The sequence below is a fragment of the Chamaea fasciata genome, unplaced genomic scaffold (genome assembly GCF_029207755.1).
Source record: "Chamaea fasciata isolate MVZ Bird 193981 ecotype frontalis unplaced genomic scaffold, bChaFas1.0.hap1 SCAF_29, whole genome shotgun sequence".
NCBI classification, from domain to species: Eukaryota; Metazoa; Chordata; class Aves; order Passeriformes; family Sylviidae; genus Chamaea; species Chamaea fasciata.
The window spans coordinates 5345079-5415472 of record NW_027094114.1 but is presented as its reverse complement, the minus strand read 5'-3'; the positions used below and the strand labels follow the sequence as shown (position 1 = coordinate 5415472).

Here is a 70394-nt window from a genome sequence, read left to right as displayed (position 1 = left end):
CACAAAAAGTTTTTCCTCAGTGACAGATCAACATAATTTTGAACCATGTCTTGCTCAGTTTTTGCCAAGCGTGGTTCAAGATTGCCTCAGTATATTCTTGGTCTATCCAAAAATTGTTCATCAGAGGCTGCCAACTTTCTCAGGGTCCCTGAAATTTCAAGTTGGGTAACAGCGAAAGAACATACCTGTGCCCACAATGCTTTTGGAATCTCTTTTCACTTACATCCAATATTCATGGTAGTTCTCAAATAAGTTGGTTTAAAATAATTTGATTCTCTTCAGGCTGAAACAGTACAGGAAGAATTGATTTCAAATGTTGTGCGGGGTTGTTTTTTTTTTTTTTTTTTTTTTTTAATTAAGGTTCCTAGAATCACAGGGCAAATGAAATGCTGCAAAGACATATTCTGCCTTGGCCAAAAGGAAGAATGTTTTCAAGATCATGGGCATAGATGGGTTTGCCATTCTCCAACACATAAGGGGAAAAAACATCCAACAAAACAACAGTATCTTATTTTTTTTATGGTTAGATCATGCCAGAGACTTGTGAGCCAGCATTCCCAATCCCAGTATCAATTTGTCCACGGCTGTGAGTGCTGCCCTGACAGGGAACACAGGTGTGCTCTCCTGTGGTGCAGCCAGCACCAGGGCTCAGGGCAGTGCTGGTGGCTGCAGGTGATGCCTTAAGATTTCAGCTTTTATATTTTTCATTTATTTGCAATCCTGCAGTTCTTTAGTGTATAACTCTAAACTCCACACACAGAGTGAGCTGCTGCTTCCCCATTTTGCTCTGACACAACAATTCCTCCCCAGGCCTGGGGATCAAGGGCACCTCACTGCCTCAGGACTGTGAGATGGAAACAAAAGTGAGTTGGGAGGAGCAAACTTGAGGTAAATTGCTTCATTAGCTGAAGCTGTAATTGCAAGATTAACCCCCAATATGCAAATGGACCAAACTTATACAAGTGTGAAAACGCATGACCTGTGGTCATTTTTGGGTGCAGCCCTTGGGGGGCTTTGTCTGCCCAAACTGTACCTGAAGCCCCTCCAAAAAATATATTTATTATAAAATTAAAGAACAAAAATAAATATATTTTTATTCCCTTAACTCTGTTTGGCCTCTGTTTTTAGGTAGCCCCAAAACAGCACCACAGGAGCCATCCCTGCCATGCCAGGTGGATCCCTTGGAGCTCCTGGTGAGGGATAGTCTCCTATTTGTGTGCTCACAGCTCCCTGTGCTGGTGCTCTCTGCTCTTTTCTGTGCCACTGGGCAGCAGAGGGAAGATCTGGCTCTGATCAGGAAAGAGGAGTGGGCCAGGGCACAGCAGCTCTGCCTGGCAGCAACTCAGCACTCATCTCAACCCTCCAATCATTTGGGATCTACCCTCTGCCTATATATTACTGCTGATTATATCTTAATGAATGGCAGTTGTCATGCACAGGGTAGCGAACACATTAATTAAATTCTTGGTAATTTTCATGACTCTGGGCCTGCAATGATAAAATACTGCTACCTTAGTTATTTCTCCTTAATTGCCCCTGGCTTCCAGGTGAGTCCACAGTGGATTTACTGCACATGTGCATTTGCAAGCAGTGGCAGGGGTTACAGGAGCTGGGTGAAACAAGTAAACTGTAACACATGCAAAAAAAGTTTTAAAATTTCAAACAGAAATAGGTAACTTTAAGGGACTCCTCTTTTTTTTGAAAGCACCAATCACAGTGGTGGTTAAATACACACCAGATCTGTGCTTTCAGACAGTTCAGATGTAATTTTACCAGCCCTTTGAGAATTAATTTTGTGCCTTTCCATCTATTCCATGTGTAATCTATACATTCTCACTATGAAAATATTAGTTGGTGGGGTTTTTTTGGTTTTTTTGTGTTTTTTTTTTTTTTCTGGTTCACATCTTGCTAAATATTTTATGCCAGTAGCTTGCACTGAAAACAAAAAACTGCAACACTGAGGAGAAAAAGAAGAAAAAGCTACTCCTGCTCTCTCTGTTCCAATGTGGAGAATAAAGGAGGAGACTTAATCAAATGGATACATCCTTTGGTGTACGTAACAGCCTGGCACTGGTATGAGTTCTCTTCTGAGCTTTGTAAATGAAAGTCAGGAGTTCAGTGGAGTATTGTAAACTGCATCAGCTGGGGATTTATAAAGGGAATATATGGCCAAAGGATTCTCCTTCAGGGCTTCAGCTGCTCAGGAAATGGGCAGCCTCATGGAATACAGATAGAGGCATAGAAATATTCAGAAACTCCCAAGTTTTGTTAAAATGGAAAAGGGAAATACTTCAAGGGTAAGTTGAACTGTGGTTTTTTACTGGATATTTCAGGAAGAATGGAATGTAATAACAAAATAAGCTCTTATAATGATGACTATTAGAAAAGTGCGGATCAAATGGTTAAGCTGTTCTGCCATTGTTTACAAATCTCTGGCCTTCTTTTTTATTATCTGAATAATACCTCTGCAATCCTGTAACTCAGGAATAAATCCCTGCCCATGGTAAGAAAGCTGAGGAAATCTCATTGTTTAGAACATTTTTTAATTAGTTTGGATGAAGGGGGGAAAAGCCAATTCAGGCAAAACAAGAATAGTTCTCAGCAGAACTTGTTCTGTGTTTCCTTTCACCTGACTTAAACCAGAAGCAGATTTTGAAAATAAGCTTATATTAATTTCAGAATCTTCTAAAGTATGGGGTGTTTTGGGACTCAGATGGTTTGAAAAGGACATGAGATGAGTCTGAAAAGTTATATGAAGGGATATTTTAGTATGTGGTTCGTTCCTCCTACCTCAGGCATCGGGATGTGGACTACCAAGGTTAGAATGACCCTGTTTTCCTCTTCCCATCTTGTTTTTGCTTTGTTTTTAAGCAATTCTTTAGTTTTAAGTACCTGTTCTACTTAAATCTACCTTAAATCTACTTTTCTTTTAGCAGTCACAGTCCAATTTATTTTGTATTCAGTTACCTGAAGGCCTCACTTGTGCCCATAAATAAAATAAATTAAAACAGAATCCGAGTTTTAAGTCTGCTTCCTGGCAGTTATTCACTACATTGAATGCAATGTAATTAATTACTCAGTTTCTTAAGAGACTTGTAATGCTGGATATCTTGATACATCTGGACTGGAAAAGCAATATTTGAATTTCTGTTCTTATTGCTGGATTTCTCCCCATTAAAAAAAAAAAACACAGACCCATGCTACAATTATTTATACTATTTAGCCACGGCTAGGGGGTGATTGCAGATCTATGGATTCACAGATAGCAATCCTTTCATCACCCAGTTGTGTGTTTCACGAGCACAGGATTTGGAGATTGTGACAGTTGCCATGGCACCCACATGTGTGCCAGGAAGATTGTTGGGAAAGGGTGATTTATGTTCACAACAAACTGAATTTAAAAAAAAAAAAAAAGAAAGTGATCACAAGTGAATGGTACATTTTAAGCTGAAATAATTTTTTTTGGATGTTTTTTCTTTTTGCTGTGAGGCCAAAGTTGTGATGCTCCATGCCAAAAAAAAAAAAAAAAAAAAAAAAAAAAAAAAAAAAAAAAAAAAAGCTGATGTGGAGATGTAATGGCTTGGGCATGGGTCTGAGGTGGAGCTTTAGCACCCCTGCTGTTTCCTGCTCCCAGGCTCCAGAACATCCTCACAGAGTGCCAACGCCACTGTCACTCCTGGTAAAACTTCCTTGGAGGAGGGATAAATGAAGACTGCTAATAGCTCTCCTCTAAAATTCACAAAATATCCTTTTTATTGGTGTGGCCCCTGGCCCAGCAGCTACAAATTACACTTCTGATTTCCTTCTTGTCTCCACGGCTGAACCCGAGTGGTTTGGGAAGAGTCAGGGTTCATTTCCTGGAGAAGAATGGGCAGAGCCAGCACTTCATCCTCAGCTTTGCCCTCCCTGGGGCTGAGAGGATGCAGCTGGAAATGCTCCCAGCTGTGGCATTCCCTGCTGGAAGGAGGAGGCTGGGATGGGCCAGCCTGGGATGTGCCAGCAGGGAGAGATGAAACCCAAATCCAGGGTCAGGGACTGCCCCGGGCAGGGGCACAGCCAGAGGGAGCAGGAAGCCTCTTCCCTGCTTTAAAAAAAGAAAACCTTTCCTCTTGAAGTTTGCATTCATTCTTCCTTCCAATTAAGGGAGGTGACCACTTAATTCCAACTAATTAGGGAATTTTTTAGATCCATTCTCCACTGTACATGCCAGATCCGTGCCTTACCTTTGCCGTGAACTCTCACAGATTAATCGTTCTTATTGCATAGTTTAATTACTTTGGTTCAACGCTTATTTTCTTTTGACTTCTAATTGACTTTATGAGTGCTTTTATTTGTATTGTGTGACTCTTTAAAGTGAAACTGGTAATATTGGGGATTTTTCAGTAAAAATTCCAAAACACCTACAGAAAACTTTGCTATTATGTGGCTAAATTTGTTTTCTAAGAGATTATAATATGGAGGACTTAAAAAAAATTATATGTAGGCCAAAGGCTTTTGTGCTCAAAATTTTCCAATTTCCCTGAGTTGCTGCTTCTCAGTTCTAGTTAGTTGTTTTCCCTTTGTTTTCATGCTATTTGACCATGTTCTGTTTTCTGATCATCTGGGAAGACTTTGATTTTGAAAAGAGGCTTCTACCTGTGAGGACTGAGATAAAAAGCCTCAAAACATGAATCCTGAAGATCCAAAAACCATGAAGGCAGAGGTGAATGCAGCTCTATAAAATGTTCCCTAAGTGTGACATCAGGCTTGATCTTTGGATTTCACTTTCTGCAAGTCCTCTGTTTGCTCAGGGTTTTAAGCCATGCCAATTCTCATGTGCCATTGCTTATCTTTGGTGCCAAAGATGGGCAAATGTGGTGTAAAAATGCACTTCCCAGCAAAACAAAGAGAGTGGGGCAGATGTGAACCTCTCCTGCCATCTGAGAAATGAGGGAATACCCAAAGTTTTCCTCTCCTTCTCTTCATTGTGTTTTGTCATCCATCAAAAGAGGCAAGGTTGGTGCTGTATTTCACTTTTAAACTGGTTGCACCAACAGCTGGAGTAAGTTCTGTGCAGTTCCCTGTGTCTGCCAGCCAGGCCAGGAAACCTGACCTCCTGTAAGAACACTTCAAATAATCATCTCCATACTTGACTGTACAGGAACATAAAATGCTGGTTTAATTATTCTTGCTGTGAGTTGATTGTCTTTTACATAGGATTTTGTTTTCCATCTGAATTCCTACATGTTTTCCAGTGGAATGGTGAAATATTTAAGCCTCTGGCCGTAGCTAAAATATTCCCTATACACTTAGCAAAGCAGTTTATTGTCCCTATGGCATTATAATGATGCAAAGTGTATTTTCTCTCTTAATAAATATATCATTAATCCATCAATAATACAAGATTACTGTATATCCTTTTCTAATTTTAACTTGCTATCTTTAGTAGTGAAGTAGAAAGCTTGGTTGGAGTTGTTTTTTTTTTTTTCCCTTTTATTCAATTTCTTCTCTGCCTACAACCATTTTCTCATTCAGTTTAACACTTACTCAATTTACGCAGTGTCCATCTCCTACCCTGCAGAGCAAGAATCTTCTACTTAATAAGAAATACTTATTGGCACATAGCTTTGATTCATAAAGAGAATGTTTCCTTGAGAGACTAATTGGTTTGGGATTTTCTTTTTTTCTGCTTACCAAAGGAGCTTATCAAGTTCTTTTACAGAATCCTTAATATTGTTGTTTTTCTTCCTTGAATGTGAATAAGTGCTACAGTCTGGAGGAAAACTGACTCCTAACTTATCTCTCTTTCTTGAAATCAAAAAATGCCTTTCACAAAATGGGAGTTATAACTCTGTTTTCAGGGAAAAAAAAATTCTATATGGTTGAGTCCTGTAAACAAGATGATCCCTGTGACTGCAAACTGTGTTGGTTCAAAGGCAGCTGGGTCCCCTTGGCCCTTTAGAGAACAAGTCAGCCTGGAACAACATCTAATAATTCAATAGAGTTATAGGTCAAATTTGTTGGGCTTACAGCGAGAAAATATTTTAAAGGCTGATGTGCTGATGGTCTGTCAATATTAGGAGTGGAGTGGGAATCAGGTAGACAAATCTAGTGGGTATTTGTCTAATTAGCAGTGACCTGTATTAAAGCAGAGCTGCCTGAATTAAATTAGTTATTGCTCATCTGGTACTAACTTTCTTTATATCTGAGAATCTGGCAAATCTCATCTAGAATGCTAATTCTATCCTTCTGTCTTTTCCTCTGAGGTATCTTTTTCATTTAATAATGAGTTCCTTCATTGTTTTTAAATTTAGAACAGAGCCCCTTTTTGGGAAGGGGGGTAATTTTTTTTTTAAATTTCTTTACTGAAATATGTAAATAGTTCTTTTGAGGGAAAGCAGTAGGAGAGGTGAGGTCTTCAGGTGGTATCAGATCTGTTGCCTTCAAACATAAAAATAAAATACTGAGTGGCAAGGTAGCATCTGAAAACTTCTCTGTCCCAGAAGATTTTAAAAACTAATCTGCAGCATTTAGCATCTTGCTGTTTTAAGCCTAAGCCTCTTTTGGGGGGAGATTTATGCTGCTACTGGCCATCCTTCTCCCTCTTGGGGTTAATAACTTCCCTTTGTTCTCATAAATCTGAGTTTGCCTTGAGTTGCTGACCACCCAAAGCTGGAGCAGCTTTAGGCTCAGCTTTGCAGAGAATTGAGGAAGTGAGGAGAGGCTGCTGTTCCTGTGAACTCTGCCAAGATGACTTGATAAACCGGCAAGGAAATTAATATACAAGGGTAGAAGGGATTACAGATAGAGATAGAAGGATTAGGCTCTGCACTAGCAGCGAGACTTGCTGTAAAACTGTTGCTTCAGGCTTTTGTTTATTATTTGGAGAAATTCTGTTTAAATGCAGATTAGATTTTCTACCTAGAAGTACAACTTAGTCTTTGTTTAGAAACTCCACAAAGAATAATGAACACAGGGCTCTTGTTTTCATTTCTTGGTGAACTTTGACAGTCACATTGCTTATCCTGTTATCTGGATTAGATATGCAAGCTCTGGATACAGGAATTGGAGCAGTTTGTTTAGAGACCCGGGTTTAATTAATCAGTGTAAGATTACCAAATTGCCTTGGGATGAAAGACTGCGCCAGAGAAGTTGTAATTGGTCACTGACTAAACAGAAGGGCCCAGCGCTGCACTGGGTGTTTGGGAGGGGAAAAAGGCAAAGAAGAAGAAGCAAGAAATGAATTAGACAAGTAGATTTTGTGACCTGTATACAGCATTTTTTTTTTTTTTTTTTATTCTGGAATCAATTTCCTTGGGAAGTGACATTTTGTCTTCCTTAGAAGTAAAAACAGTGCTTTAGCAGAGCTGATGGGTTTACAAAAAGTAGCCTGAAAAGTCTTACCTTTAAACGGACTCCTAAATACTCAAAAAATATCTTTTTCCATATTGCAATAGATTTTTTAAAATTTTCCATAAAAATCTCAGTTAATTGTAGCTAAGGAAACATCCCAATCACCCTCCATGGGTTTATTTTTATTCCTTTATCCATTCTTCTTACATCTTGTCAGCACATCTCCAGCAATCCTCACAGATCTTCTCAAAATTATGATAAATTGATAATTAACATAACTAAGACAACTTTTTGTTAATCATCTCATTTTTTCTGTGCAAAAAGACCCTCCACATATCATACTAAAAACACTGATTTCAAGGGATATTTTCATTTCACCTATTTCTTCCACCCCAGCATAATTTGTGACTTATCCACCAAGTTTCAGGACAGAAAATCCACACAGTGATTGGCATGAAATGTCACTGGGATTCATGTACAGAAGCAGAAATGAAATATGTTTCAGGATTTGCGATTTTGACCCAATTTTAGAAAAGCATGGGTAGTTTGGATTGTTATTAATATCTACTTATCTATCTATCTATCTATCTATCTATCTATCTATCCATATATATATATATATATAAAGATGACTTTTTCTTTTTTGTCTAATATGTCAGATGGCAGCCAGATTTGGCTGACTGGAAATCAAGAGTGTCCTCTGAGCAGATTTATTTCACCAGCCATAGAACTTGTGCAGTAATTTTATATTGGTCATTTAGCATGGAAATAACAAGCCAATGTAATGCATTTAATGTGGTCATGGTGAACCATTTGGCAAGGTAAAATTTTAGTATTATCAGGTTCATAAAAGCTTGTGTTTTGAGAATATAATGAACATTTCTCCATGTATTATCCAGTTTTGTTATGACGTGGAGAAAATATGAAGATAAAGTCTTTGATTTAAAGATGTTGATGAAGCTTGTTGCCTCATGGCATTTTAGGTGCCCTGTGGCTTTTTTGCTCCTTTCTTTATTTCTTTTTGATGGACAATCTAAAGCAGTAACTAAAATAATAATAATTAAAAAAAAATCTTCAGAAGGTAAAGAACCCTGGACCAATAATTTACAAGAAGTAACAAATTCTTGAGAGCTCACACACTCCATTCAAAGTATCACAGCTATTTAAAAATCTGAATTGATAAATTTTTTTTCTGTGCTGCCCCTTCACAGGGAGCCCAGTTGTTTTTCCTCCAGTTGTTTTACCCATTTTTGGTAATATGATAAGCTGTGCACAAAATAAGTCAGAAAAAAGTGTATCTGTGATGAACATGATATGTCGGGTGAGTGACAGAATTTGCCATATATGTCAGAGGAGAAAGTACTGAATCCCAGAGTCAGCAGTACAGGAATGTCACATTCTGGAATCGTACAGAGCCACTGGATGGACTGAAAGGTAATTATTAGAACAGCCTCTTTTCCTTTAATGCATCATTTCACAGTCGCTTGTTCTCTTAAACTATATCAGATACTTATGAGGTTTTTTGAGAGTTTCTTGTAACACCCTATTAATTGACTGGAATACAGCAATTACCAGTTTTGATTTGACTATGTGCTTGAATCTGTGTGCTCTGGCCAATATTTTTTTTAATACTTATTTTCTATACCTATTTTAATTTTTTGGCAGTTCTTAGTTACCATTTCATGCAGGCCGGCAAAAGTTACGAGCTCAAACTTTAGTTGTGTTTAGTTGTGAACATTTTTTAACAGGGTTTTTGTTTTTTTTTTTTTTTTTTTTTTTTTTGTTTTTTGTTTTTTTTTTTTTTTTTTTTTGTGAGTTGGAGAGAGAAGCCTTCATTCCGGCTGCTTACTATGAGCCTGTGGAACTTCTGAAGCAATTGTGTCTAAAAAATCTTTGGACAAATGGCCTTTCTAGTGGGTACTTAGAGTCCAAATTAGAAAATGCAGTTTGCTGAACTTCCTCTGAGGTGGCCAGCACCTTGTTACTTGTGAAGATGGAACTTTGCAATTAAAAGCCTGGCGTTAAAATCTGATGGACCAGAACTCCTTGGGAGTGCATCTTGCTTTCCCCACTTCCCTTTTCTCTTTCATGAAAGGATAGATATTAATATCTGCTTTTTTCCCCTCTTCTTTTCTCTGGAATGAGAGAAATATGACCATTCACTTCAGAGCTCTTATTTTTCAAGTTGTCACAAGTCCAGGGGCCAAGTGCCAAGCTCTTTTGTTGGGAGTTGGATACCCCTTCTTCTCCTCCTGCTTTGGAGCTGTCCTCAAGCCCATTTACACACTCTGCTACATAATTATATTGATCTAATCTCTGCTTTCATGAAATGCCAAGCTCTAACCCATTTTTTCTGTGCTCCTTAGTTCCCCTGAAGAGTCTTTCTTGTGAAAAGGGGTGTGAGCTCATCCAGGGGGATTTGATGGCTGTGGCTTCAGTGATCACACAGCTCACCAGCCCAGCTGCAGAGTCACTGCCCTGAGCTCCCTGCTGCTGAGGAGCCCAGGGAATTCTGAGCTTTCTGCCATCTCCATGATAACCATTTGTAAAGTCACTTTCCCACAGGTGATGATGGTGTTGGAACTAGAAAGGGAGAGCAGAGTTGCTGCTCTCAAAAGTGTTTCCTGCATTCTTCTGCGTGTGTCCCGTTCCCTTCTCTTCATTGTCAGTCTCTGCACTTGGCTCATTCCCCAAGGACAGGAGGGTTTGGCATGGAAACTGCAGCCTGTCTGCAGAGCTTAGGGAGAAAAGGGTACCGTGTTGGAAGTTTGTGCATGAATGGGACAGGACTACTAAATACACTTCTCAAATCTTTATTACAAATCAACCTCAGAACAAAGTTTACGATGTTCCTCGAGTCTTTATTGCAGCATCAGCCTCATAACAGGGTTTGAGACAATTGAAAGATGGCAACAGCTCTTGTCTGCCAGCAGCAGCCAAAGATCTCTCTGTCACAGGGCATTTTAAAAGTTTTCCAGCCAATAGCATGTTGCTAAAGCTCACAGACAATTGTTCTAGCCAGTCACTTAAAACACACACACACCTGCTTCAAACAATGCTTGCTTGGATGCTTTCTGTTTATAATACATAATACTCCATTATTAAACTTAAAACCTTCTACTATATTGCTAAGCAGATTTTTCTGCAGCCTTAAGGTCTATCCTGGCCAAACCTAAGTCTCAGACTATTGTTTCATGTCCTTGCTTGCTGTACTGTTGTAACTTTTCCTACTTTCAGGCTTGACAGCTGCAGCTAATTCCAAGTTTTTCTGCTCCTTCTGTTTCTGGGGCCTGCTTTCACAGCTTTCTGAAAGCCACCTTACCTTTAATATTCCCCACAGATACAACCCATGGCAGAAACAGACAGGGAAAAAAGGCTGCAAAACAAGTCACTCATCAGCCAGGGGTAACAGCAGCACAGTTCTGAGAAACACTCATGTAGTTGTGCATTTCTCACTGCAAAGGGGCCAATCTATTTTAACTTACATAAAAATAATGAGATTTTACAGTGGGAACAGTTGTAACTATAGTCCAGTCTATTTTAAAAATGAACTAAAATTTGATTCCGAGAAGCACTTTGAGGAATTTCTAGAATTGGTTTACCATGTAAAATTTTATGAAATCATTGCATTTTATTACATTACAGTTAGTGCTAATTTTTAAGATATATCTTCTGGAAAGTTTTGGCACTGTAAGAAATCATCAAAGCTCATAAAATTCTCAGATTTTTAGTGGTTTATTAAAATAATGAGCTCTTCATCACTGTAAGACTATTCAAAGTACATTCATGGGTTTTTTTGATGTTCTGTTTGGTTAGATTTAGTAAGGACAATGAAAGACAGCTCTTCAACATTCCTGTATTTTTGTTGTACATTTTGAAATGGGCAGCACAGCTCTTTGGTGGTGGGGGAAAACTGAGTTTTTGCTATCATGTTTCATCATTTGGGTTTCTTTGAGTTTCTTTGAGTGCCAAGGACATCATCCCCTTCTCCAACAGGGAAGCTTTGAAAACTACATCTAATATAGTATCCAGTGCTCAAGAGTATAACAATCTGGTTTAAGTTATCTCATGTTGGGCACCCAGAAATAATGAAATAATGGAGGCTGCATAATTTTACTCAATTTTTTTAAATCCTCAGTTTCCCAGATGCAAATGGCCTCAATAAAGCAAATAATTCAGGTGGGATATTATTCATGTTCATGAAGCTTTTGATTGTGTTGGGAAAACAACAGAGTACATGAGGAAATGAATAAATCTGCATTCAACACAAGGCTTTGAAAATATTAATTAAAAAGGTGTATGGCCACATGCTGATTAGAGTAGATAAAGAGAAATATTGAATAACTACTTACTCTCTGAATTGGGCCCAAGGGTCCAATGAGAAAAATAGTATATGATAATTTAATTAAAGTTTGCATCAAAATACATTTACACAAGGGTCCTGAATTAATATTGCAGAGTTTGCACTTTCTAACTCTCCATTGCTTCCCTGGGAAATACTGGATCCCTTTTGGTACAGAGGTTCTTCATTGGGACATCCGGTACTGATCAGACCTTTGGTACATTCACCTCACTGAAGGTCTTAGTTCCAAGGCATTCATAGAATAAATAAGCATTTGAATCTGGGGGAAAACAAACAAACAAACAAACAAACCACAAAAACAACAAAAAAACCCCACCACCAAAACCAACAAAAAAACCAACAACAACAAAAAACCCCCACCCACCCAGATATTGATAGCAGCACATTTAGAAGCACAATTCAGGTGGGTTCCGGAATATGATAGAAAGAGGGTAAAGGGAGGTGGGATGTTCTGAAGGAATCATCCAGATAAATCTACATATTTACAAACACTTGGGTACTGATATTCATTGCTATATCAGTATATAAGATCCTGTGTAAAATATCTAAGCTGAGCCGAGCGAGTTTTTTTGTTTCCTGGACAGGTCTGGGCTACTCACTGGTTTTTTCCCCCTCTTTTTCCTTGGGGAAATTTGGTAACTCAAGTCCTGACACTGCATATTTACTCAGTGTAACAAGAGCAGGAGCAGGGAAAGGGCTCTGGTGTGTACAGAATTAGGAGACAAGTACATGAAGGGATGGGTAAATGGAGTCACAGTCTGACAGAAAAGGGGCCATGTCCAGTCCACAGCAGCCACTGCTGTGGAGGAAGGAGAATTCTCCCCGTGCTGCAGCTGGGGACAAAACAATAACTTGCCGAAATAATAATAGTTAGAATATTGACTATGATGCTACGATCAGTTGTTTAATTTCAAGTGTTTCTGGGCTTTACAATAAATCTCCAAACCCCTGTTACAATCACAGTGGTGCCACATTCATGACAGTATCTTTGTGCTTTCCATTTCCACTGGATAATGGACTTATAACTACAAAATGGATTTGATTTTTTTCTATTGTAACAGCACCTGGAACACGTCATAAATGCTGTTATATCCAGTTGCTTTTGTAATTCAGATAATATACAGATAGGTTGCAAGCGTGGTGTAACAGAGCAGTAGATCACCCCAAACCTGCTGTTATCACGGGGATGGTGACAAAAAATAGCAAATTAAATAAATTAGTGTTGCGCTGTGCAGCACTACAGCAGGGCCATGTGCTGCATGGATGTACTGATAAGCAGTCTGTGGCCCCAGAGCTCTGAAGTCTGAATTTCTGCAGAGCTCTGAATGTCCCTGGCACTCCCTGTGCCCCTCTGTCCCCAGCTCTGGGTATGGAAACGAGGACCAGCAGAGCCCTAATGATTATTTCTGCCTCAGGGTAGAAGGTAAGAAAAAGGACCTGTGAGTGTGAAAAAGAAAAATACTCAGTGTCAGGAACCTCCCTATTTGGGGAGATGGAGTCGGGGATTTATTATTTGTTTGTTTTGCCCCCCAAGACTTTCATGTCCTTTTCTGCAGGAGTTCTGCAGTCATTCCAGTTTCATCTTCCAGCATTCCAACAGCCCAGTCTGTGGGAGGCTTTTTCCCAGCCATGATCAATTATTCTCTGTCAGAATCCAAATCTGCCTTTTCAAGTCTGATCATTTGTGATGAATTTATTCTGTTAACATGGGCCTGAATAGAAGCAATAGAGGATAATAAATTAACTTTGAGCATATGTCCTGGGTTGAAGTATATTCTATCACCATCTTCAAGAACTGTTGAAACCAGGTGAGGCAGTGCTCCCTGCCTCCTCCACTCTGGCTTATCTTCTGTTAATGGGCCATCAGCACCTTTGCTACACAGCTCACAGATAACCCCCTCCTGGACTACCTCCTGTTAATGGGCCCATCAGGCCTTATCACATGACTCACCATCCCATTGTGGGATGCTCCGCCCAGAGGGAGAAACTAAGCATTCCAGCCTGGATATAAGCTGAGACTCTGAACACCAGAGGGGGCTTACCCACTGGATTCCCAGAGGACCCGAGCTACCAGACCTTTCTACAGGATCACTGCTTCAGGAAGACCACATCATCTGGACTGCTTCCATCACTACGCTCAGGTTGTATTCTGACTCTGTCAGTGGTCTTTTGTATTATTGCATCGATTTTATTTTACTTTCTTTTTTTTTTTTCCTATTAAATTGTATCTCTGACTTGGAGCCTCTCATTTGTTTTGCCTTCAAACTACTACATTTTTGGCGCCCAATGTGCGGCACAAGGCACTGAGAAAAGTCAGAATTACAATTTTGTATTGAAGAAGACACCTGTTCGCTATGATGCTCAACATGCTTACATGTGTCTTATATCTATCTCTCTATATTTTTCCACAACTGGGGTACTATCTGCCAGTCTTAATGCTCCTGCGTAGACCAGGGTATGGTACTAAAATTGCTTTAGTAGTCTATTATGTCCATTGCTTGATAAACTCTGAGGCAATGAACATTATTCAGAATATACACCCACTTTTGTTTTCTTGTTCTGGTCTAGGATGCTACATCTGGGGCCTCAACAATCTCACCTAGCCCCTGTGGGGAGGGGTGAAGAATGATTTTTTCCAGCTTTTCAGGCATGACACAGTAGTTTTTGAAAATATGGAATACCCTCTGGATGCCAAGGACAGCATGATGTTGTTGTTAGTCCTGCTTTGTCTTCTCTGCACGGCCCGCACCATGCTTAGAATCAAAACACTACATGGTGTGATACAGCGTGTTCTGAAGGAAGAGGAAGAGGGAAAAAGAAGCAGAGCAACAATATCAGTGTCTACACAGAGTGTCACAGAAGTGAAAGGAACCAAAGGCAAGGCAACAGTGTCCTCATCTACACAGACCGTCACAGAGGAGAAAGAAGCCAAAAGTGAGGCAACAGTGTCCACATCTACGCAGACTGTCACAGAGGAGAAAGGGACTAAGGGTGCCATCAGCATCTCCACACAAACCATCACCGAACCGGAACAGCCTAAACCAGTAGCAGTTGCCCCCGTTCAGAAGAAGAAATCAAGGACCAAATCAGTCCGCATAGTGACTGATGAGGGTGCAGCAGGACCTTCACAATCAGCAGAAGAGACAGAGCCAGAAATCATCACTCGCTCTCTATCTCTGGGTGAGCTGCGTGACCTGCGAAGGGAATTCACCCGCCAGACCAACGAGTCCATCCTGACCTGGCTGCTCCGCATCTGGGACGCTGCAGCCAATGACACCATTCTGGATGGAAGTGAGGCCAGGCAACTGGGATCGTTGTCCCGGGATGTGGTCATTGACCAGGGGATTGGGAAAAGCCAAGAACCTCTCAGCCTCTGGCAGCGACTGCTAACAAGTGTGAAGGATAGATACCTTTGTAAAGAAGACCTCCAAGTGCACCAAGGAAAATGGAACACAATAGAACAAGGTATCCGATGCCTGAGGGAATTGGCTGTGTTGGAAATCCTTTTTTCAGAAGATGAGAGATTTCCTAAAAACCCAGATGGTGTCCAGTGCACATCACGGATGTGGTTGAGATTTGCACGGCTTGGACCCGAGATGTACTCACGTTACCTGGCAACACTGCAATGGAGGGAAGGTGAGGACAGGGTAGGTGTCTTGGCTAATAAACTAAGAATTTACGAGGACACTGTCACTGCCCCAGTTCGTACCCATGTCTCGTCTGTGGAAACAAGACTGGCTGAGCAAGTCCGGAACTTGATTGAAGAAGGCCATCAGAAACTGAAAAAAGAACTTAAGGAAGAAATTTACCATATCCAGCCAGAGCCAATGAGAGTCTCTGCCATTAGGAGCAGGCGCTCCCCAGCCAGGGAGAGAGGATACACACCCCGAGGTAACCTCTGGTCTTTTCTTCGGGAGCATGGAGAAGACATGAGGAAGTGGGATGGAAAACCCACCTCCTCCTTAGCAGCCCGGGTACGTGAACTGAAAAGAGAAACACCTACCACAAAGAGCCCATCTAGAATCAATGTTGCTCCGGTCTCTCGTGCACAGAACTCCAGACAGTACAGGAATGATGATATGACTGATCCTCTTGAAGGAACCTCAGAAACATATTTACAAGAAGAGAGCAATGTATGCCATGACCAGGAATAGGGGGGCCCTGCCTCTAGCCAGGTAGAGGAAAGGGACAGTCGGATCTACTGGACTGTGTGGATCCGATGGCCTGGAACATCTGACCCACAAAGATATACGGCTCTGGTTGATACCGGTGCTCAGTGTACTCTGATGCCATCAAGGTACGTGGGAGCAGAACCCATTTCCATTTCTGGGGTGACAGGAGGATCCCAGGAGCTGACTGTACTGGAAGCTGAAGTAAATCTAACTGGGAAAGAATGGCAGAAACACCCCATTGTGACTGGTCCAGAGGCCCAATGCATTTTGGGCATAGACTATCTCAGAAATGGGTATTTCAAAGACCCAAGAGGATACCGCTGGGTTTTTGGCATAGCTGCTCTAGAGACAGAAGGCATCAGACAACTGAGTACCTTGCCTGGACTCTCAGACGACCCCTCTGCTGTGGGACTACTGAAAGTTGAAGAACAACAGGTGCCGATCGCCCGAGCAACAGTGCACCGTAGGCAATATCGCACCGACAGAGACTCTGTGGTCCCCATCCATAAGATGATTCGTGAGCTGGAGAGCCAAGGGGTGGTAAGCAAGGCTCGTTCACCCTTTAATAGCCCTATATGGCCCGTGCGTAAGTCCAGCGGAGAATGGAGACTGACAGTGGATTACCGTGGCCTGAATGAAGTCACACCACCACTGAGCGCTGCCGTACCAGACATGTTGGAGCTTCAGTATGAGCTGGAATCCAAGGCAGCAAAATGGTATGCGACCATTGATATTGCAAATGCCTTTTTCTCCATTCCTCTGGCAGCAGAATGCAGGCCTCAGTTTGCCTTCACCTGGAGGGGCGTGCAGTACACCTGGAACCGACTGCCCCAGGGGTGGAAGCACAGTCCCACCATTTGCCATGGACTGATCCAGGCTGCACTGGAAAAGGGTGAGGCTCCAGAACACCTGCAATACATTGACGACATTATCGTGTGGGGAAACACCGCAACAGAAGTCTTTGAGAAGGGAGAGAAGATCATTCAGATTCTCCTGAAGGCCGGCTTCGCCATCAAGAGGAGCAAAGTCAAGGGACCTGCTCGAGAGATCCAGTTTCTGGGAGTGAAGTGGCAAGATGGACGGCGTCAGATTCCCACTGAAGTCATCAATAAGATCACTGCAATGTCTCCACCGACCAACAAGAAGGAAACACAAGCTTTCCTAGGTGCCATAGGCTTCTGGAGGATGCACATTCCCGAGTATAGCCAAATCGTGAGCCCTCTCTACCTGGTTACCCGCAAGAAGAACGATTTCCACTGGGGCCCAGAACAGCAGCAAGCTTTCGCCCAGATCAAGCAGGAAATCGCTCATGCGGTAGCCCTTGGCCCAGTCAGGACAGGATCAGAGGTGAAGAATGTGCTTTACTCTGCAGCCGGGAGCCACGGTCTGTCATGGAGCCTTTGGCAGAAGGTGCCGGGTGAGACTCGGGGACGACCACTGGGATTCTGGAGCCGAAGCTACAGAGGATCCGAAGCCAACTACACTCCCACAGAGAAGGAAATCTTAGCCGCCTATGAAGGAGTCCAAGCTGCCTCAGAGGTGATTGGTACTGAAGCACAGCTGCTTCTGGCACCTCGACTACCGGTGCTGGGGTGGATGTTCAAGGGAAAGGTTCCTACCACACATCACGCCACCGACACCACGTGGAGCAAATGGATCGCCCTGATCACGCAGCGCGCCCGTATTGGAAACCTGAATCGCCCTGGGATTCTGGAAATTATAACAAACTGGCCTGAAGGTGAGACCTTTGGATTATCCTCTGAAGAAGAGGAGGAGCAAGTGACACGGGCCGAGGAAGCCCCACCATATAACGAGCTACCAGAGAGTGAGAGACGATATGCCCTTTTCACCGACGGTTCCTGCCGAATTGTAGGTACTAACCGGAAGTGGAAAGCTGCTGTATGGAGCCCCACACGACGAGTTGCACAAGCTACCGAGGGAGAAGGTGGATCGAGTCAGGTCGCAGAGCTTAAAGCTGTCCAGCTGGCTTTGGATATTGCTGAACGAGAGAAGTGGCCAAGGCTCTATCTCTACACTGACTCATGGATGGTAGCTAATGCTCTGTGGGGATGGCTGGACCGCTGGAGAAAGGCCAACTGGCAGCGCAGAGGGAAACCCATCTGGGCTGCTGAGATTTGGCAGGACATCGCCACCCGAGTAGAAAGGCTGACCGTGAAGGTTCGACACGTGGATGCGCACGTACCCAAGAGTCGGGCTAATGAAGAACATCACAACAACGAGCAGGTGGATCGAGCTGCCAAGGTGAAAGTATCTCAGGTTGATCTAGACTGGCAGCACAAAGGAGAATTATTCCTAGCTCGTTGGGCTCATGATGCCTCTGGTCATCAAGGGAGAGATGCAACATATCGATGGGCTCGTGACCGAGGGGTGGACATTACTATGGACAGCATCTCCCAGGCTATCCATGACTGCGAGACCTGTGCTGCGATCAAACAGGCCAAGCGAGTGAAGCCTCTGTGGTATGGCGGACGATGGTCAAAGTATAGGTATGGGGAAGCCTGGCAAATTGACTACATCACCCTTCCCCAAACCCGCCAAGGCAAGCGCTACGTGCTCACCATGGTGGAAGCAACCACTGGATGGCTGGAGACCTACCCTGTGCCTCATGCTACTGCCCGGAACACCATCTTGGGTCTGGAAAAGCAGGTCCTGTGGAGACATGGCACCCCTGAGAGAATTGAGTCAGACAACGGGACTCATTTCAAGAATGGCCTCATAAGCACTTGGGCCAGAGAACACGGAATCGAATGGATATACCATATCCCATACCATGCACCAGCTGCCAGGAAGGTGGAACGCTGCAATGGACTGCTTAAAACTACCCTTAAGGCACTTGGTGGAGGGACCTTCAAAAATTGGGAACTGAACTTAGCGAAGGCCACCTGGATGGTCAATACCCGAGGGTCCATCAATCGAGCTGGTCCTGCCCAGTCTGAATCCTTGCATACAGTGGATGGAGATAGGGTCCCTGTGGTACACATGAGAGGTATGTTAGGAAAGACTGTTTGGATTAATCCCACCTCGGGCAAGGGCAAACACATCCGAGGGGCTGTCTTTGCACAAGGACAAACCCATCCGAGGGGCTGTCTTTGCACAAGGACCTGGTTACACTTGGTGGGTGATGCAAAAGGATGGGGACACCCACTGTGTACCACAAGGAGACCTTATTTTAAGTGAGAACTGTGTGTAGGATTTCATTATATATATATGTGTGTGTGTGTGTAGTTTAAGGAAGGTATTGATTTGGGATGATGCAGATGGTAATAGAATAAGGGGTGGATAATGTCCTGGGTTGAAGTATATTCTATCACCATCTTCAAGAACTGTTGAAACCAGGTGAGGCAGTGCTCCCTGCCTCCTCCACTCTGGCTTATCTTCTGTTAATGGGCCATCAGCACCTTTGCTACACAGCTCACAGATAACCCCCTCCTGGACTACCTCCTGTTAATGGGCCCATCAGGCCTTATCACATGACTCACCATCCCATTGTGGGATGCTCCGCCCAGAGGGAGGAACCAAGCATTCCAGCCTGGATATAAGCTGAGACTCTGAACACCAGAGGGGCGCTTACCCACTGGATTCCCAGAGGACCCGAGCTACCAGACCTTTCTACAGGATCACTGCTTCAGGAAGACCACCTCATCTGGACTGCTTCCATCACTACGCTCAGGTTGTATTCTGACTCTGTCAGTGGTCTTTTGTATTATTGCATCTATTTTATTTTACTTTCTTTCTTTTTTTTTTTTTCCTATTAAATTGTATCTCTGACTTAGAGCCTCTCATTTGTTTTGTCTTCAAACTACTACAATGTGAGATGGACCCCAGGTTTCCAGGCCAGCTAGATCAGTCTCTCCTGGCAGATGTCATCTGGAAACAATCTTTCCATTTAAGGAAATTTGGAGGAGGAATTGCAAATTTAGCCACAGGCCCTTGGAGGAGAAGGACAGCTCTTTTCCACAGAAGGAGAACACAGAGCCCCAGAGCTTCCGGGGCAGATGAGCAGCAGCCCTCAACATGCCAAGGTCAGCCAGACCTGTCCAGCAGCCCCCGGGAGGCCAAACCAGCCAGGCCTATTCCACGTTCCCTTGCTTCCATGGGGCCCCTGAGTTTCACAATGGTCCCCTTGATTCCATGAGGCACCACAGTGTCCCCATGGCCCCTCGGTTCTGTAGGGTTCTGTACTGTCAGCAATGGTCTCCTTGGCTCTGCAGTGTCACAGTGGCCACACAAAGGCCCAGGAGCTTAAAAGACGGATCACAAGCTCAGCCCATGGTGTGGACCCTCCTTCTCCTGGGGTTTGTGTCTCACCCACACTGGAACCCAAGCAGTTGCTAGCTATATGTGTGTCTTTGGATATAGATCTTCTGTCTTTCTCAATCTCTCTTTTTCTTCTCCTACTAATCCTCTTTACCTGAAACATTTTTGGGAAATTTAACATCTTTATTGTTTAACGGTTTCCAGGTTATAAGGGTGTCTTGGTTTGGAAAAGACAGGTGTTTACTAGGGAGGGGCAGGGAGAACTCAAACCGCCTCCCTCCAAATTATTATAATTTTGAATTTTGAGGGGGCTCTTAGGCAAAGATATGGGGATAGGATAAACAGTTCTTTTCGAGTATGTATAACAAGGCAAACAAACAACAAGAACAACAGCGTTAACAACAAAACAGAACCAGGAACCTTGAGCGTCTTTGTTTCAGAAAGCTTGGGGCAGTCTGATTTTGGTGCCCCTGCGGGACTATGAGAGCACCAAGCTGGAACAGTGAAAAATCCTGGGCTGGTGGGTAAGGTATATCAGAAGCTCCACGGTGGTAGCTGCATTGGCAGGGACGTCCCGGCAGGACAGGGGAGTGCAGGCCCACAGAGTAGCAAAAAGGGCTGTGCCGAAGAAGGGGCAGTGGTGAGACAGGGCCGGCCCAGCTCCAGCAGGGCAGGAGGAGGCAGCCCTGAATTCCTGGGAACACGAGCAGAGGGTAGATTTCCCAGGACCGGACTTGGTAGTGTCAGTGGATTCCTCCCACAGCATGCAGCAGCCTGGCTGTCCTCTCTCCTAAATACGAGGGCAAGAGACAGCGTAGCTGCCCCCAGCCCCATCCTCTACCTGCCCCCAAAACTCAGATTATCTTCCCCCTCCGAGGGAAACTCCCAGAGACAAAAGAAGTGTAGTCCAATGCTACACTTACTCTCCTGACTTTTGGCTACTGCTTTGTTTTAGTCAAGCACCCACAAGTACCCAGCAGTTAGTCTCCTAGCAACTTATCGGACAAAATTCTGTAAGCAAAAAAGAAACAAATCTAACCCCCAACAATATCCACCCCAATTTTTTTCCCCATACCAACATATTACATTGAATTTAAACCTTTAAAGAATATACATACATTCACTACCTTAATTATATACATATATACATGCAAACATGGATACAGATACAGTGTCACGGGTAGTTCTCCCTAAAACAAGGGTCCCTTGAGGTATGCATCGGATCTCTCCATCCTTTTGCATCACCCACCAGGTGCAACTTCATCCCTGAGCAAAGACAACCCCACGGATGGGATTGTCTTTGCTGAAGGCAGAATTAATCCAGTTTTTCCCAGCATATCTCTCATGTGTGCCACTGGAACCTTATCTCCATCTATTGTTCTCAGGGGCTCAGATTGTGCAGGGCTGCTCTGTTGGTGGAACCTCAAGAGTTCACCAACCAGGTGGCCTTTGCTAAATTAATCTCCCAGTTCTTGAAAGTCTCCCCACCCAGTGCCTTCAAGATGGTTTTAAGCAGGTCATTGCACCATTCAACTTTCCCGGCCACAGGCGCGTGATAAGGAATATGGTACACCCACTCCATGCCATGTTCTCTAGCCCAGGTGTTGGTAAGGCTGTTCTTGAAATGAGTCCCATTGTCAGACTCAATTCTCTCAGGGGTGCCATGTCTCCACAGGACTTGTTTTTCCAGGCCCAGGATGGTGTTCTGGGCAGTAGCGTGAGGCACAGGGTGGGTCTCCAACCAGCCAGTGGTGGCTTCCACCATGGCCAGCACATAGCACTTTCCTTGGAGGGTTTGGGGAAGGGTGATGTAGTCAATCTGCCAGGCCTCCCCATGCTTATATTTGGACCACCGCCCACCATACCATAGGGGCTTCACCCGCATGGCTTGTTTGACTGCAGCACACGTCTCACAGTCATGGATAACCTGAGAAATACTGTCCATGGTTAAATTCACCCCTCAGTCTCGTGCCCACTTACAGGTGGCATCTCTGCCCTGATGACCTGAGGCATCACGGGCCCATCCAGCTAGGAACAACTCTCCCTTGTTTTGCCAATCTAAATCTATCTTTGACACCTCTATCTTTGCAGCCTGATCTCCCTGCTCCTCATTAGCCCGACTCTTGGGGACATGGGCATCTACATGGCGGACTTTCATAGGTAGCTTCTCTACCCAAGTAACATCTCACTGTTCTCTAGTGGCAATGTCTTCCCATTCATCAGCAGCCCAGATTGGTTTTCCCCTCTGCTGCCAGCTGGCCTTTTTCCACCTTTCCAGCCAGCCCCACAGAGCATTGGCTGCCATCCACAAATCAGTGCAGAGGTAGAGCTTCTCTCTTTCAGCAATGTCCAGGGCCAATTGAACAGCTTTCAGTTCAGCAAGTTGACTCGATCCACCTTCTCCTTCAGTAGCTTCAGCGGCCTGTCTCCATACTCCCCTGCCTGGGGCTCCACACAGCTGCCTTCCACCTCCAGTTCATCCCTACGATGCGACAGGAGCTGTCAGTGAAAAGAGCGTAGAGTGTTTCTTCTGCTGGCAGTTGGTTGGACAGAGGAGCTTCTTCAGCCTTTGTCACTTGTTTCTGCCCCTCTTCATCAGTGAGACCAAAGTTTTCACCTTCTGGCCAGCTTGTAATTTTCTGTGAGCTGGATATAGAAACCTCATTAGGTAACACCATGTTGTCTAGCTTACCCTGGTTTGGATGGCACATGGTTGTGGCTGTATTCCTCCCATTTGCAGGCCCTTATCAAAACAGGGGCCCTATAACTAAGGCTACTGTGTCTGTTATCTAGTTTGTTTTATGGGTTGATAATGTCGGAGTCCAGGGCATTCCTCTGGATGCCCTGGGAGGCCACAGACCTGAGCAAGAGGGTTTGAGATCTGTACAGGGGGGTTTTGGAGATGTACAGGGGGGTTGGAGACCCTGGCACGGAACTCAGGAGGACACTGTCTTTGACTTCAGTCCATGGGAACGGCTTCCAACATTGAGGGAAGAATTACAAACCACAAAGATGTGAAAAAAGTAGTTTAGTTTGGTATAGGATGAGAAATGATGTAGTTTTGAGTTTTTAGAGTATAGGTACATGGGGGACAAGATGGAGGACTTAGGGTGTTGCCCTTAGTTCTTCCTTCTTCTCCCCTGGCCTCCATCTTTTGGTGACGGTGGCACAAAGTAGTTTAAGGAGATTGGATTAGAGTAAAGTTGACCGTTTTACTATAGGTGCTAGGTATTGGAATATAAGTGTAAACAGGTGATCCGTAACTTTCTGTATAAAGGGACTGCGACGTCCCACTGTGGGGGGAGTCGCCTCGTGTCCCAGCTGCTGTTCAGATCTCCACTGGGCACGGAGAACATTTTAAGATATGAAACAATAAACAACACGAAATATCAAGAGAACAAGACCTTGAGGACTCCGCTTCTTTCTTGCAACCTGGCTCGGGGCTTTCAGAGGGAAAAAAGGCTTTTTACCATCTTCAAGCTCAGGTCAGGAGACCAAACCCAACAGATAAGGTGAGGAATTCATGGATTTTTAACTTCTGCTTGAGGTTAAAGCACATAGATACACGGCTATCACACTCTAAGTGTATGTTTTTGGGGTTACTTTAAGAATGGTACTTTCTGTGAGGAAATGACAGCAGGGGAAGTTTCCTCCCAGCCCTTCAACCAGTTCTTTGTGCCTACCCCACCAGCTTCTGAAGGACTCTGTCAGCCCCTGGAGTGGACACACAGGCTGAGCCAGAGGTGAGAATGGCAGAAGAGGCTGAGCTGAGAGGGACCCAGAGGAATGATGGAGCGCAGGCAATGGCGGCCTGGGCATCCCTGGGAGGGGTGTCCAAAGGCTCCTGGAGCTGCGGCAGCCTCGGGGCTGTGATCATTCCCCGGGAGCCTGGTCAGTGTCCCAGCCCCCTGTAGGGGAAGGAGCTTTTGCTGCTCTCTGGCCCGGAGCCAGCCTGGCCCAGCCCCAGCCGTTCCCTGGGCTGCTGTCCCTGCTCCCCCGGGGCCCAGGTGGAGCTGCCCCAGCGCCGGCCCTGGCAAGGAGCCGCAGCCCCCGGGGAGCTCCGAGCTGCGTCTGCTGGGCTGCGGCCGAAGGGAGGCAGCGGCCGCAGAGCTGCGGGGAAAGGTCCTGGCCCTGGCTCTGGGCCGGGGCCACGGGGAGAAAATCAACTTGCAGTTTGTGACCCACAGCAGGGAGGAGCAGTAATTGCTGGCTGAGAGAGACTCTTGCCAAGGGTCTGCAAGGAGAGGCCACAGGGAAGGGCTTTGTGCTGCCGGGGCCAGGCCGAGATGGGATGTGGGCATGGACTTGTACCCTGGGAGGGCGGTCGGGCCGTGGCCCAGGTTGGCCCGAGAGGCTGCGGCTGCCCCCGAATCCCTGGGAGGTTTTAAGTCCTGGTTGGAAGGGATTTCCTGCCCAGAAGTCATGGGATGGGATGGGAGGGGATGGGATGGGATGGGATGGGATGGGATGGGAGGGAATGGGATGGGATGGGATGGGATGGGATGGGATGGGATGGGATGGGATGGGATGGGATGGGATGGTGTAGGGTACCGTGGGGTAGGGTGGTGTGGAGCGGTGAAATGTGGGGATTGCACTGTGGGGGTGGTAAGAAACTTGGCAGGTGTAGGGATTGCAATGAGGTATTGGGTAGTTTTTGCTCTTGGAGTAGTGGGTCTAGAGGAAGGGAAAGCAAGAGGCACTTTTTGGAGGCTCCTGTTGCTTGTAGCAATTTTGGGGCCTAGAAGTGCATTCTGGGAGATCACAGTGAAATTGGGAAGGCAGAGGTAAAGGTCCCAAGCTGTGCAGGGCTGAGGTTACGTGGCAGTGATTTGGGGAGGATAAGGGCACCACATTACAGAAAGGGAGGAAGGAAGAAAGGAAGGAGAGAGAGAGAGACAGAGAGAAAGAGAGAAAGGAAAAAAAGGAAGATTAAATAAAAGGGACGGCGGGACTACTCTCCAAGAAACTACTGGGCAAGATAATATTGGGCAAGAAACTAATCCCCAAGAAACTATTGGGCAGGAAACTACTCCTCTAAAAAGTACTGGGCAACAAAGTGTTTGAAGTGCAATCACTGTGCTGTATGGCAAGACTGCAGGAAAAGAAAGAAGCAGAGAAGGAAGGATAGAAATGTTTGTCCAGACTGTGAAATTATCGCCCTTGTTTTTGTCATGTTCCTGTCTCAGCACGAAGAACTGGAATTCTGCACCAGAAAATGCAACAGCAGTTACTGAGTTCATCCTAGAGGGTTTCCCAGAGCATGATCCAAGACTGCGGATGTTTTTATCTCAGGTCCTTCTGCTCATGTACCTGACAACAGTGATGGGGAGTGAAACCATCCTTTTCCTCCTGTGTGTGGATCACCACCTGCAAACCCCCATGGACGTTCTCATCTGCAGCCTGGCCTTCCCGGAAATCTGGTTCACATCCTCCACAAGCATCAAATGGTTTGTGATGCTGAGTTCTGGTCAGAACACTCTCTCACTAGGCAGCTGCTTTGCCCAAAACTATTTTTATTTTGCCCTGGGCTGCACAGAGTTCTTCCCTGGTTGTCATGTCCTTTGACCGCTGTGTTGCCATCTGCCACCCTTTGCTCTATGCTGACATCACAAAGCCTCAGCTCTGTGTCCACCTGGGTGTTGCTGCTTGGGTCCTCGGCTTTGTCCTGCTGAGCTACCGCTGCTCTTCCTCTCTGAGCTGTCTTTCTGTGGCTCCAAGATCCCCCATTTCCTCTGGGACAACTCCCCCTTGTTCAAACTGTCCTGCTCTGACACCAGCCTGCTTTGGGAAACAGACTCTGTCTTCTTACCGTGTGTCGTGCTGGGCTCCTTGTGTTTGACTCTGGCATTTGACATCTGCGTCCTTTTCTGTGTTCTGCATCTTCCAGCAGCCTCTGGGAGGAAGAAAGCTTTGGCCACGTGTTCTTCCCATCCCATCACCTTATCCATTGCCCGTGGGAGCTGCATTGCTCTCTGCACGTGTCCTGCAGAAGATGTTTCCTTGAGGACCAACAGAACTGGAGCTCTGCTGAACACAGTCCTGTTCCCATCCCTAAATCCATTCATCTGCAGCCTTGGGAACAAATCTGTGATCCTGGCCCTGAAGAAATCCATTGCCAGGCCAAGAACAAAGCCTTTCCTCTAAGCATGGTGCATTTCTGGAAAGCCATCCCAAGGATCTGGTATCATCTGTTACACAAAACCAGTGCCTGTGTGTGCAGCCTCCAAACACGGCTGCCTCAGGAGATTGATGCTCCTGCTGGGTTGTGTCAGGTTAAGAGAGAAGAGACTCATCTGCACTCCCAGACAGGGCACCAACAATGGCAGCAGGACAAACTCAGTTCATTCTCTGCCCGGGCTGCTCCCGGGCCCATCTCAGGAGAGCCACCAGCTCATTAAGAGCCCATCTCTGGAACAGAGAAGAGCTCAGAGGAACAGTGGCAAGTGACAATCCAAATTACAGCTCCTGAGCGATGGACACCTTGTCCCAGCTCCTTTCCTGGGACAGCCATCAGCCCTGCTTTGAAACCCCAAAGTTTGAAACCCCAAAGTCACCCTCCCAGTAAAGAAAGACTTTCTCCTGTGCAGTCTAAACCCTCCCTGGTACAGCTTTGAACCATTCTCACACGTTCCATCCCAGGATATCAGGGAGAAGAGAAAGGGAAATGCAGGGCAGAGCCAGGGGGGCAGCGAGATGGGAGTGTGCAGCCTGCAGGGACACAGCAGCAGCTGTGGGACAGCGCAGGACAAGCTGTGCTGGACGTGGCCAAGGGCCCGGCAGGGCTGGCAGTGCCCAGGAGAAGCCAAGTCTTGGTGCCCTGGGGCACAGCAGGGTCTGGGCCACCAAGGGCTGGGAGGGGACACCTTGTCCTGAGGCCCTGGGGCCTCCTGGCACAGCCCCAGCAAGGCTGGGCACTGTCACCCCCTTGTCCTGCTCTCAGCATCCCCCCACATCCATCCCAGTGGCCCCAGGGATCTGCTGGGACCAGTCCCTGGGGAGCCTTGGTCAGGAATGGCCCTGGGGGGCTCCTCAGTGCTCCCAGGGACTGCAGGTTTTTCAGAGCACTTTGGGTTTTGCTTTTGCCTGGGAGTCTCTGAGGGGTTTGTGCAATCACGGCCTCCAATTGTCTGCTGTAATTAGTCCCTTGAGATGTTTTGTCACTAACAACACTCAGTGGGGCTCATTAATGCCTCAAGTTACTCAAGAGTCATTAAAGTACTACTTTTTGACACTGAATCACTCTGAGAGGTTTGTGCAGTCATGGCCTCCAATTATCTGCTGTAATTAGTCCCTAGAGAGGCTTTGTACTGACACTCAGTGGAGCTCATTAATGCTCTGAGATACTCAATGTCTTTTAAGGTACTTTGGGTTTTCCTTCCCACACTCCGTCTCTGAGAGGTTTTTGGGCACTCTTGGCCTCCAGTTCTCTCCTCCAAGGAGTCCATGAGGAGCCTGTGTTGGGGATGGACCTCGGTGGGCCCCAGGAATGCTTTGAGACACGTTGGGTTTTTCCTCTGACTTGGACTCCTGGAAAGGTTTGTGCCATCTCCTCTCAGGCCCTGAGGGCTCAGCACCAAATGCACCACGGGGCTCTTTGGGATCAAGCAAGTCCTGACAAACCACGGCTCTGCCTTGATTTCCCTCTGCTCTGGTGCAGTTCATTAGGAAGGTTTTGTACTGCAGTTATGGAGAAAGATTTCAAAGAGCTTCTAAGAAATTCACATTCCTGTTATAAAGGGTGTGTTTTATCACTGTTCTCTTTGGAGCAGAGGTGATTGCAGCATTCTGTGATTGATATTGATCCAGGGCCTCTCCTCCAAAGGCCTGGCCTGGCCAGAGAAGCTGTGCCTTGAGGTCTGACCCAGTGTGGACAACCTTGCTCCACATTCCCCAAGCCCATCCTGCCTGTCCTCACTCACCTGGGACCTGCTTTGCTCAGAGAGCTGCCTGCACTCAGGCAAAAAGGGCTTTTCTATTTTTGAAGCAACGTAAAACTCGTAATTTTCCCCACTGAAAACAGACACACTCCTCAAGTGTGTGCCAGCCCAAGGGGCCACCAAAACCACTCCAGCCCTGCCCTGGGCCGGCTGTGAGGGTGGATCAGCATCCCAACCTGCCCTGGGACACTGCAAGGGGCTGTGGCCACGGACACACTGGGACAAACTGGGGACAATGGCAACACTGTGGGGAAGACTGGGGAATACTGGGGCGTGCTATGGAAGATACTGGGGGGAACTGGAAGGGAATGGGAATGAACTCAGGTGTATTGGGAGGGACTGGGCTGTACTGGTGATGAAATGGGCTGTAAAGGGGGGCACTGAAGGGCCACAGGGGTAGAACTGGGCTGTACTGGGGATGAACTGGGCTGTACTGGGAAGAACTAGAGGGGTTGAATCGGCTGCTCCCGCCTCCGCAAACTCCCATTTGCCGAGGCTCCCGCCCGTCACCGCCAGCACCCAATCAGTGCCAGGAAACCGGGGCCTCGGGGCGGTGTCTGGTGTCGGTGCCACGTTTCGGTTTTGCCTTCAACTCCCGTCATGCACCGCGGCCCAATTGAGCCCCATTGCACCCCGGACTACAATGCCCGTCATGCCCCGCGCTCCACAGAACCCCGCCCCCGTATCCCCCTCCCCCCCATGTGTACCCTACGTTTCCCCCAGACCCTCCAGGATCCCTAAGTGCCCCCTCAGTATTTATTTGGAACCCCCCAAAATCGTCCCCGACTCCCCTGAATGTTCCCAACCCCAGAGATGCCCGTTAGAGCCACTTCTGGGAATTCATCTCCGATCATCCCCCGTGCTCTCAGAGCTCTGCCCAACACAGTCTCGCGCCGAAAATTCCTGCTGTGCCCCGTGTCCTAAAGCGCCCGGTTCGAGCTCCCCAAGTTCCCCCCAATTCCTCCCGAACCGCACACGTTTCCCCCGAGGGCCTCAAGTCGCGACTCGGACGCAGACGTGTCCGCCAAGCGCCTTCCCGGACCCGCCACAGCTCGGCTTTATGCACTTCCGGGACTACAGCTCCCAGCATGCTCCGCGGCGCACACAGAGCCCTATTCCAGCCGTGACTCCGTCTCCCGTCATGCCCCGCGCCCCGCCGACAGCCATTGGAGCCGCGCCTCGAACTCCCGTGATGCTCCGCGGCCCCGTTACACCGTGTTCTACCCGCGCCTACAACTCCCATCATCCCCCGCGCCCCAGAGAGTCCCCTCAGGGCCCCCAAGTGCCCGCCCGGACCCCGAAGGGCCCCAGATTCCCCTCCCTGACCTCCAAGTGCCCACCCGGCTCCCCCAGATGTCCTTCAGACCCCAAATTTTCTTCAGATTCCATCCCCAGGTTTAGAACTGCCCCAAATGTGCCCCAGAAATGTCTCCGTGGACCCCAAAGTGGCCCCTTTTACCCTGTCTGAGAAAACGATAAAGAAGATTACAAAAGGAGTAAAAATAGAACTAATTAGCATAAAGCGGGATAGAATCAATAGCCAGATGTTGTCAATGAATTAATGAAGGGAATTGTGTTACTTAAAACCAATGACCAATAATTTTTTGGGTCGCTAAAAATGTATCAATTTTTTTAAATACATGTAAAACATAGGTTAAAACGTATATAATAATATTTTATATATTTATAAGTATTATTATAATTTCCTTATAATTTTTTTAAAAAAGAAAAATTGCTAATTTACAAAAATTATTTCAGATGTCAGTCCTTGGTGGGTGATTTCAGACACGGTGAGGTTGGGGTGAGGAGCAGGTTGTCCAAACAGGGTCAGCCTGCAAGGGGCTCATTCTCCATGCCCAGACCTCCTAAGGAGACACTCAGCATTAAGATCACTTGGGGAATGTTTCTTTCACCTCTTCAATGGACTGAAAAATAAAAAAAAAATGCAGCCTTGATTAGAAAAACAAATCAGGAGATGCACTTTGAAATCTTCCTCCATAAGAGAACTCCAGACTGGCTCCAAGCAGCTGCACAAGCCCTGGAGACAAAGACAAGTGAAGGAAGAAAAGGAGGTTGTGACTGCTTTCTGGATTTGAATCAGCCCCATGCTGGATTTGGGGCTGAGTCCAGAAGCTCCAGGCACTGAGAGAAGGTTGAAGAAGCTGCTCAAGGAAGCAGAAGCAAAACTCCAAGTCCCTTGGAGCATCCCTGGGCCCCACTGAGGGCAGGGAGTGCCAAAGGCTCCCCAGGGACTGCTGAGAGCAGATCCTTGAGGCCAGGATTGCAGGGAGCCGCAGGCTGTGAGCAGGGAACTGCAATGCTGAGCAAGGCCTGGGCTGGTTGGAGGCAGCAGAAAGGCCAAGCCCTGAGCCCAGGCCTGGCACAGCAGGGCCTGTCCCTCCCGGGTGGCTCGGGGCTGCTTGTGGGGCAGTGGGATGGGAGGGGCAGCGAGGACAAATGGCACAAAGCTGTGTGACACTCCCGATCCTCATGGCACTGCGGGCCAGTGTGACACAGCAGGGCCTCATGGAAACAAGAGGCCGTAATGAGCCTGCGGGGCTGTAACACCCCAGAACACTGAAATAATGGGGGTACCCAAAGGTTCTCTTACTCGAGTTTGGTGCACAAGGAGAAATGCCAACCAGATAGTCTCAGGATGAACAGATGCACAGAATATTCTTATTTGCAAGGAACAGTCAAGGATCATAAGTCCAATTCTGAAGTTAATGGCCCATAGAGGGATGGAACCCTAAACCTCGGTGATATTAGCACCATATTTTAACCAACTGTGCTAAGAGGTCAAAGCAACACACAGCTCTACTGGCAAAATGGAGAAAATCAAGGAACTTGGAAAACCATTTAATGGTTTTATTGTGGAGCAGGCCCAGCTGAGACACCCTGAGAGGAGCCCAGCGCTCCTTGCCCCTCTCCGCAGACACGTCAGCGTTGTCTGCTGTCGGGATGACCCCGGCTGTGTCAGGGGGTGCTGCTACGTGGACACGAGACAGCCGGTCCTGTCCTGCTGGGTCCCAGCAGTGCATCGCAGCAGTCCTGCATCCCCGTCAGGATGCCGGCCAAGAGAGGTCCTGGAAGCTGAGGGAGCCGATTTGAACCTTGCGCGGGTGCCTACAGGTCAAGGCCATGGGCGTTCCCTCAGGATAGAGCAGTCCTGAGAGGTCTCTAGAATTCAAAGAAATCAGCAGACAAATGCATTGTCCACCAAAAGCTCTTTGACTGGCAGGAGGTTAGGGCTCTGCACCCCACCACAAGGCTTCTTTGCCACGTCCAGATTTCAGTGGGTTTCTGTAGGAATTCTATCAAAAATACCTTCCGTCTTTAGACTGCTGAGGTGATTCCATAGGCAGGGGCTTAGAAAGAAACACATTGCGTCAGAATCCTAGACTTGAAGCTAATATCCACCTGCTGGCCAGGAGGAGTCTCAGCGCACCAAAGCAGCTCATCTTCCTCACCCCTTCCCTGCACAGGGCTGATTCTGTAGCCGCCCTTAGGTCTTCCCCAAGGCTATGTCTAAAGCTTTTTGTCAAGTCACTCTCTTGCCAAGTTAGGCTTCCAGGTTTTTCTTATGTTAACTGGTGCTAAGTACTTCTGGATATGTGTGCTAAGTACTCTTTCCTTCTGTCAATTGCCTGTGCTTCCTTACATCAAACAAAGGCCTTGTTTGGTTCCTAAATGTGCCTGATGCTGGCCCAAGTCTTTTGGCACTGCTTGCTCTCCTGTGGCATGCTCCACCTCCCCCGAGAGTAAAGAAGGAGCTGGAGAAGGAGCTTGCCAGGCTGCTCTCCATCCTTTACCAGCAGTCCTGCTTAAGCGGACAAGTCCGAGCTGAGCGCAAATGGAACAGCCGAGCACGGGAAGGGTGGGTGGGAAGGATGATCCAGGAACCGTAGGCCTGGCAGCCTGAGCTTGCTGCCGGGGAAGGCCTTGGAGCACATCCTCCTGAGTGCCATGCCACGGCACGTGCAGGGAACCAGGGGGTGGGAAAGCTCTGCGGAGGGATGGGGACAGCTGTGGGTCTTGGCAGGGTGTCGAGCTGGGGTTGGTGTTGCTGGGCGTGTTGGGGAAGGAGTCGTCTGGAAGAGGAGAGGTCTAGGCTGGAACTGGAGTCACTTTGAAGGCACCACCTGTGGTATGGCACAGCTTTGGTTATGGAGGACAGAAGGAATAGCTGGGACTTTTTCTCTTAGTCATCCTGCTTCTCCTGCAGAGAAGAGGAGGGGAGAGCTGTGCTTTCTTGGCCACTTAGATATCTGTAGCAGGGGCAGGATTAGGCCTTTTGCAATCTACTCCTTTGTTTGGGCTGCTTTTGTAACACTGAATGGACTTTCATTCGTGGAGAGCTTTTATTCCTTAAGAGAATTAGGCTCTTAACATGCCTTCCTAGAAAAATGTTTGAAACCAAAGCAAGGCCTTTATTTTGCCTCTGTGTGGTCTTATGCTTTGTAAAGTGACCTTCAGTGGATGACCTTAAGGCAAATGTGTTGCGGCTTTGAGGTGGGAAGGAAACTTCCAAATCTATCAGGTTCTCAGGCCATTGCTATTAATTTAGGAAGTTTGCAACTTTTTGGAACTACTTGAGTTGAGTAATGGGAAGAAAAGCTTTCCTGAACTGAAGATTCTTAAATGCCAGATCCTTCTCTGCCTCTGCTGTCAGGGTGATTTTGTGCTTCAGGAAATGGCTCCAAGTAGAAAACAATTTCAGCATGGAGTAACAGCTTCTGACAGAGCGCAACAGTTTCCAGCACTTGATCCAGGTGCTCCTGACAACATGCCCTGTAGGAAGGAGCACGGCCTCCAGCGCACATTGGCTTTGGCTGCCCTGTGGCAGAGAAGCGCCCCGGGGCACAGGTCTCTGGGGCAGGAGATGACACCAGCACTGCCAGGGCTCAGGGGGCGGCAGCTCTGCTTGGGCGGGGGCCCCGTCACACCTGCCGGTTTCAGCGCTCCCCTGGCCCCAGGGCTCAGAGCAGCATCCGTGCCCTGGCCCACACGTTCCTCGTCTGCGTCACACCCGCGGGTTTAGGACGGCCAGCGGATGGGGACGTGTCCCAGGGAGGCCGTGCCAGCTTCTGTGCAAGGCCCCGTGGCCTTCCCGCTGCGGCTGCGTCGGCAGCCCTGGGGGCTCCTTCTGCTGCCCTGGGCCCGCAGAGCCGGGCAGCGTTTGTCCACGGTTTGAGCCGCTCCGAAAGATGCTGTCTCAGGGCTGTCTTCGACACTTGGGGTGAGGGATTCCTTCCAACCTGGGCCACCTTGGCTGGGCTGGGGGTGGCCCCAGGGCAGGTGGCAGTGTGTGCATTGGCCCTTTGTGACACAGTGCAGCAGCGGGGTCACCGCGGCATGGAACGGGACAGGGTGTCAGAGGACCCTTTGTGACCCGTGGCGACATAGGTGCTGGCGGTGGCGCAGCCAAGCCACAGTGCTCGGAGCAGGCGACGGGACAGGACGGGATAGAGCGGTGTCGTGAGGAGCCCCCCCAAGGCACACTCATTCCCGTCTGATCCGGAGCTTTTCCGAGGCGTTATTCCTACAGGTGACCTCGAGGCCAGACCACAGGACTTGGTGACCTGTGGCCTACCCGAGGCTTCTCTTTTGCAGGTACCATCGAGGACTTGTTGACTCGGAGCTCTTCTGAGCCACCTCTCTAGAAGGCGCCCTCAACACCACACTCTGGCATGGCGGGCAGATTTCTTGGCCTCTTCAAAGTCTTCAGGGGGGAAAGAAAGCAAGGCCGTGGAGCACAACAGCCTGAAGAGCCAGAGCAGCTCCAGCCAGTGCAGGACGGTGAGTGGCAGAACTGGGCCACAGGGCTGATGGCTGCAGCCAGCTTGGCTCCGTCCTCTCCCACCTGTTGTGGACATGCCCAGGGACAGGACGGAAGAGGGGCTGGGGCTGAAGCTGGCAGTGCCCAATCTCCATCCCCTGGGGCATCCTGGGGCAGTCCCAGCCTGGGGAGGACAGGGCTGGGCTGTGTTCTCCGGCCTCTCCCGCAGCCTCTCAGCTCTGCCTGCTCTTGCTCTTTGCCAGATGCAGCCACGGACGGCACACAAGAGCACAGGCCTGCCAGTGGCCGCTTCCGCAGGACACTGAAGGTACCTGCAGCCCTCCCCACCTGGGCTGGGCCTGCTGTCACTGCTCGGCTGAGCACCACGCTTGGAGCGTTCCATGGAACATCCCTGGCTTTGTTCCCCTGCAGATGTTCCCGAAATTCCTGCGCATTCGGCGTAGGAACACCAGCAGCACTGCAACTGCAGGTACAGCCAAGCTAAACTCCAGGCTGACCAGCTGCCAGGAAGAGCCTGATGTCAGCACAAATTTGACTGCACACTCAGAAAATTTTGTCACTGCAGTGAATGATCTCCGGGCGAAGGCTGTCGTCATGGAAATGACCGAGGGCACGACCATCACAGACACTGCCACCAGAATGACTCAAGGCCTCCCAAATACTGACAGCACCCCCACTCCCACCATGACTCATGCTCCCACCGTGGATTTTTTCAAGGAGCGTTCTGTTTCTCCTCAGCAGCGGGTAAGCAGCCTGGGGCCAGGGCTGGAGGCCTCCCAGGATTGTGTGTCCCCTCATGCCACTGGGTCCTCTCAGCCTCTGAAGCCATTAGAGTACTGTGGGAAGGGAAGCTGGAGAAGTTGCTCCCTTAGACAGTGCTCCAAGTCTTCCCCATGCCTCCTCCAGGTACCAGCCATTGTTAGGAATATTCACCAGAGACTAGCATCCCATGCTACTGTGGATGCCGGGATGCAAACTGACATTGTGAGGCTGGCTGACGAACACCCAGCGGACGTGGTGCTGACCCTCCTGCGCTGTGCCCCAACATGTGACAGGTATGGGCTCACCTGCCTTGAGAGCTCAGGGCTCACCGACCTTTAGGGCCGTGGCCCTGCACGGCCTGTGCAATGGGCCCTGCCAGACAGGCAGACAGGTCCAGGACCCTCAGGCCCCTCTGTTTCCCGAGCCTGCTGCCATGCTCCCTCCCTGCCCTTCAGGGCACCGGGGCTCTGTCCCCTGGCCCCCAGACCCGCACAGGGCATGGTAGTGTGGCTGAGATGTCCCTCTGACAAAGAGCTCTGATCCCACAGAGCTGCTGCCATGATGTGGAGAACCATAGGCTCATCGAGTTCCACAGTGGAGAAGGTGCTGCCAACACTCCTCAGTGTGATGGAGGACTGGCCTCTGTCTCGCATGTTCACCTCTGATGGGGACAACGAGGACGTCTTTGCTCTGGCTGTGAGTTCCTGGGCATTTGCTCACCCCCAGGTCGCCTCTCCAGCAGCTCTCCATCCTCTCCCTGCCTCAGGCCCTGGGCTGAAACCTGGGCCAAGGGCAGGCTCAGGGGGCACCAGGCCTGCTGCTCCCCCTGCGTCTCCCCGGGGGCCCTGCCACATGGACACCTCAGCACTGAGCGCTCTCCTCGGCAACTTCTTTTGCAGGCAACTCTGGTGGTGTGGGTGATTGTCCAGGTGCCTGAGTGCCATGAGGCACTGATCCTTTATTCCTCTCGCCTGTTTGTGGCTCTGCTTTTCCATGTTGTCATCACCACACAGCAGATGCCACCACAGGAAGTCGATCGCTTCTGGAGAGCATGCCGAGAGGAACACCGCCTTCCCAGCGACCCCAACAGGTCTCCGCCCTCCTGTCCTTCCCATGTCCTTGTGGCCAGTGCCAGTGCTCCCAGTGTGACCCAGGCTTTGCTCTGCACACAGGTTTGCAGTGCAGGCCATGAAGTCCCTGCTCTGCCGGCTGGAGTGTGACAATGAGGTGATCGCTGTGGAGTCCAAGCATGGCTGGGACACGCTGCCCTGTGCTGACACCCAGCACTATGCTATGGCTCTGCTGGCCAGGTGAGACCCCCTTCTCCCTGTTCTCCCTGGAATTTGTGCCCTGTGCCCGGGCTGCCCCACACAGTCCCTGTGGTTGTGGGCCAGAGGGCCTCGTCACTTTAGGGATGGCCGAGCAGACTGGAAAAGGCTGGGAGAGGAGGGTGCACAGGAGTGGCCGCCTCCCAAAGCACCCACGTCCCCTGCAGGGATGCTGGGGAAAGACTGCACCTCTATGAGTCAGTCCTGAGAAAAGTGTGCTCCCCCACCTCAGGCTCTTTGTTCCTTTTTGCCCCTGACAGGGAGATGCGCCATGTCTCAATCCCTTTGTCTTCCTGCATTGCAACCCACTTGCTCCGGCTGCTCAGCATTGAGAAGCCAGGCTGCGATCTGCCTCTCCTGGCATTCCTTGTGGAGGTGAGCCTGAAGGCCAGCGCGGCCTCGCTGAGCTGCCTCCCAGCTCTCTTCCCTCTTGCAGCCGCATCCCTGGCCTGGTATGGCACCAGGGCCCTGTGCTGCTGCCTGGGGCTGGCCTTGTGCACTTCTGGGCTCCTGCCAGCCGGGCCCTGTGCCACTGCCCTCTGCCTTTCAGGTCCTGGAGTGCCTGGACTTTACTAAATGTGGTGGCTGGGTCCTGATAGTCGTGTCGAGTTACCTGCGGATCGAGTGCAGGCAGAGGTGTCGCCTGGCGCTCAGAGGCCTCCTGGTGCTCAGCAAGGATCCCCTGATGGTGAGAAAGGGGCAGCACCTGAAGCTGCACTGGGGAGAGCAGCCCCATGGGCTGGCTGGGCTTCAGGAGCTGAGGCAGCTGCTCCCAGCTCTCCTGCCTCAGCTGCCCGAGTGCTTTGGGACAGGCCTTTGGTCTCTGGGCCCTGCGGCAGCAGGCTGGGCTTGCAGTGCCAGGGCGCTGTCGCTGGTGCAGCTGTTGACGGCTTCACAGCGCAGCCTTGTGTTCCACACAGGCCAGAAAAATGTGCTGTCTGTCTCAAAGCTTTGTGGATCTGCTGGGCGATGAAGATGGCGTGGTGGTTGCCCTGACCCTCCGTGTGCTTACTGATATGCTGAAGAATGAAGACATCCTGATATCCAGCACCACCGCCCCAAAGCTGGCTGAGGCACTCCTGGCGCTCTTTAACAATGTAAGGTTCGGCAACTCAAGCCACAGGCATTGGGTGCTGCCCAGAAACTTTGCGCTGTCTGCATTTTCAGGCCTTTGCCTAGGTGGGCCTGGAGTAATTGGTGTAATCGGTGCTTAGGTTTTTTCCTTTCCTCTAGGAAAATAGCTTCATGCAACTGCTCTCCATTGACCTCTTCCGTAAGGTGATGGAGGTGGTAGTGGATGAGGGAAAAGAACCCCTGAAGACAATTGTCAACAAGAGCCTGCACCTCCTTTTAATCTACTGCCGTGATGAGAACCGGCGTGTGGCAAATGTGAGGTTTTGGGCATCCCTGGGAGGGGGCTCAGCCACCTCCTGCCCTGGTGCCACACAGACTGCGTCCTCCTCCAGGCCTTGGCACAGGGATGCGGGTCCTTGTGCCCTGGGCTGTGGTGCCATCTCTGCATCTCTGCTGCTCTTCAGGCCTCTCGGGAAACCCTGCATTGTGCGGCCAAGTTCCTGGAGAGGAGGGATCTGGAGGAGCTACCGACCAAGGAAGATCTGTTGAATATCGATGAGTGTAAGGTAAGGATGGCTTGGAGAAGTGCCAGCCTCAGCCTGGAGAAGATCCGTGGCCGCGGGGCTGGCAGCCGTGGCCCCTGCCCAGCGCTGCACCCAGGGGCTCCGGCCTGCGCCCCACACGCCGCTCCCTTCCCTGGGCCCCGCGGGCTCTTCTCCAGGCTCCTGCGGCCCCGAGCCGGGTGCCCGTGGAGTCCCGGCCCAGCGGGGCTGCGGGGCGGGGCGGCAGCGCCGCTCCCCGGGCAGCAGCCGGCCCTCTGCCCCCTCCAGAGCCCGGCACCAGCGGCTGCTGGCCGGGCCTCAGGGCCGTGCGGGCAGGGGAGGCCGGGGCTGGGCGCGGCCAGAGCCCGGCCCAGGGGCTGAGCCCGCGCCAACCCTTCCCTCCTGTCGCTCTCTCCAGCTGGCAGACGACAGGAGCCGAGCGGCCGAGCACCTGCAGAACCCACAGGAGTCCCTGCGAGAGGCGGCCATGGGGTTCATCGGTGAGCCACGAGCCCGGGGTCCCTCCCTGGCCCGCCGCAGCTCGGCCCCGGCCCCGGCTGCTGTCCCGGCTGCAGCGGCATCCGGGCCCGGCGCCGTGGAGCCCCGCCTGCCCTCGGGGCTGCTGCCGCCTTCTGGCAGCCGTGCCCTGGGGCGGCAGCAGGCAGCAAGGGCCCGGGCTGAGCCCTGCCGGGGCAGGAGGCCGTGTGGCCACAGGGCTGGCAGCGGCGCTGGCAGGGAGCCGTGCCGCTGGGGCCGTGACACGCTCTGTGTTCACAGGCATGGCCGTGCGGTTGATGAGGATGTAGCAGGGAGAGCTCCAGCTCATCGCCAGGGGTGAGTGAGGGCAGCGGGTTGTCAGCGGCTCTCTCTGGCAGGGGAAGCTGCACTGCCTGGGCCGAGAGCTGCAGTCCCCGGCTGTGGAGGGCTTTGCTCCTTGTGTGGACGAGGGCTGGAGAGGGCACAACACACAGAGATTTCAGGGGCACGTGGGGGATTCGTGGCAAGCACCTTCTGGCTGATCCCAATGTCTCCTGCTTCCTTCTGGGTGGGATGGCCCTGGCAGGAAGATCTCCTAGGGTTCCCACAGATCCCGGCTCTGACCATGGCTCTGTTCTTCTCTCTTCCAGCCCTTCAAACACAGAGGCATGACAACAGCCCGTCATGCACTAAGCTGGAAAATGAAGCCCGGTTTCCCCAAAAAGCTCAACAACTGGGGACGTCTTCTGAAACCAGTGAACCAGTGTCCCAAGAACACACCGGGAGACACTGAAGAGGACACCATCTCTCAGTGCTGCTGGAGCTCCACGCACAGCTGAGGCTGAGCACAATTCCCATGGCTTCAGACCTTTCCCTGTTTGTAGTTAGCTCCCTCCCTCCAGCCCTCAGACCCTGCCCATGCCCTTTTTTTCCCTCCACTCTCCAACCCTTTTGACAGCTCCTTCCCTCCCAGCCCTCAAACCCTGCCCATCCCCCCTTATTCCCTCCCAGCTCATCCCTTCGACTTTCATTAATAAACACTTTGGCTTCTTCACTTTACCTGCGTCTCTGTGGAGCTGAAGCGGCGTAAAAACCTGAGCCCTGGAACACACAGGCCCCTGCTGCCGTCCTCTTGCGCGCTGTCTTTTGTGCAGAGACACAGAGGAGCGAGGCCGCGTCAGGCTGGAAAGATGCCTGTGCTGAAGGTCCAGTTCCACAACACTGTGGAGTTTAAGGTCCAACTGAGCAGCCTGAAGCTCCTGGATTTAGGAAGAGCCAACCTGAGTATGCTCTGAACCCAGCTGTGAGGGATTCCATGGCAAGCATCTACAGAGGGCAAAGGAGCTTGGAATGCTGAAAGCTTTCAAGAATAGCTTCCTGAAAGCACAGCAGTGCTCCATCCTTGCACAGGGTCAGGGAGAGGGCAGAAGCAGAGACCATCAGGCCTTAACAGGGAGCTTTGGGTGTGCCTAAGGGCAAGTGAAGCAGCAGCAGCACGGTGGCCGAGACTCGGACGCGTGACCGAGCCAATGACCCGAGCGCCATCAGGCAGTGCCGGGATCCTGGCTGCGGTTCTGGTCCCCAGAGCTGAGGAATCGCAGCCCCTGCCTCAGAGCCTGTCAGAAAGCCAAGCAAGTGAGAGCAGATGGAGGGCAGCCTTCCAGTCTCTCCTGGGCATGGCCACAAAGCAGCCCCTGCTTCTCCTTCCTCTGCCTGTGTTTGGGGTGTGCTGATGGCAGCGCCAGCCAGGCTGTGCTCTGTGTTCCAAAGGCTGTGGAGAGCGGGCATGAAAAGTGCTGTGTGCACAGTGGAGAGTCCTGGAAGGTGCTGGCAGGAGCGTCCTGCGGGAATAGGGCTCTGGTCTCTGGTCGGGAAGAGCCTGGTTTTGCTGCTGTGAGCGCAGGCAGGCGTCGAGGCAGGTGAAGAGGCAGCGGGCAGCTTGTGTTTGTAGAGGGTCTGGGGCTGCATGTGCGAACCTCCACCTGGAATCACACTGGGGGAAATCCCAGCTAGAGCTGGAGCGCCTGTCCAGAAAGGATCAGAAGGAATTCAGCCTTGCCAGGGTTTCTTAAGAGTGTGTTGGTGTTCCCCAGGAAAGGTACACATTTGGGGAAACGCCTCTGGGGGAAAGGGGCTTGCTGCGGAAGGAAAGCGCTTTCCTAGGAGCTCCCGGTGCTGTCGGAGCAACTGTCCCCCTTTGGCTCTCTGTGGTCCTTTCAGTCCTTGAGGCCTGTTGCACTTGGCAGATGGACAAGGGAAGGGAGAAGGCTGTGAAGAGCGGGTTTGGAATCCACCTGGACCTGCGGAGACCAAGGCCAACACCTGCAGCAGGGTGTGTTCCCCCCCTTTGGACACAGGTGTGAGCAGGAGCATCACTGTCCAGATGCCAGCCCCAAAGCTGTCTTTGAGAGCTGTGAATTCAAAGGCCTTCACGCACACACCTCTCACATCTTACCTGTCTGCTGTGTTTCAACTCTTGGCAATATGCATTTGCCTCTTGCTTGCTGGAAGCTGCTGCGGCCCAGAGGGTCCGCACCGAGCTGGGCTGTGTGGGCCAGGCGGCACGGAGAGTCTTGGCTGATCTTGGGGTGTCCGTGGCCTCAGAAAAGGCTTGGAAGGTTTGCCTCCCAAGGCGCCCTGCTCACTGGCTCTCCCTGTGCATCTTGGAGAGAACAAGGCAGGCATTTCTGGCAGCTGGGCATTAGCAGGCCTTCAAATGGGGGCGTGTTGAGGAGCAGGCCCAGCTGAGACACCCTGAGAGGAGCCCAGCGCTCCTTGCCCCTCTCCGCACACACGTGAGCCTTGTCTGCTGTCGGGATGACCCCGGCTGTGTCAGGGGGTGCTGCTACGTGGACACGAGACAGCCGGTCCTGTCCTGCTGGGTGCCAGCAGTGCCTCGCAGCAGTCCTGCATCCCCGTCAGGATGCCGGCCAAGAGAGGTCCTGGAAGCTGAGGGAGCTGATTTGAAGCTTGCGCGGGTGCCTACAGGTCAAGGCCAAGGGCATTCTCTCAGGATAGAGCAGTCCTGAGAGGTCTCTAGAATTCAAAGAAATCAGCAGACAAATGCATTGTCCACCAAAAGCTCTTTGATTGGCAGGAGGTTAGGGCTCTGCACCCCACCACAAGGCTTCTTTGCCACGTCCAAATTGCAGTGGGTTTCTGTAGGAATTCTATCAAAAATACCTTCCGTCTTTAGACTGCTGAGATGATTCCATAGGCAGGGGCTTAGAAAGAAACACATTGCATCAGAATCCTAGACTTGAAGCTAATGTCCACCTGCTGGCCAGGAGGAGTCTCAGCGCACCAAAGCAGCTCATCTTCCTCACCCCTTCCCTGCACAGGGCTGATTCTGTAGCCGCCCTTAGGTCTTCCCCAAGGCTATGTCTAAAGCTTTTTCTCAAGTCACTCTCTTGCCAAGTTAGGCTTCCAGGTTTTTCTTATGTTAACTGGTGCTAAGTACTTCTGGATATCTGTGCTAAGTACTCTTTCCTTCTGTCAATTGCCTGTGCTTCCTTACATCAAACAAAGGCCTTGTTTGGTTCCTAAATGTGCCTGATGCTGGCCCAAGTCTTTTGGCACTGCTTGCTCTCCTGTGGCATGCTCTATCTCCCCCGAGAGTAAAGAGGGAGCTGGAGAAGGAGCTTGCCAGGCTGCTCTCCATCCTTTACCAGCAGTCCTGCTTAAGCGGACAAGTCCGAGCTGAGCGCAAATGGAACAGCCGAGCACGGGAAGGGTGGGTGGGAAGGATGATCCAGGAACCGTAGGCCTGGCAGCCTGAGCTTGCTGCCGGGGAAGGCCTTGGAGCACATCCTCCTGAGTGCCATGCCACGGCACGTGCAGGGAACCAGGGGGTGGGAAAGCTCTGCGGAGGGATGGGGACAGCTGCGGGTCTTGGCAGGGTGTTGAGCTGGGGTTGGTGTTGCTGGGCGTGTTGGGGAAGGAGTCGTCTGGAAGAGGAGAGGTCTAGGCTGGAACTGGAGTCACTTTGAAGGCACCACCTGTGGTATGGCACAGCTTTGGTTATGGAGGACAGAAGGAATAGCTGGGACTTTTTCTCTTAGTCATCCTGCTTCTCCTGCAGGGAAGAGGAGGGGAGAGCTGTGCTTTCTTGGCCACTTAGATATCTGTAGCAGGGGCAGGATTAGCCCTTTTGAAATCTACTCATTTGTTTGGGCTGCTTTTATAACACTGAGTGGACTTTCATTCGTGGAGAGCTTTTATTCCTTAAGAGAATTAGGCTCTTAACATGCCTTCCTAGAAAAATGTTTGAAACCAAAGCAAGGCCTTTATTTTGCCTCTGTGTGGTCTTATGATTTGTAAAGTGACATTCAGTGGATGACCTTAAGGCAAATGTGTTACTACTTTGAGGTGGGAAGGAAACTTGCAAATCTATCAGGTTCTCAGGCCATTGCTATGAATTTAGGAAGTTTGCAACTTTTTGGAACTATTTGAGTTGAGTAATGGGAAGAAAAGCTTTCCTGAACTGAAGATTCTTAAATGCCAGATCCTTCTCAGCCTTTGCTGCCAGGGTGATTTTGTGCTTCAGGAAATGGCTCCAAGTAGAAAACAATTTCAGCATGGAGTAACAGCTTCTGACAGAGCGCAACAGTTGCCAGCACTTGATCCAGGTGCTCCTGCCCACATGCCCTGTAGGAAGGAGCACGGCCCCCAGCGCACATTGGCTTTGGCTGCCCTGTGGCAGAGAAGCGCCCCGGGGCACAAGTCTCTGGGGCAGGAGATGACACCAGCACTGCCAGGGCTCGGGGGGCGGCAGCTCTGCTTGGGCGGGGGCTCCGTCACACCTGCCGATTTCAGCGCTCCCCTGGCCCCAGGGCTCAGAGCAGCATCCGTGCCCTGGCCCACACGTTCCTCGTCTGCGTCACACCCGCGGGTTTAGGACGGCCAGCGGATGGGGACGTGTCCCAGGGAGGCCGTGCCAGCTTCTGTGCAAGGCCCCGTGCCCTTCCCGCTGCGGCCGCGTCGGCAGCCCTGGGGGCTCCTTCTGCTGCCCTGGGCCCGCAGAGCCGGGCAGCGTTTGCCCACGGTTTGAGCCGCTCCGAAAGATGCTGTCTCAGGGCTGTCTTCGACACTTGGGATGAGGGATTCCTTCCAACCTGGGCCACTTTGGCTGGGCTGGGGGTGGCCCCAGGGCAGGTGGCAGTGTGTGCATTGGCCCTTTGTGACACGGTGCAGCACCGGGGTCACCGTGGCATGGAACGGGACGGGGTGTCAAAGGACCCTTTGTGACCCGTGGCGACATAGGTGCTGGCGGTGACACAGCCAGGCCACAGTGTTCGGAGCAGGCGACGGGACAGGACGGGATAGAGCGGTGTCGTGAGGAGCCCCCCCAAGGCACACTCATTCCCGTCTGATCCGGAGCTTTTCCGAGGCGTTATTCCTACAGGTGACCTCGAGGCCAGACCACAGGACTTGGTGACCTGTGGCCTACCCGAGGCTTCTCTTTTGCACGTACCATCGAGGACTTGTTGACTCGGAGCTCTTCTGAGCCACCTCTCTAGAAGGCGCCCTCAACACCACACTCTGGCATGGCGGGCAGATTTCTTGGCCTCTTCAAAGTCTTCAGGGGGGAAAGAAGGCAAGGCCGTGGAGCACAACAGCCTGAAGAGCCAGAGCAGCTCCAGCCAGTGCAGGATGGTGAGTGGCAGAACTGGGCCACAGGGCTGATGGCTGCAGCCAGCTTGGCTCCATCCTCTCCCACCTGTTGTGGACATGCCCAGGGACAGGACGGAAGAGGGGCTGGGGCTGAAGCTGGCAGCGCCCATGCTCCATCCCCTGGGGCATCCCGGGGCAGTCCCAGCCCGGGGAGGACAGGGCTGGGCTGTGTTCTCCGGCCTCTCCCGCAGCCCCTCAGCACTGCCTGCTCTCGCTCTTTGCCAGATGCAGCCACGGACGGCACACAAGAGCACAGGCCTGCCAGTGGCCGCTTCCGCAGGACACTGAAGGTACCTGCAGCCCTCCCCACCTGGGCTGGGCCTGCTGTCACTGCTCGGCCGAGCACCGCGCTTGGAGCGCTCCATGGAACATCCCTGGCTTTGTTCCCCTGCAGATGTTCCCGAAATTCCTGCGCATTCGGCGTAGGAACACCAGCAGCACTGCAACTGCAGGTACAGCCAAGCTTAACTCCAGGCTGACCAACTGCCAGGCAGAGCCTGATGTCAGCACAAATTTGACTGCACGCTCAGAAAATTTTGTCACTGCAGTGAATGATCTCCGGGCAAAGGCTGCTGTCATGGAAATGACCGAGGGCACGACCATCACAGACACTGCCACCAGAATGACTCAAGGCCTCCCAAATACTGACAGCACCCCCACTCCCACCATGACTCATGCTCCCACCGTGCATTTTTTCAAGGAGAGTTCTGTTCCTCTTCAGCAGCGGGTAAGCAGCCTGGGGCCAGGGCTGGAGGCCTCCCAGGATTGTGTGTCCCCTCCAGCCACTGGGTCCTCTCAGCCTCTGAAGCCATTAGAGTACTGTGGGAAGGGAAGCTGGAGAAGTTGCTGCCTTGGACAGTGCTCCAAGTCTTCCCCATGCCTCCTCCAGGTACCAGCAATTGTTAGGAATGTTCACCAGAGACTAGCATCCCATGTCACTGTGGATGCCGGGATGCAAACTGACATTGTGAGGCTGGCTGAAGAACACCCAGCGGACGTGGTGCTGACCCTCCTGCGCTGTGCCCCAACATGTGACAGGTATGGGCTCACCTGCCTTGAGAGCTCAGGGCTCACCGGCCTTTAGGACCGTGGCCCTGCACGGCCTGTGCAATGGGCTCTGCCAGACAGGCAGACAGGTCCAGGACCCTCGGGCCCCTCTGTTTCCCGAGCCTGCTGCCATGCTCCCTCCCTGCCCTTCAGGGCACCGGGGCTCTGTCCCCTGGCCCCCAGACCCGCACAGGGCATGGTAGTGTGGCTGAGACATCCCTGACACAGAGCTCTGATCCCACAGAGCTGCTGCAATGATGTGGAGAACCATAGGCTCATCGAGTTCCACAGTGGAGAAGGTGCTGCCAACACTCCTCAGTGTGATGGAGGACTGGCCTCTGTGTCGGATGTTCACCTCTGATGGGGACAACGAGGACGTCTTTGCCCTGGCTGTGAGTTTCTGGGCATTTGCTCACCTCCAGGTCGCCTCTCCAGCAGCTCTCCATCCTCTCCCTGCCTCAGGCCCTGGGCTGAAACCTGGGCCAAGGGCAGGCTCAGGGGGCACCAGGCCTGCTGCTCCCCCTGCGTCTCCCCTGGGGCCCTGCCACATGGACACCTCGGCACTGAGCGCTCTCCTTGGCAACTTCTTTTGCAGGCAACTCTGGTGGTGTGGGTGATTGTCCAGGTGCCTGAGTGCCACGAGGCACTGATCCTTCATTCCTCCCGCCTCTTTGTGGCTCTGCTTTTCCATGTTGTCATCACCACACAGCAGATGCCACCACAGGAAGTCGATCGCTTCTGGAGAGCATGCCGAGAGGAGCACCGCCTTCCCAGCGACCCCAACAGGTCTCCATCCTCCTGTCCTTCCCACGTCCTTGTGGCCAGTGCCAGTGCTCCCAGTGTGACCCGGGCTTTGCTCTGCACACAGGTTTGCAGTGCAGGCCATGAAGTCCCTGCTCTGCCGGCTGGAGTGCGACAATGAGGTGATTGCTGTGGAGTCCAAGCATGGCTGGGACACGCTGCCCTGTGCTGACACCCAGCACTATGCTATGGCTCTGCTGGCCAGGTGAGATCCCCTTCTCCCTGCTGTCCCTGGAATTTGTGCCCTGTGCCCGGGCTGCCCCACACAGTCCCTGTGGTCATGGGCCAGAGGGCCTCATCACTTTAGGGATGGCCGAGCAGACTGGAAATGGCTGGGAGAGGAGGGTGCACAGGAGTGGCCGCCTCCCAAAGCACCCACGTCCCCTGCAGGGATGCTGGGGAAAGACTGCCCCTCTATGAGTCAGTCCTGAGAAAAGTGTGCCCCCCCACCTCAGGCTCTTTGTTCCTTTTTGCCCCTGGCAGGGAGATGCGCCATGTCTCGATCCCTTTGTCTTCCTGCGTCGCAACCCACTTGCTCCGGCTGCTCAGCACTGAGAAGCCAGGCTGCGATCTGCCTCTCCTGGCATTCCTTGTGGAGGTGAGCCTGAAGGCCAGCGTGGCCTCGCTGAGCTGCCTCCCAGCTCTCTGCCCTCTCGCAGCCGCATCCCTGGCCTGGGATGGAACCAGCGCCCTGTGCTGCTGCCTGGGGCTGGCCCTGTGCACTTCTGGGCTCCTGCCAGCCGGGCCCTGTGCCACTGCCCTCTGCCTTTCAGGTCCTGGAGTGCCTGGACTTTACTAAATGTGGTGGCTGGGTCCTGAGGGTCGTTTCGAGTTACCTGCGGATCGAGTGCAGGCAGATGTGTCGCCTGGCGCTCAGAGGCCTCCTGGTGCTCAGCAAGGATCCCCTGATGGTGAGAAAGGGGCAGCAGCTGAAGCTGCACTGGAGAGAGCAGCCCCATGGGCTGGCTGGGCTTCAGGAGCTGAGGCAGCTGCTCCCAGCTCTCCTGCCTCAGCTGCCCGAGTGCTTTGGGACAGGCCTTTGGTCTCTGGGCCCTGCGGCAGCAGGCTGGGCTTGCAGTGCCAGGGCGCTGTCGCTGGTGCAGCTGCTGACAGCTTCACAGTGCAGCCTTGTGTTCCACACAGGCCAGAAAAATGTGCTGTCTGTCTGAAAGCTTTGTGGATCTGCTGGGCGATGAAGATGGAGTGGTGGTTGCCCTGACCCTCCGTGTGCTTACTGATATGCTGAAGAATGAAGACATCCTGATATCCAGCACCACCGCCCCAAAGCTGGCTGAGGCACTCCTGGCGCTCTTTAACAATGTAAGGTTCTGCAACCCTAGCCACAGGCATTGGGTGCTGCTCAGAAACTTTGTGCTGTCTGCGTTTTCAGGCCTTTGCCTAGGTGGGCCTGGGGTAATTGGTGCTTAGGTTTTTTCCTTTCCTCTAGGAAAATAGCTTCATGCAACTGCTCTCCATTGACCTCTTCTGTAAGGTGATGGAGGTGGTAGTGGATGAGGGAAAAGAACCCCTGAAGACAATTGTCAACAAGAGCCTGCAGCTACTTTTAATCTACTGCCGTGATGAGAACCGGCTTGTGGCAAATGTGAGGTTTTGGGCATCCCTGGGAGGGGGCTCAGCCGCCTCCTGCCCTGGTGCCACGCAGGCTGCGTCCTCCTCCAGGCCTTGGCACAGGGATGCGGGTCCTTGTGCCCTGGGCTGTGGTGCCATCTCTGCATCTCTGCTGCTCTTCAGGCCTCTCGGAAAACCCTGCATTGTGCGGCCAAGTTCCTGGAGAGGAGGGATCTGGAGGAGATAGTGAGGAAGGAACATCCCTTGAATATCGATGAGTGTAAGGTAAGGATGGCTTGGAGAAGTGCCAGCCTCAGCCTGGAGAAGATCCGTGGCCGCGGGGCTGGCAGCCGTGGCCCCTGCCCAGCGCTGCACCCAGGGGCTCCGGCCTGCGCCCCACACGCCGCTCCCTTCCCTGGGCCCCGCGGGCTCTTCTCCAGGCTCCTGCGGCCCCGAGCCGGGTGCCCGTGGAGTCCCGGCCCAGCGGGGCTGCGGGGCGGGGCGGCAGCGCCGCTCCCCGGGCAGCAGCCGGCCCTCTGCCCCCTCCAGAGCCCGGCACCAGCGGCTGCTGGCCGCGCCTCAGGGCCGTGCGGGCAGGGGAGGCCGGGGCTGGGCGCGGCCAGAGCCCGGCCCAGGGGCTGAGCCCGCGCCAACCCTTCCCTCCTGCCGCTCTCTCCAGCTGGCAGATGACAGGAGCCGAGCGGCCGAGCACCTGCAGAACCCACAGGAGTCCCTGCGAGAGGCGGCCATGGGGTTCATCGGTGAGCCACGAGCCCGGGCTCCCTCCCCGGCCCGCCGCAGCTCGGCCCCGGCCCCGGCTGCTGCCCCGGCTGCAGCGGCATCCGGGCCCGGCGCCGTGGAGCCCCGCCTGCCCTCGGGGCTGCTGCCGCCCTCTGGCAGCCGTGCCCTGGGGCGGCAGCAGGCGGCAAGGGCCCGGGCTGAGCCCTGCCGGGGCAGGAGGCCGTGTGGCCACAGGGCTGGCAGCGGCGCTGGCAGGGAGCCGTGCCGCTGGGACCGTGACACGCTCTGTGTTCACAGGCATGGCCGTGCGGTTGATGAGGATGTAGCAGGGAGAGCTCCAGCTCATCGCCAGGGGTGAGTGAGGGCAGCGGGCTGTCAGCGGCTCTGTCTGGCGGGGGAAGCTGCACTGCCTGGGCCGAGAGCTGCAGTCCCCGGCTGGGGAGGGCTTTGCTCCTTGTGTGGACGAGGGCTGGAGAGGGCACAACACACAGAGATTTCAGGGGCACGTGGGGGATTCGTGGCAAGCACCTTCTGGCTGATCCCAATGTCTCCTGCTTCCTTCTGGGTGGGATGGCCCTGGCAGGAAGATCTCCTAGGGTTCCCACAGATCCCGGCTCTGACCATGGCTCTGTTCTTCTCTCTTCCAGCCCTTCAAACCCAGAGGCATGACAGCAGCCCGTCATGCTCTAACCTGCAAAATGAAGCCCGGTTTCCCCAAAAAGCTCAACAACTGGGGACGTCTTCTGAATCCAGTGAACCAGTGTCCCAAGAACACACCAGGAGACACTGAAGAGGACACCATCTCTCAGTGCTGCTGGAGCTCCACGCACAGCTGAGGCTGAGCACAATTCCCACGGCTTCAGACCTCTCCCTGTTTGTAGTTAGCTCCCTCTTTCCAGCCCTCAGACCCTGCCCATGCCTTTTTTTTCCCTCCACTCTCCAACCCTTTTGACACCTCTTTCCATCCCAGCCCTCAAACCCTGTCCATCCCCCCTTATTCCCTCCCAGCTCATCCCTTTCCTTCGACTTTCATTAATAAACACTTTGGCTTCTTCACTTCACCTGCATCTGTGTGGAGCTGAAGCGGCGTAAAAACCTGAGCCCTGGCACACACAGGCCCCTGCTGCCATCCTCTTCCGCGCCGTGTTTTGTGCAGAGACACAGAGGAGCGAGGCCACATCAGGCTGGAAAGGTGTCTGTGCTGAAGGTCCAGTTCCACAACACTGTGTAGTTTAAGGTCCTACTGAGAAGCCTGAAGCTCCTGGATTTTGGAAGAGCCAACCTGAGTATGCTCTGAACCCAGCTGTGAGGGATTCCATGGCAAGCATCTACAGAGGGCAAAGGAGCTTGGAATGCTGAAAGCTTTCAAGAATAGCTTCCTGAAAGCACAGCAGTGCTCCATCCTTGCACAGGGTCAGGGAGAGGGCAGAAGCAGAGGACATCAGGCCTTAACAGGGAGCTTTGGGTGTGCCTAAGGGCAAGTGAAGCAGCAGCAGCACGGTGGCCGAGACTCGGACGCGTGACCGAGTCCATGGCCCCAGCGCCGTCAGGCAGTGCCGGGATCCCGGCTGCGGTTCTGGTCCCCAGAGCTGAGGAATTGCAGCCCCTGCCTCAGAGCCTGTCAGAAAGCCAAGCAAGTGAGAGCAGAGGGAGGGCAGCCTTCCAGTCTCTCCTGGGCATGGCCACAGAGCAGCCCCTGCTTCTCCTTCCTCCGCCTGTGTTTGGGGTGTGCTGATGGCAGCGCCAGCCAGGCTGTGCTCTGTGTTCCAAGGGCAGTGGAGAGCGGGCATGAAAAGTGCTGCGTGCACAACGGAGAGTCCTGGAAGGTGCTGGCAGGAGCGTCCTGCGGGAACAGGGCTCTGGTCTCTGGCCGGGAAGAGCCTGGTTTTGCTGCTGTGAGCGCAGGCAGGCGTCGAGGCAGGTGAAGAGGCAGCGGGCAGCTTGTGTTTGTAGAGGGCCTGGGGCTGCATGTGCGAACCTCCACCTGGAATCACACTGGGGGAAATCCCAGCTAGAGCTGGAGCGCCTGTCCAGAAAGCACCAGAAGGAATTCAGCCTTGCCAGGGTTTCTTAAGAGTGTGTTGGTGTTCCCCAGGAAAGGTACACATTTGGGGAAACGCCTCTGGGGGAAAGGGGCTTGCTGCGAAAGGAAAGCGCTTTCCTAGGAGCTCCCGGTGCTGTCGGAGCAACTGTCCCCCTTTGGCTCTCTGTGGTCCTATCAGTCCTTGAGGCCCGTTGCATTTGGCAGATGGACAAGGGAAGGGAGAAGGCTGTGAAGAGCGGGTTTGGAATCCACCTGGACCTGCGGAGACCAAGGCCAACACCTGCAGCAGGGTGTGTTCCCCCCCTTTGGACACAGGTGTGAGCAGGAGCATCTCTGTCCAGATGCCAGCCCCAAAGCTGTCTTTGAGAGCTGTGAATTCAAAGGCCTTCACGCACACACCTCTCACATCTTACCTGTCTGCTGTGTTTCAACTCTTGGCAATATGCATTTGCCTCTTGCTTGCTGGAAGCTGCTGCGGCCCAGAGGGCCAGCACCGAGCTGGGCTGTGTGGGCCAGGCGGCACGGAGAGTCTTGGCTGATCTTGGGGTGTCCGTGGCCTCAGAAAAGGCTTGGAAGGTTTGCCTCCCAAGGCGCCATGCTCACTGGCTCTCCCTGTGCATCTTGGAGAGAACAAGGCAGGCATTTCTGGCAGCTGGGCATTAGCAGGCCTTCAAATGGGGGCGTGTTGTGGAGCAGGCCCAGCTGAGACACCCTGAGAGGAGCCCAGCGCTCCTTGCCCCTCTCCGCAGACACGTGAGCGTTGTCTGCTGTCGGGATGACCCCGGCTGTGTCAGGGGGTGCTGCTACGTGGACACGAGACAGCCGGTCCTGTCCTGCTGGGTCCCAGCAGTGCATCGCAGCAGTCCTGCATCCCCGTCAGGATGCCGGCCAAGAGAGGTCCTGGAAGCTGAGGGAGCCGATTTGAAGCTTGCACGGGTGCCTACAGGTCAAGGCCAAGGGCGTTCTCTCAGGATAGAGCAGTCCTGAGAGGTCTCTAGAATTCAAAGAAATCAGCAGACAAATGCATTGTCCACCAAAAGCTCTTTGATTGGCAGGAGGTTAGGGCTCTGCACCCCACCACAAGGCCTCTTTGCCACGTCCAGATTTCAGTGGCTTTCTGTAGGAATTCTATCAAAAATACCTTCCGTCTTTAGACTGCTGAGGCGATTCCATAGGCAGGGGCTTAGAAAGAAACACATTGCGTCAGAATCCTAGACTTGAAGCTAATGTCCACCTGCTGGCCAGGAGGAGTCTCAGCGCACCAAAGCAGCTCATCTTCCTCACCCCTTCCCTGCACAGGGCTGATTCTGTAGCCGCCCTTAGGTCTTCCCCAAGGCTATGTCTAAAGCTTTTTGTCAAGTCACTCTCTTGCCAAGTTAGGCTTCCAGGTTTTTCTTATGTTAACTGGTGCTAAGTACTTCTGGATATCTGTGCTAAGTACTCTTTCCTTCTGTCAATTGCCAGTGCTTCCTTACATCAAACAAAGGCCCTGTTTGGTTCCTAAATGTGCCTGATGCTGGCCCAAGTCTTTTGGCACTGCTTGCTTTCCTGTGGCATGTTCTACCTCCCCTGAGAGTAAAGAAGGAGCTGGAGAAGGAGCTTGCCAGGATGCTCTCCATCCTTTACCAGCAGTCCTGCTTAAGCGGACAAGTCTGAGCTGAGCGCAAATGGAACAGCTGAGCACGGGAAGGGTGGGTGGGAAGGATGATCCAGGAACTGTAGGCCTGGCAGCCTGAGCTTGCTGCCGGGGAAGGCCTTGGAGCACATCCTCCTGAGTGCCATGCCACGGCACGTGCAGGGAACCAGGGGGTGGGAAAGCTCTGCGGAGGGATGGGGACAGCTGCGGGTCTTGGCAGGGCGTTGAGCTGGGGTTGGTGTTGCTGGGCGTGTTGGGGAAGGAGTCGTCTGGAAGAGGAGAGGTCTAGGCTGGAACTGGAGTCACTTTGAAGGCACCACCTGTGGTATGGCACAGCTTTGGTTATGGAGGACAGAAGGAATAGCTGGGACTTTTTCTCTTAGTCATCCTGCTTCTCCTGCAGAGAAGAGGAGGGGAGAGCTGTGCTTTCTTGGCCACTTAGATATCTGTAGCAGGGGCAGGATTAGCCCTTTTGCAATCTACTCATTTGTTTGGGCTGCTTTTATAACACTGAGTGGACTTTCATTCGTGGAGAGCTTTTATTCCTTAAGAGAATTAGGCTCTTAACATGCCTTCCTAGAAAAATGTTTGAAACCAAAGCAAGGCCTTTATTTTGCCTCTGTGTGGTCTTATGATTTGTAAAGTGACATTCAGTGGATGACCTTAAGGCAAATGTGTTACTGCTTTGAGGTGGGAAGGAAACTTCCAAATCTATCAGGTTCTCAGGCCATTGCTATTAATTTAGGAAGTTTGCAACTTTTTGGAACTATTTGAGTTGAGTAATGGGAAGAAAAGCTTTCCTGAATTGAGGATTCTTAAATGCCAGATCCTTCTCAGCCTTTGCTGCCAGGGTGATTTTGTGCTTCAGGAAATGGCTCCAAGTAGAAAACAATTTCAGCATGGAGTAACAGCTTCTGACAGAGCGCAACAGTTGCCAGCACTTGCTCCAGGTGCTCCTGCCCACATGCCCTGTAGGAAGGAGCACGGCCCCCAGCGCACGTTGGCTTTGGCTGCCCTGTGGCAGAGAAGCGCCCCGGGGCACAAGTCTCTGGGGCAGGAGATGACACCAGCACTGCCAGGGCTCGGGGGGCAGCAGCTCTGCTTGGGCGGGGGCTCCGTCACATCTGCCGGTTTCAGCGCTCCCCTGGCCCCAGGGCTCAGAGCAGCATCCGTGCCCTGGCCCACACGTTCCTCGTCTGCGTCACACCCGCGGGTTTAGGACGGCCAGCGGATGGGGACGTGTCCCAGGGAGGCCGTGCCAGCTTCTGTGCAAGGCCCCGTGCCCTTCCCGCTGCGGCCGCGTTGGCAGCCCTGGGGGCTCCTTCTGCTGCCCTGGGCCCGCAGAGCCGGGCAGCGTTTGCCCACGGTTTGAGCCGCTCCGAAAGATGCTGTCTCAGGGCTGTCTTCGACACTTGGGATGAGGGATTCCTTCCAACCTGGGCCACTTTGGCTGGGCTGGGGGTGGCCCCAGGGCAGGTGGCAGTGTGTGCATTGGCCCTTTGTGACACGGTGCAGCACCGGGGTCACCGTGGCATGGAACGGGACGGGGTGTCAAAGGACCCTTTGTGACCCGTGGCGACATAGGTGCTGGCGGTGACACAGCCAGGCCACAGTGTTCGGAGCAGGCGACGGGACAGGACGGGATAGAGCGGTGTCGTGAGGAGCCCCCCCAAGGCACACTCATTCCCGTCTGATCCGGAGCTTTTCCGAGGCGTTATTCCTACAGGTGACCTCGAGGCCAGACCACAGGACTTGGTGACCTGTGGCCTACCCGAGGCTTCTCTTTTGCACGTACCATCGAGGACTTGTTGACTCGGAGCTCTTCTGAGCCACCTCTCTAGAAGGCGCCCTCAACACCACACTCTGGCATGGCGGGCAGATTTCTTGGCCTCTTCAAAGTCTTCAGGGGGGAAAGAAGGCAAGGCCGTGGAGCACAACAGCCTGAAGAGCCAGAGCAGCTCCAGCCAGTGCAGGATGGTGAGTGGCAGAACTGGGCCACAGGGCTGATGGCTGCAGCCAGCTTGGCTCCATCCTCTCCCACCTGTTGTGGACATGCCCAGGGACAGGACGGAAGAGGGGCTGGGGCTGAAGCTGGCAGCACCCATGCTCCTTCCCCTGGGGCATCCCGGGGCAGTCCCAGCCCGGGGAGGACAGGGCTGGGCTGTGTTCTCCAGCCTCTCCCGCAGCCCCTCAGCACTGCCTGCTCTCGCTCTTTGCCAGATGCAGCCACGGACGGCACACAAGAGCACAGGCCTGCCAGTGGCCGCTTCCGCAGGACACTGAAGGTACCTGCAGCCCTCCCCACCTGGGCTGGGCCTGCTGTCACTGCTCGGCCGAGCACCGCGCTTGGAGCGCTCCATGGAACATCCCTGGCTTTGTTCCCCTGCAGATGTTCCCGAAATTCCTGCGCATTCGGCATAGGAACACCAGCAGCACTGCAACTGCAGGTACAGCCAAGCTTAACTCCAGGCTGACCAACTGCCAGGCAGAGCCTGATGTCAGCACAAATTTGACTGCACGCTCAGAAAATTTTGTCACTGCAGTGAATGATCTCCGGGCAAAGGCTGCTGTCATGGAAATGACCGAGGGCACGACCATCACAGACACTGCCACCAGAATGACTCAAGGCCTCCCAAATACTGACAGCACCCCCACTCCCACCATGACTCATGCTCCCACCGTGCATTTTTTCAAGGAGAGTTCTGTTCCTCTTCAGCAGCGGGTAAGCAGCCTGGGGCCAGGGCTGGAGGCCTCCCAGGATTGTGTGTCCCCTCCAGCCACTGGGTCCTCTCAGCCTCTGAAGCCATTAGAGTACTGTGGGAAGGGAAGCTGGAGAAGTTGCTGCCTTGGACAGTGCTCCAAGTCTTCCCCATGCCTCCTCCAGGTACCAGCAATTGTTAGGAATGTTCACCAGAGACTAGCATCCCATGTCACTGTGGATGCCGGGATGCAAACTGACATTGTGAGGCTGGCTGAAGAACACCCAGCGGACGTGGTGCTGACCCTCCTGCGCTGTGCCCCAACATGTGACAGGTATGGGCTCACCTGCCTTGAGAGCTCAGGGCTCACCGGCCTTTAGGGCCGTAACCCTGCATAACCTGTGCAATGGGCTCTGCCAGACAGGCAGACAGGTCCAGGACCCTCGGGCCCCTCTGTTTCCCGAGCCTGCTGCCATGCTCCCTCCCTGCCCTTCAGGGCACCGGGGCTCTGTCCCCTGGCCCCCAGACCCGCACAGGGCATGGTAGTGTGGCTGAGACATCCCTGACACAGAGCTCTGATCCCACAGAGCTGCTGCAATGATGTGGAGAACCATAGGCTCATCGAGTTCCACAGTGGAGAAGGTGCTGCCAACACTCCTCAGTGTGATGGAGGACTGGCCTCTGTGTCGGATGTTCACCTCTGATGGGGACAACGAGGACGTCTTTGCCCTGGCTGTGAGTTTCTGGGCATTTGCTCACCTCCAGGTCGCCTCTCCAGCAGCTCTCCATCCTCTCCCTGCCTCAGGCCCTGGGCTGAAACCTGGGCCAAGGGCAGGCTCAGGGGGCACCAGGCCTGCTGCTCCCCCTGCGTCTCCCCTGGGGCCCTGCCACATGGACACCTCGGCACTGAGCGCTCTCCTTGGCAACTTCTTTTGCAGGCAACTCTGGTGGTGTGGGTGATTGTCCAGGTGCCTGAGTGCCACGAGGCACTGATCCTTCATTCCTCCCGCCTCTTTGTGGCTCTGCTTTTCCATGTTGTCATCACCACACAGCAGATGCCACCACAGGAAGTCGATCGCTTCTGGAGAGCATGCCGAGAGGAGCACCGCCTTCCCAGCGACCCCAACAGGTCTCCATCCTCCTGTCCTTCCCACGTCCTTGTGGCCAGTGCCAGTGCTCCCAGTGTGACCCGGGCTTTGCTCTGCACACAGGTTTGCAGTGCAGGCCATGAAGTCCCTGCTCTGCCGGCTGGAGTGCGACAATGAGGTGATTGCTGTGGAGTCCAAGCATGGCTGGGACACGCTGCCCTGTGCTGACACCCAGCACTATGCTATGGCTCTGCTGGCCAGGTGAGATCCCCTTCTCCTTGCTGTCCCTGGAATTTGTGCCCTGTGCCCAGGCTGCCCCACACAGTCCCTGTGGTCATGGGCCAGAGGGCCTCGTCACTTTAGGGATGGCCAAGCAGACTGGAAAAGGCTGGGAGAGGAGGGTGCACAGGAGTGGCCGCCTCCCAAAGCACCCACGTCCCCTGCAGGGATGCTGGGGAAAGACTGCCCCTCTATGAGTCAGTCCTGAGAAAAGTGTGCCCCCCCACCTCAGGCTCTTTGTTCCTTTTTGCCCCTGGCAGGGAGATGCGCCATGTCTCAATCCCTTTGGCTTCCTGCGTCGCAACCCACTTGCTCCGGCTGCTCAGCACTGAGAAGCCAGGCTGCGATCTGCCTCTCCTGGCATTCCTTGTGGAGGTGAGCCTGAAGGCCAGCGTGGCCTCGCTGAGCTGCCTCCCAGCTCTCTTCCCTCTTGCAGCCGCATCCCTGGCCTGGGATGGAACCAGCGCCATGTGCTGCTGCCTGGGGCTGGCCCTGTGCACTTCTGGGCTCCTGCCAGCCGGGCCCTGTGCCACTGCCCTCTGCCTTTCAGGTCCTGGAGTGCCTGGACTTGACTAAATGTGGTGGCTGGGCCCTGATAGTCGTGTCGAGTTACCTGCGGATCGAGTGCAGGCAGATGTGTCGCCTGGCGCTCAGAGGCCTCCTGGTGCTCAGCAAGGATCCCCTGATGGTGAGAAAGGAGCAGCAGCTGAAGCTGCACTGGAGAGAGCAGCCCCATGGGCTGGCTGGGCTTCAGGAGCTGAGGCAGCTGCTCCCAGCTCTCCTGCCTCAGCTGCCCGAGTGCTTTGGGACAGGCCTTTGGTCTCTGGGCCCTGCGGCAGCAGACTGGGCTTGCAGTGCCAGGGCGCTGTCGCTGGTGCAGCTGCTGACAGCTTCACAGTGCAGCCTTGTGTTCCACACAGGCCAGAAAAATGTGCTGTCTGTCTGAAAGCTTTGTGGATCTGCTGGGCGATGAAGATGGAGTGGTGGTTGCCCTGACCCTCCGTGTGCTTACTGATATGCTGAAGAATGAAGACATCCTGATATCCAGCACCACCGCCCCAAAGCTGGCTGAGGCACTCCTGGCGCTCTTTAACAATGTAAGGTTCTGCAACCCGAGCCACAGGCATTGGGTGCTGCTCAGAAACTTTGTGCTGTCTGCGTTTTCAGGCCTTTGCCTAGGTGGGCCTGGGGTAATTGGTGCTTAGGTTTTTTCCTTTCCTCTAGGAAAATAGCTTCATGCAACTGCTCTCCATTGACCTCTTCTGTAAGGTGATGGAGTTGGTAGTGGATGAGGGAAAAGAACCCCTGAAGACAATTGTCAACAAGAGCCTGCACCTCCTTTTAATCTACTGCCGTGATGAGAACCGGCTTGTGGCAAATGTGAGGTTTTGGGCATCCCTGGGAGGGGGCTCAGCCGCCTCCTGCCCTGGTGCCACGCAGGCTGCGTCCTCCTCCAGGCCTTGGCACAGGGATGCGGGTCCTTGTGCCCTGGGCTGTGGTGCCATCTCTGCATCTCTGCTGCTCTTCAGGCCTCTCGGAAAACCCTGCATTGTGCGGCCAAGTTCCTGGAGAGGAGGGATCTGGAGGAGCTAGTGAGGAAGGAATATCCCTTGAATATCGATGAGTGTAAGGTAAGGATGGCTTGGAGAAGTGCCAGCCTCAGCCTGGAGAAGATCCGTGGCCGTGGGGCTGGCAGCCGTGGCCCCTGCCCAGCGCTGCACCCAGGGGCTCCGGCCTGCGCCCCACACGCCGCTCCCTTCCCTGGGCCCCGCGGGCTCTTCTCCAGGCTCCTGCGGCCCCGAGCCGGGTGCCCGTGGAGTCCCGGCCCAGCGGGGCTGCGGGGCGGGGCGGCACCGCCGCTCCCCGGGCAGCAGCCGGCCCTCTGCCCCCTCCAGAGCCCGGCACCAGCGGCTGCTGGCCGCGCCTCAGGGCCGTGCGGGCAGGGGAGGCCGGGGCTGGGCGCGGCCAGAGCCCGGCCCAGGGGCTGAGCCCGCGCCCACCCTTCCCTCCTGTCGCTCTCTCCAGCTGGCAGACGACAGGAGCCGAGCGGCCGAGCACCTGCAGAACCCACAGCAGTCCCTGCTGGAGGCGGCCTTGCGGTTCATCGGTGAGCCACGAGCCCGGGGTCCCTCCCCGGCCCGCCGCAGCTCGGCCCCGGCCCCGGCTGCTGCCCCGGCTGCAGCGGCATCCGGGCCCGGCGCCGTGGAGCCCCGCCTGCCCTCGGGGCTGCTGCCGCCCTCTGGCAGCCGTGCCCTGGGGCGGCAGCAGGCGGCAAGGGCCCGGGCTGAGCCCTGCCGGGGCAGGAGGCCGTGTGGCCACAGGGCTGGCAGCGGCGCTGGCAGGGAACCGTGCCGCTGGGACCGTGACACGCTCTGTGTTCACAGGCATGGCCGTGCGGTTGATGAGGATGTAGCAGGGAGAGCTCCAGCTCATCGCCAGGGGTGAGTGAGGGCAGCGGGTTGTCAGCGGCTCTGTCTGGCGGGGGAAGCTGCACTGCCTGGGCCGAGAGCTGCAGTCCCCGGCTGGGGAGGGCTTTGCTCCTTGTGTGGACGAGGGCTGGAGAGGGCACAACACACAGAGATTTCAGGGGCACGTGGGGGATTCGTGGCAAGCACCTTCTGGCTGATCCCAATGTCTCCTGCTTCCTTCTGGGTGGGATGGCCCTGGCAGGAAGATCTCCTAGGGTTCCCACAGATCCCGGCTCTGACCATGGCTCTGTTCTTCTCTCTTCCAGCCCTTCAAACCCAGAGGCATGACAGCAGCCCGTCATGCTCTAACCTGCAAAATGAAGCCCGGTTTCCCCAAAAAGCTCAACAACTGGGGACGTCTTCTGAATCCAGTGAACCAGTGTCCCAAGAACACACCAGGAGACACTGAAGAGGACACCATCTCTCAGTGCTGCTGGAGCTCCACGCACAGCTGAGGCTGAGCACAATTCCCACGGCTTCAGACCTCTCCCTGTTTGTAGTTAGCTCCCTCTTTCCAGCCCTCAGACCCTGCCCATGCCTTTTTTTTCCCTCCACTCTCCAACCCTTTTGACACCTCTTTCCATCCCAGCCCTCAAACCCTGTCCATCCCCCCTTATTCCCTCCCAGCTCATCCCTTTCCTTCGACTTTCATTAATAAACACTTTGGCTTCTTCACTTCACCTGCATCTGTGTGGAGCTGAAGCGGCGTAAAAACCTGAGCCCTGGCACACACAGGCCCCTGCTGCCATCCTCTTCCGCGCCGTGTTTTGTGCAGAGACACAGAGGAGCGAGGCCACATCAGGCTGGAAAGGTGTCTGTGCTGAAGGTCCAGTTCCACAACACTGTGTAGTTTAAGGTCCAACTGAGCAGCCTGAAGCTCCTGGATTTTGGAAGAGTCAACCTGAGTATGCTCTGAACCCAGCTGTGAGGGATTCCATGGCAAGCATCTACAGAGGGCAAAGGAGCTTGGAATGCTGAAAGCTTTCAAGAATAGCTTCCTGAAAGCACAGCAGTGCTCCACCCCTGCACAGGGGCAGGGAGAGGGCAGAAGCAGAGGCCATCAGGCCTTAACAGGGAGCTTTGGGTGTGCCTAAGGGCAAGTGAAGCAGCAGCAGCACGGTGGCCGAGACTCGGACGCGTGACCGAGTCCATGGCCCCAGCGCCGTCAGGCAGTGCCGGGATCCCGGCTGCGGTTCTGGTCCCCAGAGCTGGGGAATCGCAGCCCCTGCCTCAGAGCCTGTCAGAAAGCCAAGCAAGTGAGAGCAGAGGGAGGGCAGCCTTCCAGTCTCTCTTGGGCATGGCCACAAAGCAGCCCCTGCTTCTCCTTCCTCCGCCTGTGTTTGGGGCGTGCTGATGGCAGCGCCAGCCAGGCTGTGCTCTGTGTTCCAAAGGCTGTGGAGAGCGGGCACGAAAAGTGCTGCGTGCACAGCGGAGAGTCCTGGAAGGTGCTGGCAAGAGCGTCCTGCGGGAACAGGGCTCTGGTCTCTGGCCGGGAAGAGCCTGGTTTTGCTGCTGTGAGCGCAGGCAGGCGTCGAGGCAGGTGAAGAGGCGGCGGGCAGCTTGTGTTTGTAGAGGGCCTGGGGCTGCATGTGCGAACCTCCACCTGGAATCACACTGGGGGAAATCCCAGCTAGAGCTGGAGCGCCTGTCCAAAAAGGACCAGAAGGAATTCAGCCTTGCCAGGGTTTCTTAAGAGTGTGTTGGTGTTCCCCAGGAAAGGTAGACATTTGGGGAAATGCCTCTGGGGAAAGGGGGCTTGCTGCGGCAGGAAAGCGCTTTCCTAGGAGCTCCCAGTGATGTAGGAGCAGCTGTCCCCCTTTGGCTGTCTGTGGTCCTTTCAGTCTTTGAGGCCCGTTGCACTTGGCAGATGGACAAGGGAAGGGAGAAGGCTGTGAAGAGCGGGTTTGGAATCCACCTGGACCTGCGGAGACCAAGGCCAGCCCCTGCAGCAGGGTGTGTTCCCCCCCTTTGGACACAGGTGTGAGCAGGAGCATCTCTGTCCAGATGCCAGCCCCAAAGCTGTCTTTGAGAGCTGTGAATTCAAAGGCCTTCACGCACACACCTCTCACATCTTACCTGTGCTGTGTTTCAACTCTTGGCAATATGCATTTGCCTCTTGCTTGCTGGAAGCTGCTGCGGCCCAGAGGGCCAGCACCGAGCTGGGCTGTGTGGGCCAGGCGGCACGGAGAGTCTTGGCTGATCTTGGGGTGTCCGTGGCCTCAGAAAAGGCTTGGAAGGTTTGCCTCCCAAGGCGCCCTGCTCACTGGCTCTCCCTGTGCATCTTGGAGAGAACAAGGCAGGCATTGCTGGCAGCTGGGCATTAGCAGGCCTTCAAATGGGGGCGTGTTGTGGAGCAGGCCCAGCTGAGACACCCTGAGAGGAGCCCAGCGCTCCTTGCCCCTCTCCGCAGACACGTGAGCGTTGTCTGCTGTCGGGATGACCCCGGCTGTGTCAGGGGGTGCTGCTATGTGGACACGAGACAGCCGGTCCTGTCCTGCTGGGTCCCAGCAGTGCATCGCAGCAGTCCTGCATCCCCGTCAGGATGCCGGCCAAGAGAGGTCCTGGAAGCTGAGGCAGCCGATTTGAAGCTTGCGCGGGTGCCTACAGGTCAAGGCCAAGGGCGTTCCCTCAGGATAGAGCAGTCCTGAGAGGTCTCTAGAATTCAAAGAAATCAGCAGACAAATGCATTGTCCACCAAAAGCTCTTTGATTTGCAGGAGGTATGGGATCTGCACCCCACCACAAGGCTTCTTTGCCACGTCCAAATTGCAGTGGCTTTCTGTAGGAATTCTATCAAAAATACCTTCCGTCTTTAGACTGCTGAGGCGATTCCATAGGCAGGGGCTTAGAAAGAAACACATTGCGTCAGAATCCTAGACTTGAAGCTAATGTCCACCTGCTGGCCAGGAGGAGTCTCAGCGCACCAAAGCAGCTCATCTTCCTCACCCCTTCCCTGCACAGGGCTGATTCTGTAGCCGCCCTTAGGTCTTCCCCAAGGCTATGTCTAAAGCTTTTTGTCAAGTCACTCTCTTGCCAAGTTAGGCTTCCAGGTTTTTCTTATGTTAACTGGTGCTAAGTACTTCTGGATATCTGTGCTAAGTACTCTTTCCTTCTGTCAATTGCCTGTGCTTCCTTACATCAAACAAAGGCCTTGTTTCATTCCTAAATGTGCCTGATGCTGGCCCAAGTCTTTTGGCACTGCTTGCTTTCCTGTGGCATGTTCTACCTCCCCTGAGAGTAAAGAAGGAGCTGGAGAAGGAGCTTGCCAGGCTGCTCTCCATCCTTTACCAGCAGTCCTGCTTAAGCGGACAAGTCTGAGCTGAGCGCAAATGGAACAGCTGAGCACGGGAAGGGTGGGTGGGAAGGATGATCCAGGAACCGTAGGCCTGGCAGCCTGAGCTTGCTGCCGGGGAAGGCCTTGGAGCACATCCTCCTGAGTGCCATGCCACGGCACGTGCAGGGAACCAGGGGGTGGGAAAGCTCTGCGGAGGGATGGGGACAGCTGCGGGTCTTGGCAGGGCGTTGAGCTGGGGTTGGTGTTGCTGGGCGTGTTGGGGAAGGAGTCGTCTGGAAGAGGAGAGGTCTAGGCTGGAACTGGAGTCACTTTGAAGGCACCACCTGTGGTATGGCACAGCTTTGGTTATGGAGGACAGAAGGAATAGCTGGGACTTTTTCTCTTAGTCATCCTGCTTCTCCTGCAGAGAAGAGGAGGGGAGAGCTGTGCTTTCTTGGCCACTTAGATATCTGTAGCAGGGGCAGGATTAGCCCTTTTGCAATCTACTCATTTGTTTGGGCTGCTTTTATAACACTGAGTGGACTTTCATTCGTGGAGAGCTTTTATTCCTTAAGAGAATTAGGCTCTTAACATGCCTTCCTAGAAAAATGTTTGAAAGCAAAGCAAGGCCTTTATTTTGCCTCTGTGTGGTCTTATGATTTGTAAAGTGACATTCAGTGGATGACCTTAAGGCAAATGTGTTACTGCTTTGAGGTGGGAAGGAAACTTCCAAATCTATCAGGTTCTCAGGCCATTGCTATGAATTTAGGAAGTTTGCAACTTTTTGGAACTGTTTGAGTTGAGTAATGGGAAGAAAAGCTTTCCTGAATTGAGGATTCTTAAATGCCAGATCCTTCTCTGCCTCTGCTGCCAGGGTGATTTTGTGCTTCAGGAAATGGCTCCAAGTAGAAAACAATTTCAGCATGGAGTAACAGCTTCTGACAGAGCGCAACAGTTGCCAGCACTTGCTCCAGGTGCTCCTGCCCACATGCCCTGTAGGAAGGAGCACGGCCCCCAGCGCACGTTGGCTTTGGCTGCCCTGTGGCAGAGAAGCGCCCCGGGGCACAAGTCTCTGGGGCAGGAGATGACCCCAGCACTGCCAGGGCTCGGGGGGCAGCAGCTCTGCTTGGGCGGGGGCTCCGTCACACCTGCCGGTTTCAGCGCTCCCCTGGCCCCAGGGCTCAGAGCAGCATCCGTGCCCTGGCCCACACGTTCCTCGTCTGCGTCACACCCGCGGGTTTAGGACGGCCAGCGGATGGGGACGTGTCCCAGGGAGGCCGTGCCAGCTTCTGTGCAAGGCCCCGTGGCCTTCCCGCTGCGGCCGCGTCGGCAGCCCTGGGGGCTCCTTCTGCTGCCCTGGGCCCGCAGAGCCGGGCAGCGTTTGCCCACGGTTTGAGCCGCTCCGAAAGATGCTGTCTCAGGGCTGTCTTCGACACTTGGGGTGAGGGATTCCTTCCAACCTGGACCACCTTGGCTGGGCTGGGGGTGGCCCCAGGGCAGGTGGCAGTGTGTGCATTGGCCCTTTGTGACACGGTGCAGCAGCGGGGTCACCGTGGCATGGAATGGGACAGGGTGTCAAAGGACCCTTTGTGACCCGTGGCGACATAGGTTCTGGCGGTGGCGCAGCCAGGCCACAGTGCTCGGAGCAGGCGACGGGACAGGACGGGATAGAGCGGTGTCGTGAGGAGCCCCCCCAAGGCACACTCATTCCCGTCTGATCCGGAGCTTTTCCGAGGTGTTATTCCTACAGGTGACCTCGAGGCCAGACCACAGGACTTGGTGACCTGTGGCCTACCCGAGGCTTCTCTTTTGCACGTACCATCGAGGACTTGTTGACTCGGAGCTCTTCTGAGCCACCTCTCTAGAAGGCGCCCTCAACACCACACTCTGGCATGGCGGACAGATTTCTTGGCCTCTTCAAAGTCTTCAGGGGGGAAAGAAAGCAAGCCCGTGGAGCACAACAGCCTGAAGAGCCAGAGCAGTTCCAGCCAGTGCAGGATGGTGAGTGGCAGAACTGGGCCACAGGGCTGATGGCTGCAGCCAGCTTGGCTCCGTCCTCTCCCACCTGTTGTGGACATGCCCAGGGACAGGACGGAAGAGGGGCTGGGGCTGAAGTTGGCAGCACCCATGCTCCATCCCCTGGGGCATCCCGGGGCAGTCCCAGCCTGGGGAGGACAGGGCTGGGCTGTGTTCTCCGGCCTCTCCCGCAGCCCCTCAGCTCTGCCTGCTCTCGCTCTTTGCCAGATGCAGCCACGGACGGCACACAAGAGCACAGGCCTGCCAGCGGCCGCTTCCGCAGGACACTGAAGGTACCTGCAGCCCTCCCCACCTGGGCTGGGCCTGCTGTCACTGCTCGGCCGAGCACCGCCCTTGGAGCGTTCCATGGAACATCCCTGGCTTTGTTCCCCTGCAGATGTTCCCGAAATTCCTGCGCATTCGGCGTAGGAACACCAGCAGCACTGCAACTGCAGGTACAGCCAAGCTTAACTCCAGGCTGACCAACTGCCAGGAAGAGCCTGATGTCAGCACAAATTTGACTGCACACTCAGAAAATTTTGTCACTGCAGTGAATGATCTCCGGGTGAAGGCTGCTGTCATGGAAATGACCGAGGGCACGAGCATCACAAACCCTGCCACCAGAATGACTCAAGGCCTCCCAAATACTGACAGCACCCCCACTCCCACCATGACTCATGCTCCCACCGTGCATTTTTACAAGGAGAGTCCTGTTCCTCTTCAGCAGCGGGTAAGCAGCCTGGGGCCAGGGCTGGAGGCCTCCCAGGATTGTGTGTCCCCTCAAGCCGTTGGATCCTCTCAGCCTTTGAAGCCATTAGAGTACTGTGGGAAGGGAAGCTGGAGAAGTTGCTGCCTTGGACAGTGCTCCAAGTCTTCCCCATGCCTCCTCCAGGTACCAGCAATTGTTAGGAATGTTCACCAGAGACTAGCATCCCATGTCACTGTGGATGCCGGGATGCAAACTGACATTGTGAGGCTGGCTGAAGAACACCCAGCGGACGTGGTGCTGACCCTCCTGCGCTGTGCCCCAACCTGTGACAGGTATGGGCTCACCTGCCTTGAGAGCTCAGGGCTCACCCGCCTTTAGGGCCGTGGCCCTGCACGGCCTGTGCAATGGGCTCTGCCAGACAGGCAGACAGGTCCAGGACCCTCGGGCCCCTCTGTTTCCCGAGCCTGCTGCCATGCTCCCTCCCTGCCCTTCAGGGCACCGGGGCTCTGTCCCCTGGCCCCCAGACCCGCACAGGGCATGGTAGTGTGGCTGAGACGTCCCTGACACAGAGCTCTGATCCCACAGAGCTGCTGCCATGATGTGGAGAATCATAGGTTCATCGAGTTCCACGGTGGAGAAGGTGCTGCCAACACTCCTCAGTGTGATGGAGGACTGGCCTCTGTCTCGCATGTTCACCTCTGATGGGGACAAGGAGGACGTCTTTGCCCTGGCTGTGAGTTCCTGGGCATTTGCTCACCCCCAGGTCGCCTCTCCAGCAGCTCTCCATCCTCTCCCTGCCTCAGGCCCTGGGCTGAAACCTGGGCCAAGGGCAGGCTCAGGGGGCACCAGGCCTGCTGTTCCCCCTGCGTCTCCCTTGGGGCCCTGCCACATGGACACCTCAGCACTGAGCGCTCTCCTCGGCAACTTCTTTTGCAGGCGACTCTGGTGGTGTGGGTGATTGTCCAGGTGCCTGAGTGCCACGAGGCACTGATCCTTCATTCCTCCCGCCTCTTTGTGGCTCTGCTTTTCCATGTTGTCATCACCACACAGCAGATGCCACCACAGGAAGTCCATCACTTCTGGAGAGCATGCCGAGAGGAACACCGCCTTCCCAGCGACCCCAACAGGTCTCCGCCCTCCTGTCCTTCCCATGTCCTTGTGGCCAGTGCCAGTGCTCCCAGTGTGACCCGGGCTTTGCTCTGCACACAGGTTTGCAGTGCAGGCCGTGAGGTCCCTGCTTTGCCGGCTGGAGTGTGACAAGGAGGTGATCGCTGTGGAGTCCAAGCATGGCTGGAACACGCTGCCCTGTGCTGACACCCAGCACTATGCTGTGTCTCTGCTGGCCAGGTGAGATCCCCTTCTCCCTGCTGTCCCTGGAATTTGTGCCCTGTGCCCGGGCTGCCCCACACAGTCCCTGTGGTCGTGGGCCAGAGGGCCTCGTCACTTTAGGGATGGCCGAGCAGACTGGAAAAGGCTGGGAGAGGAGGGTGCACAGGAGTGGCCGCCTCCCAAAGCACCCACGTCCCCTGCAGGGATGCTGGGGAAAGACTGCCCCTCTATGAGTCAGTCCTGAGAAAAGTGTGCCCCCCCACCTCAGGCTCTTTGTTCCTTTTTGCCCCTGGCAGGGAGATGCGCCATGTCTCAACCCCTTTGGCTTCCTGCATCGCAATCCATTTGCTAAGGCTGCTCAGCATTGAGAAGCCAGGCTGCGATCTGCCTCTCCTGGCATTCCTTGTGGAGGTGAGCCTGAAGGCCAGCGCGGCCTCGCTGAGCTGCCTCCCAGCTCTCTGCCCTCTCGCAGCAGCATCCCTGGCCCGGGATGGCACCAGGGCCCTGTGCTGCTGCCTGGGGCTGGCCCTGTGCACTTCTGGGCTCCTGCCAGCCGGCCCTGTGCCACTGCCCTCTGCCTTTCAGGTCCTGGAGTGCCTGGACTTTACTAAATGTGGTGGCTGGGTCCTGAGGGTCGTTTCGAGTTACCTGCGGATCGAGTGCAGGCAGATGTGTCGCCTGGCGCTCAGAGGCCTCCTGGTGCTCAGCAAGGATCCCCTGATGGTGAGAAAGGGGCAGCAGCTGAAGCTGCACTGGGGAGAGCAGCCCCATGGGCTGGCTGGGCTTCAGGAGCTGAGGCAGCTGCTCCCAGCTCTCCTGCCTCAGCTGCCCGAGTGCTTTGGGATGGGCCTTTGGTCTCTGGGCCCTGCAGCAGCAGGCTGGGCTTGCAGTGCCAGGGCGCTGTCGCTGGTGCAGCTGCTGACAGCTTCACAGCGCAGCCTTGTGTTCCACACAGGCCAGAAGAATGTGCTGTCTGTCTCGAAGTTTTGTGGATCTGCTGGGTGATGAAGATGGAGTGGTGGTTGCCCTGACCCTGTGCGTGCTTACTAATATGCTGAAGAACGAAGACATCCTGATATCCAGCACCACCGCCCCAAAGCTGGCTGAGGCACTCCTGGCGCTCTTTAACAATGTAAGGTTCGGCAACCCGAGCCACAGGCATTGGGTGCTGCCCAGAAACTTTGTGCTGTCTGCATTTTCAGGCCTTTGCCTAGGTGGGCCTGGAGTAATTGGTGCTTAGGTTTTTTCCTTTCCTCTAGGAAAATAGCTTCATGCAACTGCTCTCCATTGACCTCTTCCGTAAGGTGATGGAGGTGGTAATGGATGAGGGAAAAAAGCCCCTGAAGACAATTGTCAACAAGAGCCTGCAGCTACTTTTAATCTACTGCCGTGATGAGAACCGGCGTGTTGCAAATGTGAGGTTTTGTGCATGCCTGGGAGGGGGCTCAGCCGCCTCCTGCCCTGGTGCCACGCAGGCTGCGTCCTCCTCCAGGCCTTGGCACAGGGATGCGGGTCCTTGTGCCCTGGGCTGTGGTGCCATCTCTGCATCTCTGCTGCTCTTCAGGCCTCTCGGGAAACCCTGCATTGTGCGGCCAAGTTCCTGGAGAGGAGGGATCTCGAGGAGCTACCGACCAAGGAAGATCTGTTGAATATCGATGAGTGTAAGGTAAGGATGGCTTGGAGAAGTGCCAGCCTCAGCCTGGAGAAGATCCGTGGCCGCGGGGCTGGCAGCCGTGGCCCCTGCCCAGCGCTGCACCCAGGGGCTCCGGCCTGAGCCCCACACGCCGCTCCCTTCCCTGGGCCCCGCGGGCTCTTCTCCAGGCTCCTGCGGCCCCGAGCCGGGTGCCCGTGGAGTCCCGGCCCAGCGGGGCTGCGGGGCGGGGCGGCAGCGCCGCTCCCCGGGCAGCAGCCGGCCCTCTGCCCCCTCCAGAGCCCGGCGCCAGCGGCTGCTGGCCGCGCCTCAGGGCCGTGCGGGCAGGGGAGGCCGGGGCTGGGCGCGGCCAGAGCCCGGCCCAGGGGCTGAGCCCGCGCCAACCCTTCCCTCCTGTCGCTCTCTCCAGCTGGCAGACGACAGGAGCCGAGCGGCCGAGCACCTGCAGAACCCACAGGAGTCCCTGCGAGAGGCGGCCATGGGGTTCATCGGTGAGCCACGAGCCCGGGGTCCCTCCCCGGCCCGCCGCAGCTCGGCCCCGGCCCCGGCTGCTGCCCCGGCTGCAGCGGCATCCGGGCCCGGCGCCGTGGAGCCCCGCCTGCCCTCGGGGCTGCTGCCGCCTTCTGGCAGCCGTGCCCTGGGGCGGCAGCAGGCGGCAAGGGCCCGGGCTGAGCCCTGCCGGGGCAGGAGGCCGTGTGGCCACAGGGCTGGCAGCGGCGCTGGCAGGGAGCCGTGCCTCTGGGGCCGTGACACACTCTGTCTTCACAGGCATGGCCAGCCGGTAGATGAGGGTGTAGCAGGGAGAGCTCCAGCTCATCGCCAGGGGTGAGTGAGGGCAGCGGGTTGTCAGCGGCTCTGGCGGGGGAAGCTGCACTGCCTGGGCCGAGAGCTGCAGTCCCCAGCTGGGGAGGGCTTTGCTCCTTGTGTGGACGAGGGCTGGAGAGGGCACAACACACAGAGATTTCAGGGGCACGTGGGGGATTCGTGGCAAGCACCTTCTGGCTGATCCCAATGTCTCCTGCTTCCTTCTGGGTGGGATGGCCCTGGCCGGAAGATCTCCTAGGATTCCCACAGATCCCGGCTCTGACCATGGCTCTGTTCTTCTCTCTTCCAGTCCTTCAAACCCAGAGGCAAGACAACAGCCCATCATGCTCTAAGCTGCAAGATGAAGCCCGGTTTCCTCAAAAAGCTCAACAACTGGGGACGTCTTCTGAAACCAGTGAACCAGTGTCCCAAGAACACACCAAAAGACACTGAAGAGGACACCATCTCTCAGTGCTGCTGGAGCTCCACGCACAGCTGAGGCTGAGCACAATTCTCATGGCTTCAGGCCTCTGCCTGTTTGTACTTAGCTCCCTCCCTCCAGCCCTCAGACCCGGCCCATGCCCTATTTTTCCCTCCACTCTCCACCCCTTTTGACAGCTCCTTCCCTCCCAGCCCTCAAACCCTGCCCATCCCCCCTTATTCCCTCCCAGCTCATCCCTTTGCTTTGCCTTTAATTAATAAACACTTTGGCTTCTTCACTTTACCTGTGTCACTGTGGACCTGAAGCGGCGTAAAAACCTGAGCCCTGGCACACACAGGCCCCTGCTGCCGTCCTCTTGCGCGCCGTCTTTTGTGCAGAGGCACAGAGGAGCGAGGCCGCGTCAGGCTGGAAAGGTGCCTGTGCTGAAGGTCCAGTTCCACAACACTGTGCAGTTTAAGGTCCAGCTGAGCAGCCTGAAGCTCCTGGATTTTGGAAGAGCCAACCTGAGTATGCTCTGAACCCAGCTGTGAGGGATTCCATGGCAAGCATCTACAGAGGGCAAAGGAGCTTGGAATGCTGGAAGCTTTCAAGAATGGCTTCCTGAAAGCATAGCAGTGCTCCATCGCTGCACAGGGTCAGGGAGAGGGCAGAAGCAGAGACCATCAGGCCTTAACAGGGAGCTTTGGGTGTGCCTTAGGGCAAGTGAAGCAGCAGCAGCACGGTGGCCAAGACTCGGATGCGTGACCGAGCCAATGGCCCGAGCGCCGTCAGGCAGTGCTGGGATCCGGGCTGCGGTTCTGCTCCCCAGAGCTGAGGAATCGCAGCCCCTGCCTCAGAGCCTGTCAGAAAGCCAAGCAAGTGAGAGCAGAGGGAGGGCAGCCTTCCAGTCTCTCCTGGGCATGGCCACAAAGCAGCCCCTGCTTCTCCTTCCTCCGCCTGTGTTTGGGGTGTGCTGATGGCAGCGCCAGCCAGGCTGTGCTCTGTGTTCCAAAGGCTGTGGAGAGTGGGCATGAAAAGTGCTGCGTGCACAGCGGAGAGTCCTGGAAGGTGCTGGCAGGAGCGTCCTGCGGGAACAGGGCTCTGGTCTCTGGCCGGGAAGAGCCTGGTTTTGCTGCTATGAGTGCAGGCAGGCGTCGAGGCAGGTGAAGAGGCAGCGGGCAGCTTGTGTTTGTAGAGGGCCTGGGGCTGCATGTGCGAACCTCCACCTGGAATCACACTGGGGGAAATCCCAGCTAGAGCTGGAGCGCCTGTCCAGAAAGGACCAGAAGAAACTCAGCCTTGCCAGGGTTTCTTAAGAGTGTGTTGGTGTTCCCCAGGAAAGGTACACATTTGGGGAAATGCCTCTGGGGGAAAAGAGCTTGCTGCGGAAGGAAAGCGCTTTCCTAGGAGCTCCCAGTGACGTAAGAGCAGCTGTCCCCCTTTGGCTCTCTGTGGTCCTTTCAGTCCTTGAGGCCCGTTGCACTTGGCAGATGGACAAGGGAAGGGAGAAGGCTGTGAAGAGCAGGTTTGGAATCCACCTGGACCTGCGGAGACCAAGGCCAGCACCTGCAGCAGGGTGTGTTCCCCCCCTTTGGACACAGGTGTGAGCAGGAGCATCTCTGTCCAGATGCCAGCCCCAAAGCTGTCTTTGAGAGCTGTGAATTCAAAGGCCTTCACGCACACACCTCTCACATCTTACCTGTCTGCTGTGTTTCAACTCTTGGCAATATGCATTTGCCTCTTGCTTGCTGGAAGCTGCTGCGGCCCAGAGGGCCAGCACCGAGCTGGGCTGTGTGGGCCAGGCGGCACGGAGAGTCTTGGCTGATCTTGGGGTGTCCGTGGCCTCAGAAAAGGCTTGGAAGGTTTTCCTCCCAAGGCGCCATGCTCACTGGCTCTCCCTGTGCATCTTGGAGAGAACAAGGCAGGCATTTCTGGCAGCTGGGCATTAGCAGGCCTTCAAATGGGGGCGTGTTGTGGAGCAGGCCCAGCTGAGACACCCTGAGAGGAGCCCAGCGCTCCTTGCCCCTCTCTGCAGACACGTGAGCCTTGTCTGCTTTCGGGATGACCCCGGCTGTGTCAGG

At 53.7% G+C, this 70394-nt stretch overlaps 1 protein-coding gene across 1 annotated transcript; it reads left to right on the top strand.

Annotated features, from left to right (window-relative positions):
* The first annotated feature begins 25316 nt into the window (after positions 1-25316).
* LOC136302504 (olfactory receptor 6E1-like) lies at positions 25317-58055 on the top strand. Its single transcript, XM_066205978.1, is given in 7 exon segments — positions 25317-25348; positions 25350-25688; positions 25690-25823; positions 25826-26259; positions 57172-57273; positions 57668-57749; positions 58027-58055. Coding segments are annotated over 7 exon segments (1152 nt in total).
* Positions 58056-70394: the final 12339 nt, after the last annotated feature.